Source organism: Oreochromis aureus, linkage group 12 (assembly GCF_013358895.1).
Source record: "Oreochromis aureus strain Israel breed Guangdong linkage group 12, ZZ_aureus, whole genome shotgun sequence".
NCBI classification, from domain to species: domain Eukaryota; kingdom Metazoa; phylum Chordata; class Actinopteri; order Cichliformes; family Cichlidae; genus Oreochromis; species Oreochromis aureus.
In genome coordinates this window covers 11,051,118-11,123,206 of record NC_052953.1, presented here as the reverse complement: position 1 = coordinate 11,123,206, position 72,089 = coordinate 11,051,118, and the positions used below count along the sequence as shown (strand labels likewise).

Below are 72,089 nucleotides of genomic sequence, written 5' to 3'. Positions count from 1 at the left end.
ATTAATCTTGGCAGAGTGAGAGAGAGCTCGTTAGGCAGGCAGGTGTGAGCCTGGTTGCTATAGTGACTGAGCCAGGGCTCCATACACACACACACAGACATGCACCTCACTTTTGCTGCTTAAAATGAACAGAAAAGTCAGGCCGAAACAAATCGCTCCCAAATGAAAAGTACAGGTCCTATTGACGAAATTCCTTCACCGTGAGCGGCAGCAATGTCCAGTCTACCTAATTCTCAGTTTTCATGCCTGTGGAGTTTATTATATGGACGTGGTGACAGTGTAAAAACACCATGCTCTTCTGATTTTCAAACGAACCTTCTGAGCCATTTTAACATTAGAGTCTATGGAGGAGTTGGAGGGAGGAGGCTGTGCTTTGGTGACATTTATGAAAGAACCATAACACCTAGGACAATAGTAAACACATTGGATGAAAGAGGACAGCGATGGCTACGTTTTGAGGGTAAAATCATACCTGTAGACCAAACACCGTGGACACAGCAGCAGTTTTAAAAATATTTTCAGATTAATTTTTTGCTCCTCTCACTCTAGCAGTTGAGCCTTCTCACTCTAGCCCCAACATTCCGTCCCATACACACCCATTATAAACTCTGAAACGGCTGAAAAAACATCATGAAACTTAAACTGGAACTGAAGAAAAAAAGTATAACAGATATTGAAAAGATAAATACAAGTTGAATAGTTGAATGTCTTGGCTTCGTTTTAAAGTTTGAATGGTGGCTCTATGTCAACCTATGTTGAAGTAGATACAGTTTGAAAATGAGTAAGTTGAATGAGGATTTGAAGGGTCTCCCCATTGAAATACATGGGAAATTTTGTTGAAAAAAGTTGAATAAAAATTAAAAATATAAATGTTAAAAATGAGAAAAATAGAAGCAGTCATGTCCAAAAGAAGAGGAATCTAACGGTGTTTGAATGGTTTTTCTAAGTTGAACGGTTTTGAAGGAGATACAGTACAAAAAACGTACGGAATATATAATAAAATATAATAATAATAATAATAACTAGAAAGTGCATTTTCTGAAGAAACTGCAGTGTGAATGCTTGAATCTGAATATATGCACTGAAAAGAATTAATTGCTGAATTTTAAGTTAAAAATGTTGAATGAGATGAAAAATACAGAAATTTTCACCTGAAAACAAAAGTGCTGAACTGCTAAAAGCTGAAATCCACACAGAAGAAGTTGGAAAATAGCTGAAAATGTTTTAAATGTAAATTAGAAAAACCTGAGTAATGAGAAAAGACTATTTAGAGTCAGAAAACATCTGAATGAATATTAAAAGTTCATATTCTTTGAATCACTGAATGACTAAAATATGATCCCTCCATTTGGATCCACACAGTTTTAAAGGTTTACATCTCTGAGCTTTGAAAGACACGCTGTTGGAAAGAGAAGAACGATGGCTTCATTTTGAGGGTAAAATGATGGCTGTAGAGCAAACACTGTGGACACAGCAGCTGTTGAAAGAGAAGTGTTCAAGATGAATCTTGGCAGAGTGAGAGAGAGCTCGTTAGGCAGGCAGGTGTGAGCCTGGTTGCTATAGTGACTGAGCCAGGGGCTCCATACACACACACAGACATGCACCTCACTTTTGCTGCTTAAAATGAACAGAAAAGTCAGCCCCAAACAAATCCTTCCCAAATGAAAAGTACATGTCGTATTGACAAAATTCTTTCACCGTGAGCGGCAGCAATGTCTAGTCTACCTAATTCTCAGTTTTCATGCCTGTGGAGTTTATTATATGGACGTGGTGACAGTGTAAAGACAGCCTGCTCTTCTGATTTTCAAAGGAACTTTCTGAGCCACTTTAACATTGGAGTCTATGGAGGAGTTGGAGGGAGGAGGCTGTGCTTTGGTGACATTTATGAAAGAACCATAACACCTAGTACAATAGTAAACACATTGGATGAAAGAGGACAGCGATGGCTACGTTTTGAGGGTAAAATCATACCTGTAGATCAAACGCTGTGGACACAGCAGCAGTTTTAAAAAGATTTTAAGATTAATTTTTTCGCTCCTCTCACTCTAGCAGTTCAGCTGTCTCACTCTAGCCCCAACATTCCGTCCCATACACACCCATTATAAACTCTGAAACGGCTGAAAAACATCATGAAACTTAAACTGGAACTGAAGAAAAGTATAACAGATATTGCAAAGATAAATACAAGTTGAATAGTTGAATGTCTTGTCTTCGTTTTAAAGTTTGAATGGTAGCTCTATGTCAACGTATGTTGAAGTAGATACAGTTTGAAAATGAGTAAGTTCAATGAGGATTTGAAGGGTCTCTCCATTGAAATACATGGGAAATTTTGTTGAAAAAGTTGAATAATTTTAAAAATATAAATGTTATAAATGAGAAAAGTAGAAGCAGTCATGTCCAAAAGAAGAGGAATCTAACGGTGTTTGAATGGTTTTCTAAGTTGAACGGTTTTGAAGGAGATACAGTACAAAAACGCGTCTGGAATATATAATAAAATATAATAATAATAATAATAATAAAGATTAGAAGAACAATACTGTGAATGCTTTTACAAGCATTCACACTAATAAAGATTAGAAGAACAATACTGTGAATGCTTTTACAAGCATTCACACTAATAAAGATTACAACAACAATACTGTGAATGCTTTTACAAGCATTCACACTAACTAGAAAGTGCATTTTCTGAAGAAACTGCAGTGTGAATGCTTGAATCTGAATGTATGCACTGAAAAGAATTAATTGCTGAATTTTAAGTTAAAAATGTTGAATGAGATGAAAAATACAGAAATTTGCACCCGAAAACAAAAGTGCTGAACTGCTAAAAGCTGACAGCCACAGAAAAGAAGTTGGAAAATAGCTGAAAATGTTTTAATTGTAAATTAGAAAAACATAAGAAATGAGAAAAAAATTTAGAGTCAAAAACGTCTGAATGAATATTAAAAGTTCATATTCTTTGAATCACTGAATGACTAAAATGTGATCCCTCCACTTGGATCCACACAGCTTTAAAGGTTTACATCTCTGAGCTTTGAAAGACACGCTGTTGGAAAGAGAACATCGATGGCGACGTTTTGAGGGTAAAATGATGGCTGTAGGGCAAACACTGTGGACACAGCAGCAGTTGAAAGAGAAGTGTTTAAAATGAATCTTGGCACAGTGAGAGAGAGAGCTCGTTAAGCAGGCAGGTGTGAGCCTGGTTGCTATAGTGACTGCACCCAATGGCCCCATACACACGCAGACATGCACCTCACTTTTGCTGCTTAAAATGAACAGAAAAGTCAGGCGAAACAAATCGCTCCCAAATGAAAAGTACAAGTCGTATTGACAAAATTCTTTCACCGTGAGCGCCAGCAATGTCCAGTCTACCTAATTCTCAGTTTTCATGCCTGTGGAGTTTATTATATGGACGTGGTGACAGTGTAAAAACACCATGCTCTTCTGATTTTCAAACGAACCTTCTGAGCCATTTTAACATTAGAGTCTATGGAGGAGTTGGAGGGAGGAGGCTGTGCTTTGGTGACATTTATGAAAGAACCGTAACACCTAGTACAATAGTAAACACATTGGATGAAAGAGGACAGCGATGGCTACGTTTTGAGGGTAAAATCAGACCTGTAGACCAAACACCGTGGACACAGCAGCAGTTTTAAAAAAGATTTTCAGATTAATTTTTTTGCTCCTCTCACTCTAGCAGTTGAGCTGTCTCACTCTAGCCCCAACATTCCGCCCCATACACACCCATTATAAACTCTGAAACAGCTGAAAAAACATCATGAAACTTAAACTGGAATTGAAGAAAAAGTATAATAGATATTGAAAAGATAAATACAAGTTGAATAGTTGAATGTCTTGTCTTCGTTTTAAAGTTTGAATGGTGGCTCTATGTCAACGTATGTTGAAGTAGATACAGTTTGAAAATGAGTAAGTTGAATGAGGATTTGAAGGGTCTCCCATTGAAATACATGGGAAATTTTGTTGAAAAAAGTTGAATAATTTTAAAAATATAAATGTTATAAATGAGAAAAGTAGAAGCAGTCATGTCCAAAAGAAGAGGAATCTAACGGTGTTTGAATGGTTTTTCTAAGTTGAACGGTTTTGAAGGACATACAGTACAAAAAACGTACGGAATATATAATAAAATATAATAATAATAAAGATTAGAAGAACAATACTGTGAATGCTTTTACAAGCATTCACACTAACTAGAAAGTGCATTTTCTGAAGAAACTGCAGTGTGAATGCTTGAATCTGAATGTATGCACTGAAATGAATTAATTGCTGAATTTTGAGTTAAAAATAAAAATGTTGAATGAGCTGGAAAATGCAGAGTTTTTAACCTGAAAACAAAAGTGCAGAACTTTTGAAAGCTGATGTTCACACAGAAGAAGTTGGAAAATAGCTGAAAAGTTTTTAAATTAAAATTTGGAAAACCTAAGAAATGAGAACAGAAAATTTAGAGTCAGAAAACACTTGAATGAATATTAAAAGTTCATATTCTTTGAATCACTGAATGACTAAAGTGTAATCCCTACACTTGGATCCACACACTTTTAAAGGTTTACATCTCTGAGCTTTGAAAGACATGCTGTTGGAAAGAGAAGAACGATGGCTTCGTTTTGAGGGTAAAATGATGGCTGTAGAGCAAACACTGTGGACAGAGCAGCAGTTGAAAGAGAAGTGTTTAAGATGAATCTTGGCACAGTGAGAGACAGAGCTCGTTAGGCAGGCAGGTGTGAGCCTGGTTGCTATAGTAACTGCACCCAATGGCTCAGTACACACGCACACAGACATGCACCTCACTTTTGCTGCTTAAAATGAACAGAAAAGTCAGGCGAAAACAAATCGCTCCCAAATGAAAAGTACAGGTCCTATTGACGAAATTCTTTCACCGTGAGCGGCAGCAATGTCCAGTCTACCTAATTCTCAGTTTTCATGCCTGTGGAGTTTATTATATGGACGTGGTGACAGTGTAAAAACACCATGCTCTTCTGATTTTCAAACGAACCTTCTGAGCCATTTTAACATTAGAGTCTATGGAGGAGTTGGAGGAGGAGGCTGTGCTTTGGTGACATTTATGAAAGAACCATAACACCTAGTACAATAGTAAACACATTGGATGAAAGAGGACAGCGATGGCTACGTTTTGAGGGTAAAATCATACCTGTAGAGCAAACGCTGCGGACACAGCAGCAGTTTTAAAAAGATTTTAAGATTAATTTTTTCGCTCCTCTCACTCTAGCAGTTGAGCTGTCTCACTCTAGCCCCAACATTCCGTCCCATACACACCCATTATAAACTCTGAAACGGCTGAAAAAACATCATGAAACTTAAACTGGAACTGAAGAAAAAGTATAACAGATATTGAAAAGATAAATACAAGTTGAATAGTTGAATGTCTTGTCTTCGTTTTAAAGTTTGAATGGTAGCTCTATGTCAACGTATGTTGAAGTAGATACAGTTTGAAAATGAGTAAGTTGAATGAGGATTTGAAGGGTCTCCCCATTGAAATACATGGGAAATTTTGTTGAAAAAGTTGAATAATTTTAAAAATATAAATGTTATAAATGAGAAAAATAGAAGCACACCATTCCAAAAGAAGAGGAATCTAATGGTGTTTGAATGGTTTTTCTAAGTTGAACGGTTTTGAAGGAGATAGTCGGCGAAAAACGTACGGAATAGGAAAAAATAATAATAATAAAGATTAGAAGAACAATACTGTGAATGCTTTTACAAGCATTCACACTAATAATAAAGATTAGAAGAACAATACTGTGAATGCTTTTACAAGCATTCACACTAATAATAAAGACTAGAAAGTGCATTTTCTAAAGAAACTGCAGTGTGAATGCTTGAATCTGAATGTATGCACTGAAATGAATTAATTGCTGAATTTAAGTTATAAATTTTGAATGAGATGAAAAATACAGAAATTTGCACCTGAAAACAAAAGTGCTGAACTGCTAAAAGCTGAAGTTTACACAGAAGAAGTTGGAAAAGAGCTGAAAATGTTTTAAATGTAAATTAGAAAAACCTAAGTAATGAGAAAAGAAAATTTAGAGTCAGAAAACATCTGAATGAATATTAAAAGTTCATATTCTTTAAATCACTGAATGGCTGAAATGTGTGATCCCTCCACTTGTATCCACACAGTTTAAAAAGTTTATATTTCTGAGCTTTGAAAGACATGCTGTTGGAAAGAGAACATCGATGGCGACGTTTTGAGGGTAAAATGATGGCTGTAGGGCAAACACTGTGGACACAGCAGCAGTTGAAAGAGAAGTGTTTAAAATGAATCTTGGCACAGTGAGAGAGAGAGCTCGTTAAGCAGGCAGGTGTGAGCCTGGTTGCTATAGTGACTGCACCCAATGGCCCCATACACACGCAGACATGCACCTCACTTTTGCTGCTTAAAATGAACTGAAAAGTCAGGCCGAAACAAATCGCTCCCAAATGAAAAGTATAAGTCGTATTGACAAAATTCTTTCTCCGTGAGCGGCAGCAGTGTCTAGTCTACCTAATTCTCAGTTTTCATGCCTGTGGAGTTTATTATATGGACGTGGTGACAGTGTAAAGACAGCCTGCTCTTCTGATTTTCAAAGGAACTTTCTGAGCCATTTTAACATTGGAGTCTATGGAGGAGTTGGAGGGAGGAGGCTGTGCTTTGGTGACATTTATGAAAGAACCATAACACCTAGCACAATAGTAAACACATTGGATGAAAGAGGACAGCGATGGCTACGTTTTGAGGGTAAAATCATACCTGTAGAGCAAACGCTGCGGACACAGCAGCAGTTTTAAAAAAGATTTTAAGATTAATTTTTTCGCTCCTCTCACTCTAGCAGTTGAGCTGTCTCACTCTAGCCCCAACATTCCGTCCCATACACACCCATTATAAACGCTGAAACGGCTGAAAAAACATCATGAAACTTAAACTGGAACTGAAGAAAAGTATAACAGATATTGAAAAGATAAATACAATTTGAATAGTTGAATGTCTCGTCTTCGTTTTAAAGTTTGAATGGTGGCTCTATGTCAACGTATGTTGAAGTAGATACAGTTTGAAAATGAGTAAGTTGAATGAGGATTTGAAGGGTCTCCCCATTGAAATACATGGGAAATTTTGTTGAAAAAGTTGAATAAAATTAAAAATATAAATGTTAAAAATGAGAAAAGTAGAAGCAGTCATGTCCAAAAGAAGAGGAATCTAACGGTGTTTGAATGGTTTTTCTAAGTTGAACGGTTTTGAAGGAGATAGAGTACAAAAAACGTACGGAATATATAAAAATAAAATAGAACTAGAAAGTGCATTTTCTGAAGAAACTGCAGTGTGAATGCTTGAATCTGAATATATGCGCTGAAATGAATTAATTGCTGAATTTTAAGTTAAAAATGTTGAATGAGATGAAAAATACAGAAATTTTCACCTGAAAACAAAAAAGCTGAACTGCTAAAAGCTGCCATCCACAGAGAAGAAGTTAGAAAACAGCTGAAAATGTTTTAAATGTAAATTAGAAAAACCTAAAAAATGAGAAAAGACTATTTAGAGTCAGAAAACATCTGAATGAATATTAAAAGTTCATATTCTTTGAATCACTGAATGACTAAAATACGGTCCCTTCACTTGGATCCACACAGTTTTAAAGGTTTACATCTCTGAGCTTTGAAAGACACGCTGTTGGAAAGAGAAGAACGATGGCTTCATTTTGAGGGTAAAATGATGGCTGTAGAGCAAACACTGTGGACACAGCAGCTGTTGAAAGAGAAGTGTTCAAGATGAATCTTGGCAGAGTGAGAGAGAGCTCGTTAGGCAGGCAGGTGTGAGCCTGGTTGCTATAGTGACTGAGCCAGGGCTCCATACACACGCACACAGACATGCACCTCACTTTTGCTGCTTAAAATGAACAGAAAAGTCAGCCCCAAACAAATCCTTCCCAAATGAAAAGTACATGTCGTATTGACAAAATTCTTTCACCGTGAGCGGCAGCAATGTCTAGTCTACCTAATTCTCAGTTTTCATGCCTGTGGAGTTTATTATATGGACGTGGTGACAGTGTAAAGACAGCCTGCTCTTCTGATTTTCAAAGGAACTTTCTGAGCCACTTTAACATTGGAGTCTATGGAGGAGTTGGAGGGAGGAGGCTGTGCTTTGGTGACATTTATGAAAGAACCATAACACCTAGTACAATAGTAAACACATTGGATGAAAGAGGACAGCGATGGCTACGTTTTGAGGGTAAAATCATACCTGTAGATCAAACGCTGTGGACACAGCAGCAGTTTTAAAAAGATTTTAAGATTAATTTTTTCGCTCCTCTCACTCTAGCAGTTCAGCTGTCTCACTCTAGCCCCAACATTCCGTCCCATACACACCCATTATAAACTCTGAAACGGCTGAAAAAACATCATGAAACTTAAACTGGAACTGAAGAAAAAGTATAACAGATATTGCAAAGATAAATACAAGTTGAATAGTTGAATGTCTTGTCTTCGTTTTAAAGTTTGAATGGTAGCTCTATGTCAACGTATGTTGAAGTAGATACAGTTTAAAGAGGAGTGAGTTGAATGAGAATTTGAAGGGTCTCTCCATTGAAATACATGGGAAATTTTTGTTGAAAAAGTTGAATAAAATTAAAAATATAAATGTTATAAATGAGAAAAATAGAAGCAGTCATGTCCTAAAGAAGAGGAATCTAATGGTGTTTGAATGGTTTTCTAAGTTGAACGGTTTTGAAGGAGATAGAGTACAAAAACGTCACGGAATCTATAATAAAATAGAACTAGAAAGTGCATTTTCTGAAGAAACTGCAGTGTGAATGCTTGAATCTGAATATATGCACTGAAAAGAATTAATTGCTGAATTTTAAGTTAAAAATGTTGAATGAGATGAAAAATACAGAAATTTTCACCTGAAAACAAAAGTGCTGAACTGCTAAAACCTGACAAGCACAGAGAAGAAGTTGGAAAATAGCTAAAAATGTTTTAAATGTAAATTAGAAAAACCTAAAAAATGAGAAGACTATTTAGAGTCAGAAAACATCTGAATGAATATTAAAAGTTCATATTCTTTGAATCACTGAATGACTAAAATATGATCACTCCACTTGGATCCACACAGTTTTAAAGGTTTACATCTCTGAGCTTTGAAAGACACGCTGTTGGAAGGAGAAGAACGATGGCTTCATTTTGAGGGTAAAATGATGGCTGTAGGGCAAATACTGTGGACACAGCAGCTGTTGAAAGAGAAGTGTTCAAGATGAATCTTGGCAGAGTGAGAGAGAGCTCGTTAGGCAGGCAGGTGTGAGCCTGGTTGCTATAGTGACTGAGCCAGGGGCTCCATACACACGCACACAGACATGCACCTCACTTTTGCTGCTTAAAATGAACTGAAAAGTTAGGCGAAACAAATCGTTCCCAAATGAAAAGTACAGGTCCTATTGACGAAATTCCTTCACCGTGAGCGGCAGCAATGTCCAGTCTACCTAATTCTCAGTTTTCATGCCTGTGGAGTTTATTATATGGACGTGGTGACAGTGTAAAAACACCATGCTCTTCTGATTTTCAAACGAACCTTCTGAGCCATTTTAACATTAGAGTCTATGGAGGAGTTGGAGGGAGGAGGCTGTGCTTTGGTGACATTTATGAAAGAACCATAACACCTAGTACAATAGTAAACACATTGGATGAAAGAGGACAGCGATGGCTACGTTTTGAGGGTAAAATCATACCTGTAGACCAAACACCGTGGACACAGCAGCAGTTTTAAAAAATATTTTCAGATTAATTTTTTTGCTCCTCTCACTCTAGCAGTTCAGCTGTCTCACTCTAGCCCCAACATTCCGTCCCATACACACCCATTATAAACTCTGAAACGGGTGAAAAAACATCATGAAACTTAAACTGGAACTGAAGAAAAAGTATAACAGATATTGAAAAGATAAATACAAGTTGAATAGTTGAATGTCTTGTCTTCGTTTTAAAGTTTGAATGGTGGCTCTATGTCAACCTATGTTGAAGTAGATACAGTTTGAAAATGAGTAAGTTGAATGAGGATTTGAAGGGTCTCCCATTGAAATACATGGGAAATTTTTGTTGAAAAAGTTGAATAAAATTAAAAATATAAATGTTAAAAATGAGAAAAATAGAAGCAGTCATGTCCAAAAGAAGAGGAATCTAACGGTGTTTGAATGGTTTTTCTAAGTTGAACGGTTTTGAAGGAGATAGACTACAAAAAACGTACGGAATATATAATAAAATATAATAATAATAATAATAATAAAGATTAGAAGAACAATACTGTGAATGCTTTTACAAGCATTCACACTAATAATAAAGATTACAACAACAATACTGTGAATGCTTTTACAAGCATTCACACTAACTAGAAAGTGCATTTTCTGAAGAAACTGCAGTGTGAATGCTTGAATCTGAATATATGCACTGAAAAGAATTAATTGCTGAATTTTAAGTTAAAAATGTTGAATGAGATGAAAAATACAGAAATTTTCACCTGAAAACAAAAGTGCTGAACTGCTAAAAGCTGAAATCCACACAGAAGAAGTTGGAAAATAGCTGAAAATGTTTTAAATGTAAATTAGAAAAACCTGAGTAATGAGAAAAGACTATTTAGAGTCAGAAAACATCTGAATGAATATTAAAAGTTCATATTCTTTGAATCACTGAATGACTAAAATATGATCCCTCCATTTGGATCCACACAGTTTTAAAGGTTTACATCTCTGAGCTTTGAAAGACACGCTGTTGGAAAGAGAAGAACGATGGCTTCATTTTGAGGGTAAAATGATGGCTGTAGAGCAAACACTGTGGACACAGCAGCTGTTGAAAGAGAAATGTTCAAGATGAATCTTGGCAGAGTGAGAGAGAGCTCGTTAGGCAGGCAGGTGTGAGCCTGGTTGCTATAGTGACTGAGCCAGGGCTCCATACACACACACACAGACATGCACCTCACTTTTGCTGCTTAAAATGAACAGAAAAGTCAGCCCCAAACAAATCCTTCCCAAATGAAAAGTACATGTCGTATTGACAAAATTCTTTCACCGTGAGCGGCAGCAATGTCTAGTCTACCTAATTCTCAGTTTTCATGCCTGTGGAGTTTATTATATGGACGTGGTGACAGTGTAAAGACAGCCTGCTCTTCTGATTTTCAAAGGAACTTTCTGAGCCACTTTAACATTGGAGTCTATGGAGGAGTTGGAGGGAGGAGGCTGTGCTTTGGTGACATTTATGAAAGAACCATAACACCTAGTACAATAGTAAACACATTGGATGAAAGAGGACAGCGATGGCTACGTTTTGAGGGTAAAATCATACCTGTAGATCAAACGCTGTGGACACAGCAGCAGTTTTAAAAAGATTTTAAGATTAATTTTTTCGCTCCTCTCACTCTAGCAGTTCAGCTGTCTCACTCTAGCCCCAACATTCCGTCCCATACACACCCATTATAAACTCTGAAACGGCTGAAAAAACATCATGAAACTTAAACTGGAACTGAAGAAAAAGTATAACAGATATTGCAAAGATAAATACAAGTTGAATAGTTGAATGTCTTGTCTTCGTTTTAAAGTTTGAATGGTAGCTCTATGTCAACGTATGTTGAAGTAGATACAGTTTGAAAATGAGTAAGTTCAATGAGGATTTGAAGGGTCTCTCCATTGAAATACATGGGAAATTTTGTTGAAAAAAGTTGAATAATTTTAAAAATATAAATGTTATAAATGAGAAAAGTAGAAGCAGTCATGTCCAAAAGAAGAGGAATCTAACGGTGTTTGAATGGTTTTTCTAAGTTGAACGGTTTTGAAGGAGATACAGTACAAAAAACGCGTCGGAATATATATATAATAAAATATAATAATAATAATAATAATAAAGATTAGAAGAACAATACTGTGAATGCTTTTACAAGCATTCACACTAATAACTAGAAAGTGCATTTTCTGAAGAAACTGCAGTGTGAATGCTTGAATCTGAATGTATGCACTGAAATGAATTAATTGTTGAATTTTGAGTTAAAAATTTTGAATGAGATCAAAATTACAGAAATGTACAGAAAAGTGCTGAACTGCTAAAAGCTGACATCCACAGAGAAGAAGTTGGAAAATAGCTGAAAGTGTTTTAAATGTAAATTAGAAAAACCTAAGAAATGAGAAAAAACAAATTTAGAGTCAGAAAACATCTGAACGAATATTAAAAGTTCATATTCTTTGAATAACTGAATGACTAAAATATGATCCCTCCATTTGGATCCACACAGTTTTAAAGGTTTACATCTCTGAGCTTTGAAAGACACGCTGTTGGAAAGAGAAGAACGATGGCTTCGTTTTGAGGGTAAAATGATGGCTGTAGAGCAAACACTGTGGACACAGCAGCAGTTGAAAGAGAAGTGTTCAAGATGAATCTTGGCAGAGTGAGAGAGAGCTCGTTAGGCAGGCAGGTGTGAGCCTGGTTGCTATAGTGACTGAGCCAGGGCTCCATACACACGCACACAGACATGCACCTCACTTTTGCTGCTTAAAATGAACAGAAAAGTCAGGTCGAAACAAATCGCTCCCAAATGAAAAGTACAGGTCCTATTCACAAAATTCTTTCACCGTGAGTGACAGCAATGTCCAGTCTACCTAATTCTCAGTTTTCATGCTTGTGGAGTTTATTATATGGACGTGGTGACAGTGTAAAGACAGCCTGTACTTCTGGTTTTCAAACGAACCTTCTGAGCCATTTTAACATTAGAGTCTATGGAGGAGTTGGAGGAGGAGGCTGTGCATTGGTGACATTTATGAAAGAACCATAACACCTAGGACAATAGTAAACACAATGGATGAAAGAGGACAGCGATGGCTACGTTTTGAGGGTAAAATCATACCTGTAGACCAAACACCGTGGACACAGCAGCAGTTTTAAAAAATATTTTAAGATTAATTTTTGGCTCCTCTCACTCTAGCAGTTCAGCTGTCTCACTCTAGCCCCAACATTCCGTCCCATACACACCCATTATAAACTCTGAAACGGCTGAAAAAACATCATGAAACTTAAACTGGAACTGAAGAAAAGTATAATAGATATTGAAAAGATAAATACAGGTTGAATAGTTGAATATCTTGTCTTCGTTTTAAAGTTTGAATGGTGGCTCTATGTCAATGTATGTGGAAGTAGATACAGTTTGAAAATGAGTAAGTTGAATAAGGATTTGAAGGGTCTCTCCATTGAAATACATGGGAAATTTTGTTGAAAAAAGTTGAATAAAATTAAAAATATAAATGTTAAAAATGAGAAAAGTAGAAGCAGTCATGTCCAAAAGAAGAGGAATCTAATGGTGTTTGAATGGTTTTTAAGTTGAACGGTTTTGAAGGAGATAGATGCCAAAAAAGCGTCACGGAATATGATATAATAATAAAGATTAGAAGAACAATACTGTGAATGCTTTTACAAGCATTCACACTAATAATAATAAAGATTAGAAGAACAATACTGTGAATGCTTTTACAAGCATTCACACTAATAATAAATATTACAACAACAATACTGTGAATGCTTTTACAAGCATTCACACTAATAATAAAATAGAAGAATAAAGATTAGAAGAACAATACTGTGAATGCTTTTACAAGCATTCACACTAATAAAATAGAATAAAGATTACAACAACAATACTGTGAATGCTTTTACAAGCATTCACACTAATAAAGATTAGAAGAACAATACTGTGAATGCTTTTACAAGCATTCACACTAAATAGAATAAAGATTACAACAACAATACTGTGAATGCTTTTACAAGCATTCACACTAATTAGAAGAACAATACTGTGAATGCTTCATTCACACTAATAAAGATTAGAAGAACAATACTGTGAATGCTTTTACAAGCATTCACTCTAAATAGCTCCAACATCGAGGATCACCACAACATAACCTAATAGACCTACACCTTAGTTCACAGATTCACTTTGTCTAGGGTGCATTTCTGAGATTTCACACAACCCAGGGGTCCGTTCTTCGTACCTCGCTAAGTAAGTTAGCCGGATTTGATTGTTGACGATTTCGCGTGATCTTGGATCGTTCGGTTCTCCGAAGCTCATCCGGGACTTGCTGTCATAGCAACAGATCCGTGGCGTAAACCTGCTTGGGAGCAGGCTTACTTTATGTAAACAAGATTAAATCGCGGCCACTCAGGTATGTCCGCTGCATTTATACGAAAGCAACAGCGATATTTCGCCACTGTTTTACCATAAATAAATATTATCAATGTAACTAAAGATAATGCAGCATTTGATTCTTTTATTGATTTCATACAGATACATACAGGTCATTTCCGAAAAAAAGGGAAATGTACTATTAATCATTCTATGTCATGTAGTAGATTATGTCAGATGTAATTCATATTTTAGGGTAGTAATAGTAAATTACTTCGTGTAATCAAGATGAGAGACCACGGCTATAAAAGCGAAGGTGGATTTGGGAAGTCTGTCGCAGCCATGTCCTGTCCGTTTGTACGCGAGCAACCCATTACGGAAGGTGCAAGATTGATAAGGAGAGTATTCAGAATTCAGCGTATATTGCGGGATAGACGGGATATATATATATATATATATATATATATATATATATATATATATATATATATATACACATATATATATACATATATATATCTCAACTTACTGTGCATGCTTCAGTCACCCTTGCATGGGAACAGGTAGAAGTGATGGAGTGTTATGTAAAACTACACAAAAACCCCACAATGTCAATAAATGTCACAGTACAAAAAGCATTTTAATTAAGGCAACAACCAAATATTTTACATTGTACAAATAGCACCAGTTATGATGGTGCGCTACTACTGCACCCGGCTGCTGGTCTAAGGAAGAGCTGCCCCAGGATGCCCTCAACAATGGGTCTGGTGGCATTCAACCCTAGGGCCAGCTCCTCTGCCGGGTGTGACGAGGGGTGCAGGACCACCATCTGTCTTTATTTGCTCTGCCCTTTTCTTGGTTGCTGTTATAAACAAACAAACAGATTATTTCAGGGTCTCTTTTCAGGAGACTAAAAGCAATATAAGTGATAAATATTACTATTCTGTAGAATATTCTTATATTTCACTTTTACTTGTTCCCATGTTCTAGTGGGTCCTGTTGTGGCTCTAATGTGAAAGAGGATATAATGTAATATAATATAATATGATATAATGTAATATAATATAATAAATTACTTACGAGTTTAATTTGTCAGCAACTTTCTGCCAGCCCTCTCTCCTTGCTTTTTCAGCCTTTGCAGTGTTCCCTTGCGTTTTAATTAAACTCTGAAACTCCTGATATCCCTCAATCAAGAGTTCTTGCTCTGCTGCCGTAAAATACTGAGCGCCGCTCTTCGACATCTTCGCCGACCAATCACAGAGTTGCCGATCAGTGTTTCTACTATTGATGCGTAGCCCCTTTTAAGCCACCCAGTGATCTCAGATTACTTCATCCAGCTATACTAATCGTCAACAACAGGTGTGTTCGGAGAACCGGATTAGCGAGCTCAAAGTTAGCGCGATGATTTGATCTTGGATGTGTCATTTGATCTTGGATGTAGTAAGCGAGGTACGAAGAACGGACCCCCGGTCAGAGAATCCCCCGCCGCCCCGCCCTCTCCTCTCTGTGCCGCAAGCAGCAGGCACACCTCGCAAACGAAGGGCGCCCTTACTCCCAGCAAATGGGCGATAGAAAACCGATCGGTGCTCATGCCATTCCCAATATGCGCTGGCTGACGTTGGGGCAGCATGAGTACGAGCATTTTTTTTTTTTTTTTTTTTGCCGATGCCCGATGCCGCCCCCCACCACGATGCCGCCCCGGGCAACCGCCCGTGTCGCCCTTATCTAAAACCGCTACTGGTTGCCAGTGGTTGTTAGTGCCTAACGTCCTGCCACAATATCCAAGATCTACGGGCTGAAAAAGACTGATTCTGAAAAAAGTCTACATTTTAGCAAGAAATATTGCATACTAACTATAATAAGTGAAAGTACAAAAGAAGTGTATTTATTTTTAATCTTTGTTAAATTGGTCAAATTTGGCAACATACTAAGATGATCAAACCACAACAGTCAGCCCTCCTGTGGACCCATCATCCTGAAGACCTCACTGAAGACATAATTGGCCAGTGGATAGGCTCTCTGGCTGAAAAGTACATTCAAAGTGTGCAAGACAAAATTAAAGCCATACAAAGAGCCACAGAGTCGTGTCGGGTCCTGTTTTGGTCCTGGCCCCTCATGTCAAGTTTGCTCTTCTATTTTTGTTTGGAAATGAAAACAGAGATTCATATGTAAGTAAACATGAAATAAAAACACCTCTATGTGTTGCGAGTAGGAAAAAAATAGGCAGAGGTGAGATCGGGGGATTTCCTGTTAAATCTAGCTCCTGCACAAGGATGTGCTCACAACAGTCACTCTGACTTCTATGAAGCTTCATAGCAGAGAGAGCTCAAAGTCATGGTTTTTAATTGTTAATCATTTCATCCTGAAATCTTTTTTTCCTTCATTTGAAGACAGTGCCCTGAATATTCATATTTTCAGTTATTGTTCGGTGCTGCCAACATGCAGCATGGTAGAAATGAGAATCATAACCCCAACGCAAGGTCGATCATTTTATTCTGTCATTGTTAAATTGTAACACTTTTCAGGAGCTGAGAATTGTGGAAAACATGACTTGATGGTGAAAACCCACTTATCTTTGTATGCAAAGCCAAGACCAAATAGAAGACATGCATAATACCCTGTGACATTCAAAAAGACCAAGTTTTATCTGCAAGGGTTTTCTTTTTTAAATTTTTTCAGACTTTAATCATCATTTTATTTGACAGCTTAATGCAATACTTAATTGCTTAACATGGATGGCATGACAATGGGTTCACTTTTTTTTCCCCATCTTTCTTATTTATTTTTGGTAAACATTTTTAATTATTTTTCTATTATTTTTATATCTTTTTGTATTTGTTCATTATATGCACAATGTATGTCATTACTGTAGAATGTCTTCTGTCTTTGGTTTTTTTGTTATTATTAATTATTTTGTATTTTGTGTATTAATAGTGTGCTATCATTTGGTGTCATTGTATGTGTTTATACTGTGTGGTTACTACTGATCAGTTTGTTCAGTATGTCATTTTGAAATCTGTTGTCATCATTTGAAATGTTTCCAGTTGCATCTTAAGTTAATTCACAACTGTTTCCTATGTCTTATCCAAAATCCTGTGTATATACTGTGACTGGTTTAACGTTTAAGTGGCAACTGAAGGAATGTCCTCAGTATTTGAAGGGAGCCTACTGATCACCGGGTGAGGAGCAGGTGAGTTGATTACTGCAGGTGTACCAGGCCAGAGGGTGGAGGCAAAGAGGATTCTGCTTCTGAAAGGTAAGGTGGGGTTACCACAAACAGACAGAGAGCCAAGGTGGAGACCGGGAAAAATTGGCAGCAGTGCCGGGAGGACTGAATGGTGAATGGCCTGTATTTGTATAGCGCTTTACTTGGTCCCTATGGACCCCAAAGCACTTTACACATTCAGTCATCCACATATTCACACACTGGTGGTGGCAAGCTACATTGTAGCCACAGCCACCCTGGGGCGCACTGACAGAGGCAAGGCTGCCAGACGCTGGTGCCACCGGGCCCTCTGACCACCACCAGTAGGCAACGGGTGAAGTGTCTTGCCCAAGGACACAACGACCAAGACTGTTGGAGCCGGGCTCAAACCAGCAACCTTCCAATTACAAGACGAACTGCAAACTCCTGAGCCACGATCGCCCCTGATTGAAGGACTATGACAGTGTATTCTAACAAAAAGCTGAAAAGAAAAGACCAGCTTTGTCCTTAACTTAAAACTTTAGTGAAAAGTAATTTTGTGATACAAAAGTTTGTAAATTCTGAAAGTACCGTCAGAGAGGTAGAAAGGTATTCCAAAGCAGTTGGGCCTTAAATGTTTTTGTAAATACTGATATTGGCATATTTAGAAGTCTGACTCACTCTGTGTGGTGAATAATGTCAACAACATTTCAGACCATATTCTGGAGAGTGGAAAGTAGTGACAACTGTTAGTGGTACAAATTATCTGAAATTCGAGATCATACTTCCAAAAATACAGGGAGACATACAGGGAGACCTCCTTATGTGACTCTCTAACACACCAGAGAAAACCTTATAGAAAGACTTGCTTGTTTTTAGACAGCTGACCTGAAACCGTAAGGTGTGCGTGTGTGTGTTAAGTTGAATAGGCGGCTTTCCACCCACGGTCACAGTTCTGTGCTTGCAACTCAGCTGACAAATTTTCATGCGAGATAAAACATTTTGCTTTAAGAAAAAAAAGCACTATCATATCGTATTCTGGGAGAGGCAGTAAAAACTGTAATGTCATCAAGTACACAGTTCCAATTGTAGAATGATCGCACTGTGTTCTTGGGAAGTCTGGACTCCCGTGCGAATTTACGAGATCCGGACTAGCGAGAACGCGAGTACGGACAAGCATACTTGAGTATTTAGAAACAGCTTAGCAGTCTGCAGTATGAACTAACCTCAGCTAATGCCAGCTAACAATCACGTAGAGTGCGAAGGCCGGGTCCTTCGAAGGATGCGGCCTATGAATTGGGAAATACCTAATGTTAGCTCGGTGGCGAGTAGCCTTCATTAATAGTAATACAAATCACACAGCAATAGTACATCGAAGATACTGAAGTTTCGTCCATCCCATTCTTCTTATCTAGATCAACTGACCAGTCACTTCTTGCTGTTCCTACACTGGGGGGACATGAGTTGTTGCTGTTGTGGCCCCCAAATTATGGAATAAGCTGCCCCTCCATATGAGGCTGGCCCCAATACTTGAAATCTTCAAATCACTTTTAAAAACACACCTTTTTTCCAAGGCTTTTCAGGAGTAGTACCAGAGTCAGCTTGTAGTCAGTTTTAATCAGTTTTTGGTCGCTCTTAATCCCTTTATTTTGTTAATTTTATTTATTGTATATTTAATTGTATAATTTACTCATGTTTTAATATTTAATATATACTGATTTATTTTTATCTTCTTTTTCATTTATGTGTTTATTTTATTGTTATTTATATTTATTTCTTTGTTTAATGTATGGTTTTTAACTTTTATCTCTGTTTTTTACTGGAAAGCACTTTGGTGAACAATGTTGTTTTTAAAGTGCTCTATAAATAAAGTTGGATTGGATTGGATTGGATTGAATTCTTATGAAGTGGTGTCCGAATTTCCAAGTAAGAAATGCACTCCTGCCCGTGCACTGCTGGCTCTGGGTCCATTGTGTAACTGACGCCACCAACATTAACAGGACGCTTACATTAGAGCCTCTTATTGCGTGTTTTGTTTGGATTTCCGGCAATCAGAATCATAATCAGAGAAACTGTATTAATCACAGATTGAAATTGGGTAAAAAAGGGCTGCAGCTCTGACTCGAACCCGGGCTGGCCGCTCTAAGCCATGCGCCATATGATTACATGCTCATCCAAATGCGCTAAACCTGCTTCCCCAACACTGCCCCTGAACAACTGTGATATGAGAGAAATATAAAGGAAATCTTAAAAAACAAAGAGCAGTCTGTTTTCTATAAACTTTTGCTTTTTTCCACCAATGAATGTTAAATCTTTTTTTATTATTATTATTATTATATGGTCCACTTATTCAACACATGGTTTTAGAACTGGTTAATTACCATAAAGAAACCTAAAGCAACAGGGCAGCATTTTGCTAAAGCATCTCATTGCTTCCTTTCTGAGAGTCACATGAGGAGGTCTCCCTGTATGTCTCCCTGTATTTTTGGAAGTATGATCTGGAATTTCAGATAATTTGTACCACTAACAGTTGTCACTACTTTCCACTTCCAATGGTGGGACTGAATTTGCTTTGGAATACCTTTCTACCTCTCTGATGGTACTTTCAGAATCTTACGACCTTTTTGTATCACAAAATTACACTTAAGCTTTCAAGTTAAGGACAAAGATATTTAAAAACTGGTCCTTTCTTTTTCAGCTTTTCATCAGACAGATGGTTAGAATACACTGCCATAGTCCTTCAGTCCTCCTGGCACTGCTGCCAATTTTTCCCGGTCTCCATCTTGGCTTTCTCTGTCTATTTGTGTGCATGTGTGTGTGGTAACCCTACCTTACCTTTCAGAAGCAGAATCCTCTTGGTCTCCACCCTCTGGCCTGGTACACCTGCAGTAATCAACTCACCTGCTCCTCACCCGGTGATAAGTAGGCTCCCTTCAAATACTGAGGACATTCCTTCAGTCGCTACTTGAGGGTTAAACCAGTCACAGTATATACACAGGATTTTGGATAAGACATAGGAAACAGATGTCTTTATCTGTCTTTTGAAATGCGCTTGAATTTGCGCTTTCTTCTGATTCTTCCATTTTTGTAGCTCTGATGTGTGCATCAGTGAAATTGTGCATTGACAAAAGTTCCCCTTTGCTTGGAATGCAAAGTGCGATTTAATGCGTTATTTTTTTTAATGTTTTAGTTTTTCTTTTTAAATTAATCACAATTAACGTGTTAAATTCCCACACCTAGTAGAAACCCTACAATATTAGAAAGAAACCCCAACAATCAACAAAGAAAATCTTCCTTTTAACAAAAAGAAACCTCTGGCAGAATGAAGTTCAGAGTGGGGCAGCAATAAGGCATCTGCCGCAACTAATTGAGAAATAGCAGAAAGAGAAGAAAGCAGAAAGTGAAAAGACAAAATGTAAACAATAGGAGAGGGAGGCCATAATTTATTAGTTACTAACGATTAAATGTAGTAATGGTAATAAAGAAACAGAGTGAAAAGTGACGAGTAGAGAAGAAAATGTTATATCCCCAGAAGCCTAAGTATTGCATCAGGAACAAAACAAACAAAACCTAATCTTAAAAGTAGAGAGTGTCTATCTTGAGCGATGTGTTCTTTTGCGGGGATATATTACAATGAGGTCTGTAAGATATGATTGGGCCTTTTTAGTCAAGAATTTTTTGTTAAATTAAATTGTGGATTTAACAGAGAACTGATGAAGAGAAGCCAATATAGGAGAAATACATTCTCTCTTGTTATTGGCCCATGCACCTGCAAGCAGTTACTCACCCTGGCCCATTATCCTGCTAGTCCTGACCACTATTTAAGGCAGTGCTTTTGGTTGCTGGATAATTGTACAACTCACATTAGTGTAGCCCTGGCTCTGTCTCTTGTGGTTCCTTGGGATTTCCTGGTTTGGATCTCATTGTCTATTTATTGTATATAGATTCCCTGGACCCATTCTTGTTTCCCTCTCCTGGATTCCTGAGCGTAAGTGTTTGGCAGAGTGACGTGGTGTGTCAAAAGAGGAGCGTGTAGTGTGGCTGAAGTGGAGCGTAGTGTCCCTCTCCCTCCTTCCTGTGGATTCCTGGAACTCCCTGACTCCCCCACATTTGTATATAGCTCACTTGGTGTTTGTAAATAAATATTCATTGCACTTTCCCTGAGTGAGCGCTTGAGTCCATTGAGTCAGCCCTGACAGATGCACTTGATGTGTGTTTACCGTTTGTGGAGCATGGAGCCTCTTTTACAATATCCATATGTTTATTTAGCTTTCATTTTTGTATATAAACTGCTCATTATTTCACATCACAGTAATGAGGAGAAAAACTCTGTGGCCATTTAAACTATGTGGGATAATTAGGATAAGAAAGAGGAGAGCAAAAACAAAGGAGAAGACTAGGAAGAAGTGATTTTTTTTCTAACTTTTCTAACGATCAGGGGTGTCCCAGTCCAGGCCTCAAGGGCCGGTGTCCAGCAGGTTTTAGATATCACCCTGGGTCAACGTACATGAATCAAATGATTAGTTCATTACCAGGTGTAAAAAGATTTTTATTAAATGCATTGCTGTTTGTGATTCATATTGCTTGCCGGAAGCTCGTCCTTGGACGGCCTGCTGGGCGGGAGAGCACGCCTGTGTAACATGTCTTGATAAAAAGAGGAACGGAATGTTCCAGTAAGATAGCCACATACTGTTGTATAGTCATTTTTCTGAGAAGAGCGAAAATACGCCGCCCTGTTGTGTGGGCACCAGTGACTATAAATGCACGAATAAAAAGGTACACTGTGTGACTCTCACTTGAGACGTTCACCCATGTACATGTGATTAAGTATTTTGTCTCACTGTGTTTCTGTTTGCCTTGGCAGACTTCTGTTTGGGATTTTCCCTTAACACCAGGCCTCTGTTGACGAGGTCATTTAGCCATTTAAATCAGCTGTGTTGGCTCAAGGACACATCGAAAACCTGCGGGACACCGGCCCTCGAGGCCTGGAGTTGCCCACCCCTTGTTTAGATCTAAATGTTATGAGTATTGTTAGAGAAATAATCATCACCTCAATCTCTTTTGAAGATTACTGCAACACACCTGAATAAAATTTAGTAGGTCATTAGTAAATCTCTATAGAACTTGAATGCATGGTGAGGTGGCAGTTCAGCCATTTGATTCATGTTACAGCAGCTCAAGAGTGAATGAACATGGTGCAATAAAAGTAGTTTTAGAAGTACTTTTTTAAACATACACTTTTACTTAAATTTACTTGAGTAGGGTTAGGGGTTGCCACCTCAGCATGCAGTCAAGTTCTATAGAGCTAATTGCTAATGACCTAATAAATTTTATTTAGATGTGTTGCAGCAGGGACACATGGAAAAGTTTCAGGACACCAGCCCTCGAGGACTGGAGTTCGACACCCCTGCTCTAGGGGAAAAAAAATCCCCCAGGGATGAAGATATCATCCTGCTTTAACACCAGCTGGCCTTTGGGGAAGGCTGTGTATAGCTCTTGCATGTCTTAGCCTAGAATAAAATATAACAGACCCTTTATTGTCGTTCAGAACACACACCAGTCAGACAAAATGTCTGAAAAAATGTCAGTGCATTTACTTGCCATTAGACTGTATAATATAAATGAATAAAACTAAACGTATTTTAGGTTTTTAAAAAAAGAATGTAGGTTATATACATCTGAGAAAAATCTAAGAAAAGTGGAAAAATGTATGAAAATAAAACTTGACAGTAAGTAAGGAAAAACTGTACAGGATCTTAGGAAATAGAGAGAGGTTGAGTGGGAAGCACTTGGAAGAGTGGGTGAATTCTATCTTACCTTTATGCAGAGATGGAGTTTTATTGCAATTTTATTGCACTTAAACTTTTGGAACCAAGACAGCAAAGTTAAAACAGAATTCATGCCACAGAATCTGTTTCTAGGGGGAGAACAGTGCGTGGTGTCAGTGGGCGGAGTCACAGATGATGGAAACAATGCTTTGCTGAGATGTTGTTTGTGCACGACATCCTAGATGAATGGAGAAGTCCTGATGATGTTGACTGCAGTCCTTACCACTACAGTTGTTTCTTGTCGCGTGCAACTGCCATACCAGGTGGAGATACAGCTGGTCAGCATACTCCATTGTGCCTCCATAGCAGTCGTACATGGGAGCTATAGAGATGATGTAGTTCTTAGCAGCCTCTCAAAGAATAGAATAGAATAGAATTCAGCTTTATTGTCATTGCACATGCACAGGTACAGGGCAACGAAATGCAGTTTGCATCCATCCAGAAAGTGTTTTAGCCGTGATATAGATATATTACAATATATATTAGCAATAATATAGATATGTAAGTATATTACAGAAATGGGTCTATTATGGTATGTTATCATGTACACGGTGTGAAGTATGTTATGAATATTCTATAACTATAAGTATGTACAGGCTGTAGTGAGTACAAGCTATGTACAGGCTATGAACAGGATATAAATATGAAATAAAAACTATACTATAAACTATAAATTAGAAATATCCTGTCTCAGAGTGACGCCGAAAAACTAGTTCATGCATTTATTACTTCCAGGCTGGACTACTGTAATTCTTTATTATCAGGATGTCCTAAAAACTCCCTGAAAAGCCTTCAGCTGATCCAAAATGCTGCAGCAAGAGTACTGACAGGGACTAGAAAGAGAGAGCATATTTCTCCTGTTTTGGCTTCCCTTCATTGGCTTCCTGTTAAATCCAGAATTGAATTCAAAATCCTGCTCCTCACATACAAGGTCTTAAATAATCAGGCCCCATCTTATCTTAAATATCACCCTATTAGAGCACTTTGCTCTCGCACTGCAGGCTTACTTGTTGTTCCTAGAGTATTTAAAAGTAGAATGGGAGGCAGAGCCTTCAGTTTTCAGGCCCCTCTTCTGTGGAACCAGCTTCCAGTTTGGATTCGGGAGACAGACACTATCTCTACTTTCAAGATTAGGCTTAAAACTTTTTTTGCTAAAGCATATAGTTAGGGCTGGACCAGGTGACCCTGAATCCTCCCTTAGTTATGCTGCAATAGACGTAGGCTGCCGGGGATTCCCATGATGCATTGAGTTTTTCCTTTCCAGTCACCTTTCTCACTCACTATGTGTTAATAGACCTCTCTGCATCGAATCATATCTGTTATTAACCTCTGTCTCTCTTCCACAGCATGTCTTTATCCTGTTTTCCTTCTTTCACCCCAACCGGTCGCAGCAGATGGCCGCCCCTCCCTGAGCCTGGTTCTGCCGGAGGTTTCTTCCTGTTAAAGGGAGTTTTCCTTCCCACTGTCGCCAAAGTGCTTGCTCATAGGGGGTCATATGATTGTTGGGTTTTTCTCTGTATTTATTATTGTGCGATCTATTGTACAATATAAAGCGCCTTGAGGCGACATTTGTTGTGATTTGGCGCTATATAAATAAAATTGAATTGAAATTGAATTGAATATACAGAAATCTGAGATATACAGTTATACAGAAATGTGAACTATGCAAGTTATAAACAGTTGTAGGATTAAAAATTATCGTATGTACAGAATGATATTTACACAGAACTATACAGTAGTGCAGTTAAGATAAGTGAGATATGTGGATAACTGTGATAGTGATAAAGTGCTAGTGGTTGTGGGTGTGTGTATGTTCAGTCCATGTGTTTAACATGGGTCAGATAGGAGGCAGAGTTCAGGAGTCTGACAGCTGCGGGGAAGAAGCTGTTCCGGTACCTGGTGGTCTTAGTCCGGAGGCTCCTGTAGCGCCTCCCAGAGGGCAGGAGGGTGAAGAGTCCATGTGATGGGTGACTGGGGTCTTTGATGATTTTCCCAGCCCTTTTCAGACACCGCTTCCTGTAGATGTCCTTTATGGCAGGAAGTGGTGCTCCGGCGATGCGCTGGGCAGTTTTCACGACCCTCTGCAACGCCTTCCGGTCCGAGGCAGAGCAGTTCCCGTACCAGACTGTTATACAGTTGGTCAGGATGCTCTCGATGGTGCAGCGATAGAAGTTCACCAGGATGTCTGAGGACAGGTGGTTCTTCCTCAGAGTCCTCAAGAAGAAGAGGCGCTGGTGAGCCTTCTTGACCAGCTTGGAGCAGTTGGTCATCCAGATGAGATCCTCGGAGATGTGGACTCCCAGGAACTTGAAGCTGCTCAGCATATCATCATTAGGGGAGTCAGTGCAACAGTCATTAAAACATGTGATGGTGGATTTTTTGGGCACTGTAATGATAGGGTGGCAGACTTGAAACATGATGAAACAACAGTCTGCTTCAGAAAGGTGGTAAAGTTGTCCATAAGGACATGTGCCAGCAGGTCAGCAAACTCCCTGAGTATGTGTCCTGGACTTGTCTGGGTTTGCTGCCTTCTGTACATTCACTTTCTTCAGCCTGGCACTGTTGCTGCTGCTGGGACCTCAGAGGAGGGTTCCAACATGGCTGGATGCAGAGGCAGAAACTGCCTGGGATGCACTGGCAAATATTGGGCCTCCACCTCCAGCTCCACTCAAATTAATAGCAACATGAACCAGGTGCCTGTGCTTCCCAAACTGTGTATGCTGTGATGCTCATCTCATCCTCAGACCCCCTGCTGACCCCCACTGGAGGGTCTTTTTCACCCAGGTTAAATGGAGAGAGTCAGTGACAGGATCTGTGTGCGAATATGTTAACTGTGAACAAAGATAACTTTTAAAGGACAAAGCGTCAGGATTTGCAAATGAGCTTAGGCTAGAAATGCTTGGGTGTAGGAAATTATTTACTTAATGTTACACCTTGGGATTCACTCCTGTGTTGCCAACCCACAGCTTTCCACTATCTCTTTTCACTGAACGATGACTTTGCAAATTTGAAGCACTTTGGCCCCATCTTGTGAACAAACAAATTCAAACACCCTATAATAACCTTAGAGCAACAACTCTTCTCTGGGAGAAAAAGCTTCTTCATTTTCTCAGTCAAAGTTAGATACATTTTCAGATCTTTAACTACAATTTAATATTTTGTTATTGATGTAGCTGCTTGCGATAAAGTACAATATACATTTGGTTCATTGACAGTCATATTAGATGGAAAATGAGGCCAGCAAAGTACTAAAAGGTGAAAATTAACAAGTAACACAAACTGGTTCTGATGTGCAAATACTATCAGAGCAAATATAATAAGCTATATCACATAAAACTTGTCTTTCTACATTACTAACCTGCACAGAGTGAAGCAACAGTTGGTATTTCTAACCAACTGTTTTTTCTTGTTATTAATCTCTGGCTCTCTTCCACAGCATGTCTTTTGTCCTGTCTTCCTCCCCTCACCCCAACCAGTCGCAGCAGATGGTTGAGTTTTTCCTTCCCACTGTTTGCCAAAGTGCTTGCTCATAGGAGGTCATACAAGTTGGGTTTTTCTCTGTATGTGTTATTGTAGGGTTTACTTTACAATTTAAAGTGCCTTCAGGCAACTGTTGTTTTGATTTGGTGCTGTATAAATAAAACTGAATTAACCAATCACCTTTTAAATTGAACCACAGAAAAACTGTGTTAACTAACAAACACCTGTATCTTCAAACCAACACTCAGTAAAACACACAAAATATGATTTCACTCAAAAAAAGAAAACCTCAAACGTCAATTACTAAAAGCAAAATCCTGTTTTATGTTCCATTTCCATAGAGTGAAAAATGCAGTACTCTTAGAAATAAGAAAATCAAACTTTAATGCAATTTCTCTTGAAAATGATAGAGCTAAATAATGTCAAAGATAAAAAAAAGAAAAAGAAAAGAAAGAACGAATGATAATAACATACAAATCACAAAATATCTTCCCTTATCTCTATCTATCTGGTTCATGTGTTGCTACACCGTTTACTACACAGTGGCTGTGGGGCAAAATGAGCCCCGGGCAGTAGCGGTTTTTGATACGGGCGACACGGGCGGTTGCCCGGGGCGGCATCGTGGTGGGGGGCGGCATCACGGACATCGGCAAAAAAAAAGGAAAAGAAAAGAAAAATTACTCGTACTCATGCTGCCCCGACGTCATGCCAGCGGATATTGGGAATGGCAAAGGCACCGATCGGTTTTCTATCGCCCATTTGCTGGGAGTAAGGGCGCCCTCCGTTTGCGAGGCGCGCCTGCTGCTTGCGGCACAGGGAGGAAAAGGCCGGGCGGCTGGCGATTCTCTGGCTGGCTGGAGCAGCATTTAATAACCAACTCGCAAAATAAAACAAAATTTAAAAAACAAACAAACACGAAAACACCAGACATTATGATACAGACTTATAATTTGCACCGATGTTTTTTCGAAATTCTATACACGAAAAGTGAGCGCGAGAGCCCTCAGTCCGCCTGCTTGCTGCTGAAGTCAAAGTAAACTTTATTGTCATCTCCGCTTCATACAGTATATAGAGAGATGAGACGACGAGGCTCCAGTTACAGCAGTGCAAGTAAACAAACAATAAATATAAGAAGAGTAAGAAAATAAATATACACAACTAGGGGTAACGGGATCAATAACAATATAAAATTTATAATTTACAGTTTGATGATTTAAAGGCTCACACAACCCGTCGAAAGGGGAGGGGGGCCGGCTGCTTCCAAATAGAGCACATTTCATTCATAATGATGTCAGTCCAAGCCGAGGGAGTGTTCGCTTTCAAAATTCATGTTGCAACATAACTTAAATATAGGTCGTGAAGAAAAATGCTACAAAGATCTTTAACTTCAGAAATGCTCTTCTGCTTATGTCGGCTGTAATGAACGCTTATTTGACTTACTTTTGACACACTTTTAACAAGTCACTTTACAGTTTCTTTAAAAAGTAATTGTATTCAAAAACATTATTGTTAGGCAAGTCCGAAAAAAACACGTTAACAAACAATAAAAACAGCGTCAGCTTGATCCTAGATCTGCCTCTTGAACACGTAAAACCTGCTCTTACACTTACTGCGCTATCGTGGGGTCTGCTCGTTTGTGACTCATTAATCGAAGTCAGTTTTGGTAGATTGCACTGATTATTATTAAAACAAACTGCACTGTAAAAAAAATCCTAATATAAAAGTATTTTACTGTGTATTTTACAGTTTTGTTCTGTTCTTCTAGAATATCATTAAATTTACATAAATAGACTGTGATTTCACATTTCAAATGTAAATTAACGTAAAATCACTGTAGTGTAATAAAACATAATTTTCGTGTTTTGTAAATGTATTTGTCTGTACATATGCATATTTAGATTGTTAAAATACATTCACAAATGTATCATAATTTCACAAATATGTGTCCGTTATTTGAAAGATTGAACTGTTAAATTCAAATGTAATGCTATGGAAAAATATATAAAATGATTCTCATAAACTTTTTTTTACATCAAATAATAATAATAATTATTGCTATTTAGGGCGATCGTGGCTCAAGAGTTGGCAGTTAGCCTTGTAATCAGAAGGTTGCCGGTGCGAGCCCCGGCTCAGACACTCTCGGTCGTTGTGTCCGTGGTCAAGACACTTCACCTACCGCCTACTGGTGATGACCAGAGGGGCCGATGGTGCGATATGGCAGCCTCGCCTCTGTCAGTCTATCCCAGGGCATGCAATCCATTATTATTTAAACCTACTGTTAACTGTATATTTCTGTACATTTAAGTATTATTATTCATATTGCCACATTCATTGACCTTGTTTATAGGTAATTTCACTGTTTAATCACATTAACATGTTCCTAATTTAATGTTTAAAAGCACTTGAAAAGGCAAAATCCATGTAAAATTAGGGCAACAAACTGTATTGTCATTACTGAAAATAACCATATTTTTATGAGAAAGTTATTTTCTGTTATTTTCTGGTATTATTTTGGCGTCCCAGCTGCCGGAATATTACTGTTTTTCTAGGGTTGTTTTTTTTTAACAGTGTGGCTATGTCTGTCTATATCAATTCGATCCCATGATGAGGAGGAGCGAGTTTTGTACGTGTTTCTTTTTGCCTCCCATTGATCTGAAAAGTCTCGCAATTCATATCAATGAGAAGCAGCTGAAGGAGAATCGTGTTTCTGATATAAAGATGGAACACTTTGTTAGAAATTACTGGGGACAGTCTGTGGTCCTGAGAACTGGAGGCTGCTGGGACAAATTACGCCTATTTATTTTCACTTAATCCTTAAATACCAACGCTGCAACGTTATTGTGATATGAATTTTTTTAAATGAAGGATAAAAACTGGAAGAAATTTACAGCAAGAGAAATGTTGTTTTTGACTGGAAAATTAATTTAACCTTATATGCAAGAAAAAAGAATCAATGTAACACATGAATTTAAAGTCGTCCCGGACAAAAATAAATTAATAAAAAGAATCAGATATTTGCTTTATAGAGAAAGAAAAACAGTGCGGATAATTTTATTATAGAGACTGTCTGAAGGTGAAACTATTTGTCTTTCTAAAAGGTGCACACAAAATATGCATTGATTTATTTATAAATCGTTCCTACTTTGGCATCCAGTACAAAAAGTGAAATACAAATAATCTTCAGAAAATGTATTTAGGAATTTTAGGAATCTTTTAGAAAAAATTATGTTATGAAGTGAGACACACAGAGTAGCGAATTCCAACGCGTTTATTTTAATTGCAAGGAAGGAAAAGCATACACAGTGAACGTCTACTCATCGGGACAATCCCGCCAGTTGTATTTGTACACTTAACATGTTTATACAACTTTATGCTGGGAACAGGTATGTGTGACGCTTTCTATCAGAATCACACAGTAATTCCTTGCTAAAGCATGGAGATTGTTGGGTAGTATTGTCAAAATGTAAAACACACTAACAACTTTTAAAAACAAAAAACAAAAAACAAACAAACAAATAAAACTCTTCTATTTTTTTTGTCGTGAACTTTTTGTTTCCGTTCAAGCCAAAACCTAACTACTGTTTGTTCAACGGTTGAGAGAGCGTGACGTACATCTGCAAAACTGCTGTGTCAGTTATGCAATCACGAATTTCACCTGATGTTTCTTTGAAAAAGTGTCCATAATCAAGTTAGTGTTAGTGAAAACAAGTCCTCCACATTCCTGGAATTTTTGCGGAATCGAACTGAACACTTTTAAGTAACAAACAGCACAGATAAAAAGTTCATAAAACCTGAAAATGTTTTCGGAGTTAGAGCCTAATAACTCAGGTGGAGCGCAGGATTCGCTGAAGAGTGCTGACAAACTATTCCGTCGTGTAAACCTGAAGTCTGCTCTACAGCTGATCTATAAAGTGTGCAGAACACAAAGCATCTCATGCTGTCAAATCATGACCCGTCCGTGTGCTGAAGTTACACAATAGCTTTAACACGTGCGTAAATGAGCACATCGCCATTGCTTTTTCTTTTTTCTTTTGTTCTTATCGTGAGTGTCATGCAATGCTCTAGTATCTATTAACATCATCGTTAGGATTCAGACATTAATCTAAGATATTTATGAACTTTCTGATTCCACTCATTTGCAGCATTTTGGTATACAGAGAAAAAATTGTGTTTATTGTGGACTGATTTCTACAAAAGGCAGCACGTTGGCACGATGGTAGCACTGTTGCCTCACAGCAAGAAGGTCCTCAATTGAATTCCACCATCAGGCCGGGGTCTTTCTGTGGGGAGTTTGCATGGTCTCTCAGTGTTTGCGTGGGTTTTCCGGCTTCCTCCCACAGTCTAAAGAGGTACAGTTAGTAAGTCGAATGGTACGAATGGTTGTCTCGGTCTCATTGTTAGCCCTGCAACAGACTGGCGACCTGTCCAGGGTGTATCCTCCCTCTCGCCCGAAGTCAGCTGGGATTTTAAAATCAGCTGAAAGAAAAATCTGTGAATATAAACATAAAAACGTTTTTATGAGCAAAATGAGGATCAAAGATTGTCGCTGATGACCCACGCAACTGATAATAGTAGAATGGGAAGTATTTTGTGTTTTTTTTCTTCTTTTTAGCCTATTGTGGCGAGCTCAGACACGGAGGAGACAGAGGTTTCTTTGGGAGCACCCGTTTATTCGCAACCGGCCCAGAACACTGCCGCTACCTCCCTCCTCAGCGCGGCAACCACACATAACAACAAAAAAGGCGCTCTCTCCCCGGAAACACAGTCGCCGAGAGAGCGCGTCACTCATCACCATGTCAACAGAAAACGGAACTATAACAGCAAAACCCCAAAACAACCCTGACCCGCTACACTATTTTATCTGGCAGCTTTGATACGAATTATAGTCAACAATATAGTTTTATGTTGTGCAAAGACAGAAAAAAAGTGTAATGCTCAGAGATGACTGTGTTAGAAAATACTCAAAGAAACTATAAGTCAGTTGAGTTTTGAGCGGATATAATTATTATTAACAATGAAAGCTACATTAAGAGAAGAGGCCAAACAGAGGTATATTGGTTGGGTAGATCATTTTAGATTGCTTGCTCACGTTGCTTTTTATTAACGGGAAGCTACAGTATTTGAATACAAGAGAAAACACAGCAGGTTTAATTAGTGTTTGTATTTATTTATTTGAATCCTTAAAGGATAATAGGTCCATTGAAATTATAAACATTTATAATATATATATGCAATATATTATATTAACAACAAAGTCACTAAATCAAGCAGGCAGTGTTTATGTTTGCTTATAGCTTAAATGTCCCTCAAGTCCTTACTAAATTCCTTACCATTCTTAAATTCCCATACCTATCCTTACCATTAACTATTTTACATGAATCACATTCAAAGAAACAGAAATTCATGGAATTTTTAGTGGGTCCTTCTAACATATTTGTATTCATGATATTGGCATTAAGTGTTTATCATTCATTAGAATTAACAATCACAGTAAATCATGGACTTTACCGCAAGTATTGAATTGTATGGTTCAAGGACATGTGCAAACAGTTGTCCCTTGTATTTTAGATCAGTGCAAGAATCAAAGTTACATTTAGATTTTGTTCAAATTTAGATTTGAGCAACAACACTGTGCACCAGCTTGCTGTGTTACAGTATTGATTAATGTCAAGTTGTGTGAATCACTACAATGTGAATCCCTGTAAAACTGAAGTTAAAAGCTACATTGTTTTTTGTTTTCTTTACTTAAAGTACCTAAATTCTGTCTGTGATAAGACATCTTGGGATGTGTTAAACAACAGAGCAACATGGTTTGGCTGGACATAGGCAGAGTAATGTATAAACAACATATCATGTGAAGTATTGTATACTACTGATAAATGGACAGGTTCTTCTATATAACACTTTTCTACCCTACCTGAGCACTCAAAGCGCTTGATACAACGTCCCTCATTCACACATTCATACAACGACTTCTTTCTGTGTTTAAGTCCAAGCAAACATTCACACTGTGATGGGTGCATCAGAGAGTAATTTGGGGTGAGTATATGAGGTTGCAATGCAACAAGTACTCTGTAATAAATATGGTAACAAATTACTTTGCAAAAAAATGTTAACCAGTATAATGTGATGTGTAATTAATTGATTTTCTGTGTGACAAAGCCAACACTGTGAGTAAATATGTGAAAAAAAGAGAACTTGTTCAAAGAAGGGAGTAACAGATCCACACTGACCATGTATACTTCAGCCAGTGGTGACCTGAGATGAACATTTGCAAATAATGAAATGGAGTGACTGAAGAACAGAGTCATGATTGAAATCAATGAAAACATTAACTTTGTTAAAGTAGTAGGTCTTCCCAGCAATCAGTTTAGGGGAGCTGCAGCGATCATCTCTTTCCAGGATGTAAGGGAAAGGCAGAGCTTTCACTTTGGCCTCCATCCCATGGACCTTCAGCACACTCCTGAACACAATGCTCTGCAGCGACACACTTTCCACAGTCCCAATGTGCACTAAACAATGAGACACACAAGTACTTTACATATACTTGTAAACAGCATTTGTTCTGATGTTTTAAAAAATCTAAATTACAGATGATATCTTACTTTCTTTGCAAAGATCGATTTTGTTCAGATTATTCACAGATAGAAGTCTGGATCCTAAAAACAAGAACATTATAGGTGTATTATTGGTTAAATACAGAATCTGGGCTGTGGCATTGAGATAATATGACATACACTGAAGATAAACTTTGTGAGAGAACATCTCATCAGACACAACAGACCATTAATCATCTTTCTCTGATCCTGTCCTGGTTCACAGATTCTTCTCAGCCCCCAGCACAGCATGACCACAGGGTGGTGTTATAGTAAAGGTGACCACAGCATCTGAACCCTATTTTGGCAGAGTAGAGCACCTCTTTGTCCTCACTTGAGCAGCAAATGTCCTGGTTTTTGAAAAGATATATTAGATTAGATTAGATTAGATTAGATAAAACTTTTTTAATCCCTTGGGTGGGTTCCTCCGGGAAATTCGGTTTCCAATAGCACAGCACCGACAGAAGTTACAGAATGTGAGCAGAAATATACCGTATATACACATATAAAATATAGAGACATATATAAATACAGAGTATACAAAGGGGACAAATAGAATAAATAGGATTAAGAATACAAGGGCATATAGCATTTTATGTTAAATAAAAGCATGATTGATTGGACTCATTGAACACTGTGTTAGTTCAGACAAGCCATAAAGTCAACTTCAGCCAGTAATGTTGATACACAGCTGATATCAGGTAAATTTTTGGAGATTAATATAAAGATTACTTTGACTAAAGTCAGTCTGACTGTCAAATATACAGTAAATACTTCCAGCAAACAGTTTCATGATAGAGATGAAGCATTAGAATGGTTCATCAACACTGATAATTGTTGCTGGTTCAGATTAGAATTGCTTTGTTTGCCAATAATCTCTACTGAATTGTTGTGAGTCTAGCTTTTGCAGAAAGAATCATAAAATGTACACAGAAGATGATTATTCTGCTTTAAAAAAAAAGTCTCTAAATGTTTATGAAAAGTTTTAAACAGTTTCCAAGTAGCTCCAGTGATGAGTCACTTGTTACAGCATGCTGTTTTCATTCACTTTATGCTGACTGTGCTTAAGTTAAATATATTTTGGATTTGTAGTTCAGTTATGCAGTTAGAGAGAGAGTTGCGGTTTCCTAAATGTTTACCCCTCAGGCCCATATCAGTTTCTCTCCTTTACCAGTGTTATTCATGTTGCTTCAAAATTACAGACAGGACTCTGAGATAGTTAAAAGCTCAAGAAAGGTAACTTTTTAACAGTTATTTCTTTTTTTTCCATTTTCATATTGATCAAATCATGGTTTATCCGTCATTTTGAAATGACACCAAGAGGCAGAAGACACCAGTCAGAAAGAGGCGCTTTAACAATGATAGGCCACTGTAAACAAAACACACAGTGTGAAAAGTTGTGGGACAGGGTGGCCAACATACCTACTCTCACTTTGCATCAAGGCAGGAGTAGCTGTGTTAAATCTAATGACATAATACAGTGGAATACACAAATAAGATGAACAAACAACATATTTTCATAACATCATTACTAATTCTACCTGTGGCTTTTGCAGAATGGATCCGCAGCACTGCGCATCCCCTCCATGCTTGTCTAATGATGTCAGATTGTACAGTGTTCCTGCACAGCACTTCATCTGTGGGTCTTTAATGTTGTAGGCTTTGACCCCACAGCAGTGAATGTTTTCTGATTTCAGATGTCTGGTTGGAAAACAGAGGGACAAATTAATATCAAATAAGGACAAAAATAAATAATTATGTTTGTAAGAGGCTGAGTTAGATGAGTCTGTAAGGAGGCAACAGATGCGATGGAGGAAATGCACTTTGAGGCAGGCTTTACTCTTACAGTGCCACCTTAAACTCCCCTTCAGGAGCAATAACCCAGGATTATAAAGCTTAAGTCCCTCCCCCAGAACAAACCATGCAAGCATTAATTAATTATCTCAGAAATTAGATATTTTTACCCCAAGAATCAAAAAGATTTCCTACTTATCACTTCTGAGGTTTTCATACAAAAATTACAAATACAGAAGTTTGTTCACAAAGATTAAAATACTATTTAAGCAAAGACTCCATCCATCCATCCATCCATCCATCCATCCCTCCCTCCCCAGAAATATGTATTTTAACTAACCTACTTACGACTTGAATCAAACGAATAAAGAAGTGGTTCACAGCAGCATTACTGTCACATTCACAACTAAGACAACTCTATTCTTTCGGTTAGATATAAAACAATAGAAACTGCCGTTCTCGCTTTTTGTGGGCCATACACAGTCTTAGTCCCCCAGAGGCATGGGTTATCCTGTGACAGTCTTTATGTATAGTGTTGGGTGTCATTCTGGAAGATAACTTCTTCATTTCATTGTTTTACACAAGCTGTGCACTGAAAGCAGAACATCAGAGCTGCACTTTAAGCTCTCAGTCATTGTCTACATAGAATGCATTTATACCAAATGCACTTTGACAGCTACTGCAACTGGAAACAGACTCAAGAGCAGCCAAAAAGTCAACCAGTTTAACTCCTACAGACATAACCATAAAAGTGAATCCTGAGTATAAATACCTGGTGAGTTGGGCAATAATTTATATATTAAACACAAATGCGTCACTTCAAATTGCAAAATACTTAATGATGCAATAGCTAAATACTTTAGCTCTAAGATGAGTCATGAGCTCACAGAAACCCAATGAGACCCCACACAGACTGAAAGAAATGTATTTTAAGAGTCCTGGGAACCAAACGAAAGGCAGGGCAAGGTTTGTCACGCAACTGTGTGTCTTAGAAACCATATGAAATCATCAGCTATGAAAAATGTTTCATTCTACTTCTCCGGTTACCCTTAACCCTCACTCAGAAGACAATAGATTAAACCAGTTTCCATGCTCCCAGCTGCACTGACTGACTAAATTCAAACAGGTGCCATTAGATACTAATCAGATAAAAAAAAAGAAGAAGAAATCCCTTTTCACTGGATTTTATCAGCAATGTAAAGCAGGTAAACAGAACACATGCACACAATCACCTGTGTCCATTGCAGCAGATCTCAGTACGAGGCCGGTAAATTTCTGTCCCACAGCAGTGTTGTCCTGGGGTGCCATGAAACTGAGAACAACATATGGTCCCTTTAGCCGGGTTGTAAGGAATACCCATCTCTGAACATTCCTCTCCATCATCTCTGTCCTCGTACAAGGTCTTATTACAAGACAGAACTCCACGTTGTGCCGAGCCATACGGCGTCTCTCCACAGCACTTGAAGAATCAGACATAATACAGTAAACTGTGCAAGCAGGCACAACCAGACTCTGTAGTTTACACATTCAGAGCCAAACAGAGAAATGCATGAGTTATGAAAAAAAAAACTAGCTCAAAAAATGCAAATTAAGAACATAAAACACTTGCGAAAATTCTGCATTACATACATGTAACATCTATGCATTATGTTTCTACAGTCTTTCAGCCTTACCAGACTTTTGATCCTTTTGTATTGGCAGTAATGAATAAGGGCTATCATGGTCCCCGTGTCTGCCCGGCTGGCCCCACAAGGCTACATGTGTTTTTGTTTACTACTCTTTCTCTCACCCTGCCGCATGGGCGGAGCTCACTGCAGGCTCCCGGCCTTGGTCCACACACCCACCCATCAGGCTGCCATTATGTGTTTGCCAGTTAAAGCCGGGACGCAGACAGTCTCATCACCGGATGATTGTGCGAGACACATTAGTGAGACAATAGCCTCAGTGAAGTTTTGTGTGTACATCTGTGATTTTGCTTAACCAATCTCTGTTGTGAATAGTTTTCCCGGACCCGTAACCTACCCGCTGTGTGGACGTGTGTGAAGAAGAGAGCGTGTGTAAGAGAGCCTCCCCTTCCCGGATTTTCCCCCTGGACCCTAGGAACCCTGCATTTCCCCCACTGTAAATATTCTGCATCTGGTGATTGTGTGAATAAAACGTTTTGGAACTGAACTCTGCTCTGCGCTTGAGTCCCCGTCATCGCTTGTGACACATACGGTGTTAAGGGAATTTTACACATAGAAAACAGAAATAGAATCCAGCCTCTGGCACTGTGTGAAAGCAGTGACCTGGACCTCTGAATTCTATTGTCAAAGAGTAGCACTCTTGACAACTTTCTACATTGTAATGCTATATGATTGAATTTAATAATAAAAGGATGTGCATTGTTTTCCAGTTTGTAGGCTTTAAAACATTTTTCTGCTTTAGTAAAACAGTGGTTTAGATTTTCAACTTTCAGTGGAAATGGTGGTTTGATCATTTTTCCCAGTAGGGGTGGGGAGCAATTAGTACATTACCTGATCGATCCAAGGCTTCCACGGAGATACCGTCCATCACAGCAGACCTGAGTATGTGGGTTATACACGGTGGCTGTGGCCTTCCTTTGACCTAAACAGGGGTTTTAGAGAGTAGAAAGAGGAGAAAGGAGATATAGCAAGCAAGTTTCAACTGCAGATTCAAATTTTCTGAAATAAAATTCCCTCTTTGAAGTCAGAGCTCATGTGTTTTCACATCCTTTGAACTGTCCTGAATTTCAAGTGATGTAAAAACATTGTTACACTTTTTGATTTCCACTAAAAATGAACGAGTTCAAATAGACACCCAGACTTCTTCTGATTTCCCCCTCTTATTTCTCTCATAGTCATAATTTCATCATCTCTTAATTTACCATTAGACTGGTGACCTCTCAAGAGCTGAGATAGGCTCACTAATGTGTATAATAACTGATAATTATATGACCAATTTCTTCTTCCTGTTGTTGCTACAATAACATAATAATGTTCATGACTATCAATGCAAGTTCCTACAAGAATGATCATGAGACAATCATATTTTGTGATCACATAGTTTCTCAACTTGGACAAAAAAAAAAAGACTATAAATCCTAGAGCATGGCTCAGCTGGTTGTAGAAGGGGGTGGATGAATATGTCAAACACAGGTAGGAAGGTAAAATCCTTCTTTTTATGTTATGCTGCTACTGCTTCTTTGGGTATCATGTCAGTTTGCATTCTCACTACTACATTCCACTAAATCCACTAAAGGTTCTTTAAAACAATCTTCTGTCTTTTGTTTTAACTGTTTACCCCTAGAGGTATTTTCCAAAATAATAAATACCACAGAATCAAATGACGCGTTCAAGTAATTCTTTGGTTTTACAGTGATACACATAAGACAAACATGACAAGCAAACAATTGCTCATTCAGCTCTAACTGCCTTGTTGGGGTGAGGTTACCTTGTTCAACTTACTCTACTACATAGCTACATACTACATACACCACAGAATGATGTAATACAATAGTAACAACCAAAACAACTACAAAACTAAGGCAAACAAACAAATAGATAGTGACACCTGAGTTGTCGAGTGAGTGAGGCTCGTGGTTACTCTCACAGCAGCGATTTTGCTTTGGATTGTAACACGACGACCCACAGAGATGTGTGTTTGGTTCAGTGCTGTGGATGTTTGTAAAACAGGCAACAATCAGCACAAAACAGTCCATATCACATTAAATTTAAAAAAAAAAAAAAAAAAAGAAGTATGGAAACAATTTGTTTTATAATGTAGGCCGTACAACATATATTTAAATTTTATGCAAATTTCAGTGCAGTAATGGGTTTAATGATTTTCTGGAAGTTTGGTTGGTTTCTAATCCTTGACCTCCAATCATGCTAGAGTTATATTTTTCTGGGAGTCAGTTGTCACGTATAATTGCACACAATTCCACTGGTGTGCAAAATGCAGCCATGTGTCAGATAAGGTAGAATGGCAGTTATAAACCCATGTGTTATTTGAACTGTTGGATTATTTGACCAAGCTAAAATAACATTTCCATTGTGAGTTTTTGTCAAAGCGATTGGCCTCTCATAGATACACACTTAATGTCATTAGGCATCTGTCCCATGATGCAGCACGTTTATTCTTCACATATGCGAAGGATACATGGAAATGATCTCCTAAGTGTCCCAAACATTATTTTTAATCTTTCAGGTTATTGTAAAGACATACATTCTGACTGAAACAAACAAACAAACAAATTTATTCCCAAACCAAATATTTTAGTGTCAAAACTTAACCATCATGTATAAGTGAAAGTAATCAGTGAGCAAATACAAAGCGAAACAATGTGGAAAACAGAAAACTCCTTAACTTTCTTATCTCCAAAAACCTGAACTTAAATTTTTGACCGTTTGAGAATATAAAGAAAATTAAATAAATAGTCCAAACAATCCTTTGCTACTTTGTAAAATAGTCGTACTTTGTGAAAGTGTTGCGTCTGTAAGTTAATCAACCATTACCTGCATGATTGTACATCTTTCAGTGGAGTGTTTCCTTCACACTGACGCTTGCTCAAAAGGGATTGCTGAGTTTCTCTCTATATAAGGTCCTTAACTATGTAAAGTGCACTGACGGTATATAAAGTGGAACTATAGTAATTTTTACTGCAAAGTATGAATGAATGGCATTGACGATTAGATGGATAATAGAAAGTTGTGCTGGTCGAGGCGTGAAATGATAGCAAAACGTTTCCATTAACTTACCATTTGGGTTGGAGCTTGAATATCTGAAAAATAAAATATAAGATTTAAGACACACACACACACAGTCTTGTTTTCATATCTTCGTGGGGTATCTCGTTGACATAATGCTTTCCCTAGCCGCTTACCCTAATCATCAAAAATGAACACCTAATCATAACCCTTAGTCTAAACCTAAACATAACCGAATTGTAACCCTGACACTAATTGTACCCCACCCCACCCACCCCCACCCACACACACACACACACACATTTTTTTTTTTGTTTAATACTTAATAAAAAAAATTATAATTTTAATCCCTATTTGTCTTCTTGTCCCTTTTTCAAACTTGACATTTTTATTGTTACTTCCGAGGTCCCTGGACTTCCCAAGAAACACAACACTTACCTGCTGTTTCATACCTGTGGATATAAAGCACAAAGAGTTTTCATTAACCAAAACAAACAAACAAAAGAACCCCACAAAAAACAAACAAAAAATTAAAAAATGTAAATTACTTAATTTGAGAATCAGTGTGATATGATAAGTATTTAGGCTTTTATTTTGTTAAAAATAATTGACAAGTTCTGACATTCAAATATAGTTGACTCACAGCAAGATGAATTCGTCAACTGTACTTCAGCAATATGATTGTTATAACAGCAGCACTCAGTTTTGACGTTGAACTGGCCATGATGACAGCACACATGATCTCTGGATTTCCTTGTCAGGATCTTTTTATCATTATTTGGACCACAACACAACTTATTTTCCATATCGTAAATCTCTGTGGAAAGGATCATTGTTTTTTAGATTAAATGATCAACTCTTTAAACTAAATGCTGGGTTTACATGTTTTTCATAAATGATATCCATTAAAGACTGCTTTTTTATTCAGGATTATAAGGTCTTATCAGCTCTACTCACCTTCACCACAATATCCATGCTTTGGTGAAGGTTTGTTGAAGGTGGTATTTCCACTTGAAAGGCCTGTAGAGGGAAAGACAAATTCAACATACAGGCTTCACTCACAGTAATTAGCATAAGCTTCCTTTAACCATCCAAAGGAAAATGGAAAAATTGAAATTTGCTACAAGCATACTAATCGAAAGCTGATTTTTTTTTTTTTTTTTTTTTTTTTTTAAGCAAATGTAACCATACAGATGTGACACACCTCAGTTTGACATACCTAAAGACTGACATGTAAAAGTGGACTCAAACTACAAAAAATGTCATGAAATCCATTCAGCACAGTATGACATGCTATTATGTACTGAGCTGACCTGGAGTGAAATTCCTGACACAGCAGGATGAATCCTTCGATTGTATTTCCATCTTCTCCTCATTTGAACAGCAGCACTGAGTCTCAGTGTCGTACTGGCTGTGACCACAGCACTCATGGTGACGGGAATTCCTCACCAGAATTGTCTTATTATCAGCTGGACCACAACACAACTGCTTGTCCTTATCAAAAACATCTGTGGAAAAGATCTTTGTCGTTTTAACATTTTTTACTTCAAATATAACTCAACTGAGAAGCTGCTCCAGTATCCTCAAAATGATTGAATGGAGTACATTTCACAGAATTGTAAATTTGTTCTAGTGAAAAAACAATAATGTTTCTGCATTTAATTAATAATATTTCACTGACAGTAATGATTTGTAATGAAGATGTAATTTAGTCTTCTTTTCCAACTGTGTGTCTGCTCACCTTTAACACAGCATTCAGCCATTGGTCCAGGTTTTGATATGATGGTTGATTGACAACATATTTCATTGACTGGGTTGTAGGCCTTCAGGTCACAGCAATCGGACACATTTTCACTCAGACCCTGAGTAACACTGGCTGTAAAAACAAGATAGCTTAGTGTAAACAACAGAAAATTTGTTATGGCGAGTGGTATATGGTAATGAAATCACTGCAAGGAAGTTCAGAAGTATAGAGAGAAGCAAAAAGTTGAGTCATAAAAGTATCCCGGTAGGTTTTATATTATATTTGAGCAGAAAATCCTCTTGTTTGGAATAAATTATGGGCTGGATGAAAACTGTGAGGGGAAAACCAATAAATCTTTAATCTTTTGTTGTATTTCTCCATGTACTGCAACCATTATAAGAAAGAAATGGAAGAATGCAAGATTGAGTTAATAAAAAACACCAAAATAAACTTCTTCTGCCTAACCCTAACCCAATGAATAAATTGAAACATCCAACACTAAGTGCGAGCAGATGGATCAATCAATGATAAATATTTTTTTGGCAGACTCTTAAAATTCAGATGTGGTTGTAATCTTCTATATTTGGATATTTCTAGTCTTATAAAGCACAATATAAATGCTTCAAGTTAAATCATAGTCATTGCTGATTGGGTAAGGGAGGTAAAAGTAATGTAGCTTTTCAAACCAAAGTAGGAAATCTATACAATCATCTGCAAGTTTAATTTGTAAAGTATTAATATTAACCTTTTTATTCTCAAACAGTGCAATTTAACTTCTCTCCAAACTGCATCTACCAAAACAGGAGTTTAAAGAGACCGCTCTGATTCCCGACACATAAATGAAGACAACAAAACAGTAAAACACTGAAGCTGCTTCTTTACATTCAGGCACTCTGTTTCTTTCACATTTACAAAGTCAACATTTAATTTAATATTGGTTTTTAGTCAGCTAATTCACAAATTCATTACCTGTGAGGATCTTTCCATGTTGAACTTTACAACAAGTGGCTGTACCAGGATTGTAAGGCTCCTTTCCACAACAAAACAGGTTTGAACCTGGATGAAGTTTGTTTTCACAGCAAGCAGCCTCTTGGATGTCATATTGTATTCCATTGCAATCTTTTCTGAAAAGCACAGGTAACAAAACCCAGGATATTATCCCTGTCACTCATTTCTATTGCACATACATAACATCATAACATAAGAGTAGAGGTGGTGAAGGTAAACAAGTTTACATCAAAAAGAACAGACAGTGCATAAAGGAGGTGGAGGTGAAGAACAGAATGCAGGATATATTGGACAAAGGATAAAGGATGTTGAATATGAAGCTGTCAGGCAAGAGCAGGGCTCTAGACTAACTTTTTGCCATGGGCGCACAGCACCGGCACAAAAGTTAGGCGCACTCAAATTTTTCAACCGCATCACTTAACACCGCAGTTTTACATGTGCACTTTTTTGGGGCGGGGAGTTGCAGTCCATACAGACAATATTCATTTCTAAATTATTAACTAACAATCTTGTGCTTAAAATACTTTGTCAATATTGTAGAAAATGTTAAACTTAATCATCATCTTGGCTCCTCTGACGACCTGTTTGCTGTTGCATGCTGCTGAAAGGCAGTGGGGAGAGGGGACACTTGGGCAGTGCATTTATTGCAGCATATAATGTGTTTTCTGTATACACTGTGCTTCTTCAGCATTCAAAGATTGATGGCACCGTGTTAGAGCTGGCTATGAATTTCAGACGGATCAGGCCTTAACTTAACAGAAAAGTTATCAATAGTTCTTTTCTTATTACAGCTACATCCACTTCTGTCAGGCCTAGGCTGCTCACTAGGGCTGGGTATCATCGCTGATTTCTATAATCCATTCGATTCAATTTTCCTCAGACAGTCAGAAATATTATAATTCTGATCATTTATCAGTACTGATACATGTGAGACTTCATCAGAATTGTGAACATCACAGCAGATGCCTTTGTGTCAAAGTAACTGAGAATAAAACACAGAAAAACATGAAGGAGATTTTTCTGACCTGACTTTTATAGCAGATAACCTTAAAATATTCTGCAATATTCTGTAATTTTGCACAATTTTAAGAAGTTTAAATTTCTTCAGTATTGAACAGCAGAAATTAGGCTTTCTTGTCCGAGGTCATTTAAGTGGAAAAAGAAAAGAAAAGACAGCGGCCGACAGCGCTGTAAACAACGGTAGACTGGTGGGTAATAAGCGAATGAATAATGCAGAAAACAGAGATTTGAGACGGGAAACTGTTCTTGAAGTACAGAGAGAGAGAGAGAGAGGGAGAGGGGAGCTGTGCATGAAGTGTGATTTTATCGTGGTGGAAGCAAAACAGCAAAACTCAGAGGAATTCATGACGACATTGATCAAATGTGAAGCGTAGTTTGCTGCTTCTTTTGCTGCTGGCTTGGTGAATTTTGGTTGGAGAGACAAAACCTGCAGCTCAGAATCAGCGCAAAAGATGTAAACACAGCGCGGACGGTGGGCTCGGTGAGCTCCGACAGCGTTTCCGTGTTCGGGCCTTCGGGTGAGAAAGCCGAGGAAGACAAAGCTGATTCTGGTGCGTCGGGTCGCTCTGTGTTTACGTCTTTGTGTGGAATCTGTTAATGAATTGATATCGCTTTATTCAAGCTACTCACCCCCTCTTCCACCTGCACTTTCAACTGGACCACGGCCAATCAGAGGTCCCGCCCTGACTAGCTCTGATTGGTTTAGTCCACGATAGGGGCATAATGTATGTCTGTTGTTGACCACACGGAGAGTTGCAGAGATTTTTTTATTTTTTACCCGAACAGTGCGACCAAATATTTTTTAGTCGCACCACTGAAAAATTTGGTCGCATTTGCGACCAAATTGGTCACACCCTAGAGCCCTGGGCAAGAGGAAAAATCCCAGATTAGATTTGTGGATGTAGTGAAGGAGGACATGCAGAGGGTGGATGTGATAAAAGATGATACTAGAGATAGGGTGAGATAGAGGAAGATGATCAGTTTTGCAAAAATAAGAAAAAGAAGCCATAACTGTATTTTAACAGCAGTACATATACACTCACTATCCATTTCATTAAGTATACTTGTTCAGTTGCTTTTTAATGCATATATCCAATAACCTAATTAAAACGTAGCAACTCAGTGCATTTAGACATGTAGACATGCTTAAAAACCTACTGACAGTTGACATTGAAGTGACTTTGAACATGGAATGGTTGTTGATGCTGGAGAGTCTGTTCTGATTATTTCAGAAACTGAAATCAAAACTTGTTAGAACCAAGATATGCAGACACGCAGGTTCAATGTGTCTGTTGGCGCTCTGACATGAGCCCTGAGGCGTTTTCTATCACTTCCTGTTGTCTGTCAGCGAGCTGCTTCTTGATTAACCAACACCTTTCACAATTGCTTTCTTGAAAAGAAAATTTACATTTCAGTATTCAATATGCTAGGCAGCACTAAATCCCTATTCACCAAGATGGAAGCCAAATTTTGGTGTAAGTTACCAGGTCAAACCTCTGTGGCAGCTACCTTTTCTTTCCGATAAAGAGGAAGCCCGAAAATAAAAAAGCGGCTTTTTTTTTTTTTTTTTTAGCTCTATTATAAAATGTGAGCTAGCGTAGGTGTTTGATTGGTCAACCATTTGCAGAAATTTAAAGTAATTTGAAATGACCTTTAAATTGTGTATGTATATATGACATGTCTGCTTAATTTTGACAAGTGACTGATAATTTTAGGATTATTTGTGAAAACTAATCTTATTTGTTTTCTTTCCTCCTCTCTGGAAGGATTCTGTCATAGGCCAGTTTGAATTGAGAAAGCGTGGTCTGAGAGTATATAAAAGTGGACTGCTGGATGTGGGAGAGAGGTGGATGGAAGTTGCTGTGTTTGTAAAGATTGGCCAATAAACTAAGGTTGCTCTCTGTTCAGTCAGGTGAGAGTGATGCCTGTGGGTTTCATAGCACTCTCTGCGTAACAGTGGTGTCAGAAGTGGGATTTGAACCCACGCCTCCAGGGGAGACTGCGACCTAAACGCAGTGCTTCCTAACACAATATTATATAAAATAAACTATACACAAAGTGTTTTTGAATGGCAGAGATGCAGAAATGCCTGTTTGCAGCATGGCACCATGGCTCCGTGTCGGAGTTTCTAAGTGCGCTTGGAAAACAGAGTACTATCATTAATTAATGCTTAAAACTTAAATATGATCAGCCAATCTTTATTACTTAAAACAGTACTTAAAAATACGACCCAGCTGTCTTATTATAAGCCAATCTCCAAGGAGTAGCTATAAAACAGCTGACTGATCATCTGCAGATGAATATTTTATAGGTTTATATAAATATATAGTGCCAAATCACAACAACGTCGGCCTCAAGGCGCTTTCAGCAATCATCACAGTGCAGAAACACACTAGTGAAGTCCCAGAAAGTTGATTCAGTTCATCTGGACGTGACATTTATCAGTGAGAGAAACGTTTAGCTACTCATCCAAATGACTTCTTCAGTCTGAGCCTGAGACTTGAGTCTGAGACTCCTTACCTGGATGATTTAGTCAATCATTGAAGGTTACAAATGATCGTTTCATGGTTTCTGACAATGGACTCATCTCAGTGCTTGTCCTGCTAGACCTCAGTGTTCATCAGCGTTCTATGTTGTTGATCATATAATTGATTTTTTTCAGCAATTATTGCATGTTATACATATTAAAAATAATAATAATAACAATAACAATAAGTAATGGAGGATAATGTGTATAAGACTTTTCCCACTTCCCCCCTTATATTTGTCAGGATTTGTGTTGTGTGGAGGCGAGGAAGTGACCCAAACGCAGGACTCGTGGATAGTGAAGAACTGAAGATGGTTTATTATGAAGAGTGGATGAACAGGGCAGGAACGAAAGGACTGACTGGCTGAGAGACTGAACGCAGGCGGAAAAGACCACATAACATCAATGACACGACGGTGAACAAACAGAGGACTTAAATACACAGACTGATGAGGATGATAATGAGAGCCCGGTGAGTACGCAGCTGAACATAATCTGGCTAACGTCACAAGAGACGAGCTGACGCAGGAAAAACAGGAAGTGAGAACATCGATGTGGCAACATAAACTACACGTGACAAAACTGAAAGCACTGGGTCAACGACCCAGGAACCCTGATAATATTCTTAATGCAAAGTATTAGATATAGATACATGTATCTACACCCTGGATGGTTGGGTCCCCATTATCATATGTGGATGATGCATATTGAGAATTAGATTCTTCCTCAAGTCTCTATTTAGTTACACACAATTAGTGAGACTTACCGGGAACAGTGGTTTTTGGAGGCTGCATTTGCTCCAGCTGCAGGCTCTGCCAACAAGCGCAAAGTCAAAGCTGTGAGTCATGGCATTAACAAGCTAAAACGTGTTAATATGTAGGCAGGTGTTCTAAACGAATATACATAACTTACATAGCTCAAATAGCACGACAGCGTTTTCTGGCAAATTTCATTATTCAGACTTTAATAGGTGAAACACAAAAACGCCCTCCAGTTCTTCTTTAGAGACGAGTACAGTATCAGTGTACCGCATACACCCATAAGTGTCGCTGCCAAATCAATTACCTCTCACTTTTCAATAACGCCCCTGTAACTTATTATCTTATGACGAAACACACGCAGTGCAAATTCCCGACAAAGGTTTGCAAACACAGCTGAAAGTGAAAAAAAAAAAAAAAAACAACAAACAAAAAAACAGTAATAATAATTTTCTGTGTACTTTCATGAAATTCTTTCATGGAAAAAAAGACCCCCTCTAAGCATCCACTCACGGCTTAATCGGATTTAGTTATATTAATATTTCAAATAGATTAAATAGGGTTTATACATAAACAAAGAGCATTTATTTTTAAAATAATAATGTTTTAATTTAATAAGTAGGATATGATTGACATTTTACATGATACATGGTACTGTATATATTTGTTTTCCTCCATTTTCTCCTTATTTCCACTTTTCCACACAAGCTCACAACAAAATATCAGTTGTTTGGAACAAGTGAGCATATTGAAAATTTACTCTGAGCTCATTAAATAAATAAATGAAAATAAAATCTACTTACCATATGCAGCGCTGAAGCCAATAATTAAACAAACTGAAAGAAGGATTATTGTAAAGTTAAGAAAAATAAATTGTTAAAATTATTCAAAATCTATTTCAGTAAAGGTGGGAAATTCGCCTACCAAATCCGAGAGGCCAAAACGGAATCATCTGGAAGCCTTTTGGTCATCTGACACTGAGATGCAGAAGAAGCGGCAAACATAGTTGCTTAAATACTTTTAAGACCACGCCTCCCTCGTGACAGCTTTTAAAAATAACCCGTTGATAATAAAGAGTCAAGGAGGCAGGATCAGTGAGCTTGTGTTTAAAAAGAAAGAAAGAAAGTAAAGAAAGAAGAACCTCCACTGGTTTTTAAAACTTCTGGAAGTGCTACATGATTGCATCTTGATCATAGGTGATCTTGACTGACCTGCGACTCTTCATCGTGTGACGCATTTTGCAGCATTTAGCTCCATCTTGAGGAATTTGCTTTTCTTCTAAAAAACAAACAAACAAACAAACAAAAAACAAAAAACAAAAAACAAAACAAAACTTGACTTGTCAGAACTTTGTTATATGAGCAATCAGCTTACAATGAGCTTGATAGCTCGTCATTCGTAGATATCTGCTTGCCACACCGTGATACACGTCTGCGTTTTTGTACGCACACCTTTGTTTAGGGGACACTGATGTATTGCATCAGTCTGGATGCAATACATCAGCGCAAGTCTGATTGCAAGTCCCAGCAAAACCAGACTGACAATCGAAGGATCAAAACTGGAAGTGTCACATGTTCACTTAAAGCATATATCTTAAAGCATAGGCCTTTAAAATATGGTCACACTCAGCTGCAGGGAGAGGGTGGAGCAGTGGGTTCAGGGTGCGGTGTCAGGGAAGCCTATGATCAAGATGCCCTTAGTGTTTTCCGGGACCTGAGATGTGTGGTTGTGTGTGCTACAAGCAGGGCAGCTGGAAAGTTGCCCAGTGAAAAACCAGAGCCAATAAAAACTGCGTGCAACTGCAAACGCTGTTGTCGGGTCGTCATTTTCACATTTTCTTAGCTTAATTTTTTGCTGCTCTTGTACTCTAACCAAAATTATCCCTCTTGTGAGACTAATAAAGGTTTACCTTATCTTATCTTATCTTATCTTATCTTATCTTATCTTATCTTATCTTATCTATTGGCAATTCTTGTTGGTGATCTGGTGTCTCCTGATGCATATAAATAAACCTGAATTTACCACGTTGCCTGCATTTTTTTCTAGAAACACACCAGAAACAAACAAGAGACACTCTCTGAAACATATCCGTGCATTAATCATTGTCTCAACATGAATAAGGAAAGTGGGCGTGCGAACAAATGCAGCAGATACAAGGGGAGGTGATACATGCAAGAAGGGCTGAAAGGAGGAAAAGCAGATCCTCAGATATTATTCTCTTCTTTGCTGTGACCATGGACTTTTCTTTTTCCACAAAAAATTCCACAAAGCTGCTTAAAAAGTGCCAGGTCAGTTTTTGGGAGCTTATAACACATACATTTTCTATGACTTTATAAATAATCAGAGGTGGCCAGGTGGGAATTTTAAATGACTGAAATTACCTGTATGTATGAGCTGGGATATGTTTAGTGATAATGTTTTTCTTAGCTAACTCAACCTATGTTGTAGTTAATGTCTTAAAACTGTGTATGAGCAGTGTAAAGGACCATGAGTATTTCTGCAGGTTTTGTCAATTATAAAACGTCACACACAGTGACATATTTCCATTTCTTACATTTCAGGCTGCTGTCGGGTTTGATTTTTTTTTAATACAACAGAAATACAAGACCATGACTATTTTGATTAAATACAACTTCACTATAATCCTGAATCATTTGATATAAATGTGACTATGTCATTATTTATGGCAGTGCAGGATTCATGTACCCTAATGCACTATGAGATCCAAAGACACCATTGAGCCGCAGAGGAAAAATTTATAAGTATGTACATCATAAATACATTTTGACAGAAGACTCCTGTGGGAGTTATGTTACTGTTATGTCTGCATGCTGAGGTTTTCTTTTGTTTTACCTCCATATAGTTAGTGTGCAAACAGCTGCATTTTTGTTTTAGCATTCCTGTATTACTCATGCCTGAATCTTAAGATTTCTGGCCACAAACTTGTGAAGCTGCTTTGACGATAACTCCCTCCGCCCCGCCCCCCTTCTACAGTACTTACACATCATGCAAGAATGTGTGGTATGTGCACACAGGATAGTTCTAAATGGAGAATAGTGTTGCTTACTGGAGGAAAAAAAGTAATCATCACAAAATGGTTTCATTAAAAGCTTTAAAGTATCTGTCTTTAAATTAATAATGAAGTAGCCAGAGGACTTTCATCTTTTTTTAAAAAAAACCCTGAACAATACAATAACGTGTTCCCACACACACCTTTTGTCTTCTTCCTCTCTGATTCTCGGCCCCAAGTACTGAGACAATTAATGAGACAAGTAAACCTCAGGGAGCTTTTCTCAGGAAAATCATTTTTAAAATGCATCTCCTTAGAAAAGCAATACATATATATGTTTCCTTTAACTAATAAAAACAATGCAAATGGTTTGAGCAAACGCAGCCCCAACAAAGGAGGCTGAAAAGAAACACGCTCCATATCACACCAGGGTGCTGTTGTCATGAGCCGGGTGACTAACCAATGAAAAGTGCCTCATAAGCAAATTAAAGCCATTTTTAATATTAAAGCATGAATTCATAAATGTCATAAATATCTTTGCTGACAAAAATAAAGCTGTGATATGCTGGTGTCCCCACACTCACACCCTTAGACCTCTTCCTGGGGACGTAACAATGATTACCAACAAAACCAGTTGTACCATAAATAAAAAAAACTGCATCATAAAAAAAACATGGCCACTGATATTCTTTTAAAATTTATTCACTGGATAAAATATGAATACATTTATGATGATGATGATAACTGATTTTTGTATACATTTGAATATATAGTAATACAGAACAGTTCAAAGACCTCAGGGAAAAATTAGCTATTGAGTAAAACTTGAGAAGTAAACAATATAAACACAGTTAAAGATAAATATGCAGACATCATAGGGCACCTGCAAATTTAGCTTTTATTGCTGATAGTAGAGCAAATTAGCAACAAATCGCATCTGCCCAAACAACTGCAGTTTTATGTTTTTGTTACATAATACAAATTTGAAAAGAAAAAAAAAATCTGGAGAACAAAACTGTAAAGAGCTTTTATGAGAACTCACTATGAGAACGCAGACAACACACTATTTAGTGCACCATCTTATTGCATGACTTTGACTGCACAAAGTACATATTTTACTACTGAAGCTTTTGTCACTCTCTGGGAACTAATTTCATATTGCACACTGGAGCAGATTAACCAGGACAGGACTAACATTTGGAAATAATGAAACGGATCGACTGAAGAAGAGAGTCATGATTGAAATCAATGAAGACATTATTATCGTTGAAGAAATAAGTCTTCCCAGGAGTTAGTTCAGGTAAATAAGGTTTGTTCCAGGAATAATGCCAGTCCAGAGGTTTCAAAGAAGCAATTTGCCCATTGATTTCCAGCAAACTGCTGAACACGATGCTGTGCTGAGATACACTTTCCACAGTCCCAATCTTTACTAAATAGATGGATAAACAAATACACTGAGTAACCAAACTCCCATTTAATAATAAACATTTTTCTTAATGAAGTGTCTATGGAATTATTCAAATGATGTCTTACTTGGTTTGCAAAGTTGTGTTTGATTCAGTTTGTTCAAGGACAAAATTGTGGAGTCTGAAAAGAAAATTTTTACGCACATTCTGATGCCATCATATAGAAAAGTAATTTAATACTAGAAAAGAAAAATGTACTTACTGTGGAACACCCCTGATTTCCGAGGTCTCAGTTTCCCTGCACAGCATGACCACAGAGAGGTGTTGTAGTAGAGATGTCCACAACATCTGAAATCTGTCTTTGCAGAGTAGAACACCTCTTTATCCTCACTCAGGCAGCAAACACCCTGGATAGAGTTTTACATATTTTTATAAGCAGTATGAATAATCTCTGCATCCAGCATGTCAGTCATGTTCAGTCAACTGGAGACTAAAAGTCCAGTAATCTTACTGGATTTTGGTAACTACACAGGAGAAAGGGTCTGCTCAGACCACAATGTGAGTGAGGATCAGCAGCGGTTTTGATATGAGCGACATGGGCAGTGGCCCAGGGCGGCGTCAGGGCATCGGCAAAAAAAAAAAAAAGTTGCTTGCACCCATGCTGCCCCAACATCATGCCAGCGCATTTTGGGGATTACATATGCACCGAATGGTTTTCTAGCCCATTTGTGAGGAGTAAGGGCGGCCTCAATTTATAAGGTGCGCCTGCTGCTTTGCTGCACAGGGAAGAGAGGGCGGGACGGCGGGGATTCTCTGGCTGGCTCGAGCGGCACCTAATAACCAGCTCGCAAAATAAAAATAAATAAATAAAAAACAAACGAACAAACTAGGGCTATCAACGTTAACGCCGTCATCACAATTAACGCAATTAAAATTTGTAAAGCAATTAATCCATCTAGAGCGCAGAATGAATCAAAATCCCTGAAATATCTCTGTCAACGCATTTAGGGTAGTTTGTCCATTCTGCGCGTCAGATGTGTTGATTAGAATACTGCTTTTTAGAAGCAGTAACCTAATCAATTAGAAGTACTGCTAATAATTTAAAAACAAATACCTCTGTGTACAGAATGGATCCACAGCACTCGCCATTTGCAGTTGCAGCTGTGAGACGGTGCAGTGTTCCTGCACAGCACTTCATCTTTGGGTCTGTAATGTTGTAGGCTTTCACCCCACAGCAGTGATCATTTCCTGCTTTGTTATATCTGAGCAGAGAAAGTTAAGTCTTATTTTAAATAGGATAAATAATCATTATTACAAGTGGTGATATTGCTGCTGTTAATAATGATAAAATCTACATTCTAAATACCTAGTTTTCAAAAAAGCAGACCGAATTCATACATGACAAGAGTCCGAAATGATCAAAGTAAGAAATCAGTGCTTTCATGATTTCTGACATGTACTCAAAATTACCTGTGTCCACTGCAGCAGATCTCTTTCTCAGGTCTGAAAACTTTAGGCCCACAGTAGTGCTGCCCAGTTCAACCATGCAATGAAGAACAATTTAGTCACTTTGAGTGTTTTCGAACATCACTTACTCATCTCTGAACATTACACTTACTGTTTTCTGTCTTTGGGTCTTTCAACATTATAGTTCGTATTCTAATGCAAAAATGGGGACAAATATAGACTGGTACATTAAAAAACTACTTTTGTTTGCATATGTGTACTAGTTGAGTGAGTCTTATGAGCAACCTTTTTCTATCAAAACAATAAGCCTCTGTCTTTATATTTAGGCTGCCATTTTTAAAAAGAATCACAGAACACGGACAGGAGGATTTTTCCTTTCATTTGTTTTATGAAATGGCTCATATCACCCCTTAGTTTTATCATTTTAAATCTTTCATGTTTTGAGCGTATCACTGTGTTTCAGCTGTTCATTACCTGATCAGTCCAGATTTTGCTTTCTGGTTCACAGTCATCAGTCAGTCTTCTTGAGGTTATGGAACTATTACCTGGATGGTATGATAAATAAAATTTAGAGCAGTTTTGGTCCAGCAGGAAATTGTTTAGAGGTTATCAGAATAAACAAGCTCTATGAAACCTAACTTGGACACTAGAATAACAGAAGAGTAAGTAATATGCTGGACCACTGACCTCGTAAATAATATATAGTATGCTCTGGCATGCATATGCTGCATTTTGGGTTTTTTTCGTTTTAGAATGAAACTAAATAAAATAAATAAAATAATAATTTATAGAAACATTCAAAGCCTCACCCAGCAGTCACTCATGTAATTTAAATCATATTTTTTTAATCCCTCATATTTCTGAATATTTTTTATGGATTTTGAAAATTCCACTTTTAGTTACAAAAAACACCACTTTCTTTAATTGAAATTTACCTTTACTGTGGCAATTTAAGACACTTAGCTGGAAACTATTAATATAGAAACAAAAAAGAATGCATAACAACGTGTGGACTTCAGCGTATTTGCAAACAGAGGAACATCCTAAACTTTCCAGTACTTAAATTCAATTCAATTCAGTTTTATCTAGCCAAATCACAACAAAAGTGCTTTATATTATAAGATAAAGATCCTACAATAATATTAAACTATTAATGAAACTACACAGTTATTCTGTCCTCCTGTCTGATGGGTCATATGTTTGTTTTTGTTTATCTGTGCTGCATAGTTGCACGTTTTTGTCTACTATAAAGTTTTATATGACGTGTCCTGGGACCACAGATCTAAATGATCAGTTCTGCTATAATCTGTCATGTTTACATTTTATGTTTGGAATACTGATGTTCATTAATGTAAGCTGTCCCTTCTAAATAAAGAAAAGAGAAAGAAAAACAGAAGGAAATGACTTTTGAATCACGACATACCGAGTGGTTTGATTTGTAATTACTATCACAACAGTGAGTCTCAGTGTTATACTCTTCACTTCCACAGCACTGGTATAGACTTGAAGTCCTTGTTATCGTCTTGTTGATTTGACAGCACAACTGCTTATCCTCATTGATGGCCTCTATGGAAAAAATTATAGGGACACTATCAATTCTCTTACATTAAAGCCATTGGAGCCCAATTTTCTGGAGGGCGGGTAGATTAATTTCTAAGAAAGCAATTCACTAAGCCTGATCAGGTTTAAATAGACTATGTTATCCACTGTTCATTAAAAGCAGAAGCCTTAATGTATTCAAATCTAATGTAGTTTATACCAAGAGCAAGAAATAAGCATGTGATTACATGTGGCAGCAACAAGAGTTTTCAAACAAATATCAAAGGTGCTTGTGCACACGTCAGGCAGTTTTCCTGAGAAGTGCAGAGTTTGGACCACTTTGAAAGAATCTAAAAAAAAACCCCAAAATGTTTGGCAGGTAACCTCAAAAACTGCTGCAAACTGAGAGCGTAAAAACAAACATATTATTACGAAAATTAAACATATTATAAAGTCTTAAACCTAATGTACCTCTAAAATATTAAACAGCAGAATCATGGTTTATTCTGTGTAATGTCAACATTTTTTTTTTTATCATAATTGTTCCTGGCTCTGAACTTATTGCTGCAAAAATGTCCAGCTCACCCACCTTTACCACAACACTTGCTCTTAACAGCAGGTTTCACCCTGATGGCTGAGTCACAGCATATTTCATTGACTGGATTGTAGGCCTCGTCACCGCAGCAAGCCAGCACATTTTGGTCAGTGGTTTGGACAGTCATCAAAGCTGTAAAAGAGCTTTGAAAAAGTCTTTAATTACATTCTTGGCCCTTGTGAGTCCTCTGATTTGTGTATGTTCGTGTGTATGGGCCTTTTAATGAATTTATATTATAGTTATGAATCCAAAACAAAAGGATCAAAATGAGAAAAAAACAGCATTTTAGATTTTTATCTACAATAATCAATTACACTCACTGGATACTTTGGTACACCTGTTCAAATGCTCTTTTATCACTTAAAGCATTTTTATTTTGTGCTCTTCACCACAACATAAAGCAAATTTAACATGTGTAAAACCATTCTTCACTGCTGTGAAATTTTTTTCCATTTGATGTACTTCTTTGCTTGCTTTGAGTTACATGTTATACATGTAATATTAGTGATTGAGATCAAATTACCGCTTTGATTGCTGCCACATCCATTCATTTCCCCCTCAAATCCTGCTTTTCATGACATGAAAACCCTGTCAAACAAACAGTCAGCAGCTTAGTTTGGACTTTAGGTGAAACAAAGTGTCCATAAGAAAAGATCTAGAAAAATGTTTTTGTTTCTGTTGTTTAAACATGTTTAAAATTATCAAGCAGTTATTAGGCGATTCTTGCCAAAAATTCAACTTAGTTTACAAATTAAATCTGTAATAATAGATTTTGCTCTTTCTTGTACAAATGAAAACAGCACTGACATAAAAATATTTCTTAAACCGTTTTAGCTGCACATAAATTAGTATCGATTCTCTTTAAGTTCTGGTTTTGTTGTCTTTTAACTTCTGCAGGAAATTCCTCTTATTGGCTACAAAGAAACAAACCTTCACTATTTTATTATTTTTCAACTATACAGACTTGACCACATTGGCCAAATATACTGTTCTCACAGCCTCTTGCCGCATATCTTCACCTTTCTTCACGCCTTCCTGGCTGAAGAGTTGTCAGATTTTATTACTTCTATTTACTAAAAGCTAACAATGATGACCGGTGCAGGAATATTGCATCATTCATTCCGAAAAGGTAGCAACAAAACACGATGAAAAAAACTCGTATCAAATTTATTACGGGGAAACTATACATAAATTATCAAACGTAAAAGCACTTATTCTGAAGCCACATGTTCCCCATCTGTGTTATGGGAAAGTTTGAGGCTGAGCTCAATTTAAATATTTGTATGTATTTTATTTAGAGATTTTATCTATAGCAATGTGGGGGTGGTCGAAAAATTACTAATAAATGAAGGCGGTCCATTAGCGAAAAAGGATCCTGATCTGAAAATGTTGTTGGAACCTGCACCCGTGTAATTTTCCTGTTTTGTTTTCTGCTTGTTTGCTTGTTTATTTTTTACACTTATATTAATCTCTTTTATGATTTCATATTACAATAGTGTCGAAGCCTTGGTTAAATTTTTATATTGAGCAAAGTAGTTAAGCACCATGAGTAAAAAGAAAAGAAAAGAAAAAGAAATAACCAAAAATGTCCTTAAACTTACCATATAAACAGGTGATACTGCGCAAATAAGCCAAACTGAAAGAATAATAATAAACACAATGCTGTTATTATTATTGTTAGCAGTTATCAGAAGTTATTCAAGTAAAATCCACATCACTTTGAATGATTGCAGTTCACTTGCCTACCTAATCTGAGAGCCCAACGCAGAGACATCATCTGGTAGGAAAAATGTATGAGCCTGAAGAAGCTGAGACGCAAATGAGTCACAGAGAAGGGAGACTAAATAGTAGCCTACCGCTTAGCCACTCCTTCTTCCTGATAACCTAAAAATATCACATATATAAACCTGCAGATAACAGTCGGAGTACCAGCAGCCTGAGGGTTGTTTTGACCTGTCTTCAGCAATCAAATTGACCAGGAGTCAGCCCGACTCCAAGACCAAAACACATGTAGCTCCTCAAAAGCTTCCCCGCATCTCTACAGATAGCATATCGTTATTTGTCCCTCTCACAGTGAAACCAAATGCTGCTCAGTCAGTCAAGCAATGAAAAACAACAGACAAACAAAAAGCTACCTTGAATACGCACACAGGGCAAAATTGGAGTGAAGTAGAAAATGAAATAAATTATTAACTGCTACATATTTTTATTTATTTTTGTTTTTTATTTATTTTTATTTTATTCTAAAAAAAAACTTGAGAAAATCTTGAGTAGATAGATAAATAACAATAATAATAATAAATATTATAAATAGCCCTTACACAGACAGCCTGGAGATGTGCTTAGGGTCATTGTCCTGTTGAAAAATAAATGATGGTCCAACTAAACGGAAACCTGATGGCATGTCGCAGGATGCTGTGGTAGTCGTGCTGGTTCAGTGTTCCTTCAATTTTGAATAAATCCCCAACAGTGTCACTGGCAACAGGCGCCTCTTCCACACACAAGAAGAGGTGGAAGAATTCATACGAAAAAAACAAAACAAGGGATAAATTCATGTCCACTCTGGAATACTACCGCATCTAAAATGTGGAATCCTGATGAACAATTTCAGTTCAGACTTACAGTGGCCGTAGGTGTACAGGTATGATATAGGTGGCCTTAGACATGTTATGTTTAACTATTTTCATTCCTGTAAACATTATGTGGCCACTACTTTCAGTTAATATGGTCGGAGTTAAGGTTGAAAGTTTGAATTAACAATATGACGATTTTTTAGCTCCTTTTGATGGATCTGATGCATAACAAAGCTGCAACGAGTATGGGAGGGAATGTTCTGAGATCTCCACAGGTGGGAGGTCACTGGGTTGTTTTTTTGTTCATAAGAGTTCACCGTCTTTAAAGTGCAGTGCTCTTGAAACAATAATTAGCAAGTTCTGACAGGTGAGACAAGATGTAGTCAGGTTCAGGTTACTACGGGCACAAACTGAATGAGTAGTTACTCAAATCTTGAACTAATCTCCTGGAATGTAAGAGGCCTTGGGAAATGTATTAAACTGAAAAGAGTAATGAATAGACTCAAACAATATCATCCAAAGATAGTCTTTATTCAAGAAACTTAATCGCGAGGGAAATTACTCTGATAAGGAGGAGATGGTCAGGTCAGGTTTTTTCTAGCCACTTCTCAACACATGCGAGGAGTGGCAACACTCATTCATAAATCATTGCCCATGTGTATTAAAAACAAACAAACACTAACAGGAAGATTCGTCATCATACAGTGCTCCATGCTGAACAAAGACTTAATTTTAGTTAATTTATATGGCCCTAATATCGATGACCCCAGCTTTTACAACAACCTATTCCTCTCTATTGTAGCTCTTCAAGGTGATATAATTGTTGGGGAGACTTTAATTGTACCTTAGAGCCTAAGCTTGTGTTGTGTGTTAGTTCAGCAGCCATTACACACACACATGCAGGTAGGAACAGAGGATCACCGGAGATAATTCCTTTCTTTATTTTTTTTTTTTTCTTCTTCCCAAATGCCACAACAACAACATACTCACTAGCGCCCTCTAGCGCTTCTGAACATCTACAGAACAAATGCAATAGTATGTGGACACAACATCTTCCCCTTTGAACAAGGATTTCTTATGTGAACCTGACTTCATCATTCTGATGTATGTCACCTAATACACATTTAACATATTTCACATTACTCAGTAACATTCACTTCCCCATGACAAAGTCTTGGGTCCAGCAAGGTGGATTCCTCATCCTAGTGGGCCTAAGCCTACTATCAGACTCAGAGTTAGATGCTAGATCAGTTCCTGGTTTATGACAGTCCATTGTTGTGTCAGAATCAGTACCCGTGTTCAGCTCTGACAGAGCAGATAAGTGTGAGGCGTTCCAGGTCCTTCCATCATCCAGCAAATAAGTATTTGGTCCTTTCCTTGTCATGACAGTCCTTGGTTTAGAAAACTTTAACTCGCCTTTTCTTTACCTTCCATGGCTTCCTAACCCGTACCTTGTCACCAGGCTGAAAGTTGGACGGTTTGGTGTGTCTCTACGAGCATCAGTGTATTCTTTCATTTCATTTGCTTATTCTTAACTCTTTCGCACATGGTATGCCTCTCTGTCTGAGGAACAGGCATATCCATTACCTGTAACTTTGTTCTCATTAAGTCATCCATGGAGCAGTTCTGAAGGGGAAACTCCAGTTGTTGAATGAGGGGTTGCTCTGTAGTCCATCAGGTAAGTTCTCAGGAGCGATTTCCAGGGTTTCGTCATCATACAGTGCTCCATGCTGAACAAAGACTTAATTTTAATTAATTTATATGGCCCTAATATCGATGACCCCAGCTTTTACAACAACCTATTCCTCTCTATTGCAGCTCTACAAGGTGATATAATTGTTGGGGAGACTTTAATTGTACCTTAGAGCCTAAGCTTGTGTTGTGTGGTGTTAGTTCAGCAGGCATTACACACACACACGCAGGTAGGAACAGAGGATCACCGGAGATAACTCCTTTCTTTATTTTCTTTTTTCTTCTTCCCAAATGCCACAACAACAACATACTCACTAGCGCCCTCTAGCGCTTCTGAACATCTACAGAACAAATGCAATAGTATGTGGACACAACATCTTCCCCTTTTGAACAAGGATTTCTTATGTGAACCTGACTTCATCATTCTGATGTATGTCACCTAATACACATTTAACATATTTCACATTACTCAGTAACATTCACTTCCCCATGACAAAGTCTTGGGTCCAGCAAGGTGGATTCCTCATCCTGGTGGGCCTAAGCCTACTATCAGACTCAGAGTTAGATGCTAGATCAGTTCCTGGTTTATGACAGTCCATTGTTTTGTCAGAATCAGTACCCGTGTTCAGCTCTGACAGAGCAGATAAGTGTGAGCGTTCCAGGTCCTTCCATCATCCAGCAAATAAGTATTTGGTCCTTTCCTTGTCATGACAGTCCTTGGTTTAGAAAACTTTAACTCGCCTTTCTTTACCTTCCATGGCTTTCTAACCCGTACCTTGTCACCAGGCTGAAAGCTGGACGGTTTGGCGTGTCTGCGAGCATCAGTGTATTCTTTCATTTTCATTTGCTTATTCTTAACTCTTTCGCACATGGTATGCCTCTCTGTCTGAGGAACAGGCAGTGTTGGGTGTTACTTTAAATTAGTAACTTAGTTACATTACTAGTTACTTCCATCAAAAAGTAACTCAGTTACTTCAAGTTACTCGTTACTTTAAAAGTAACTAGTTACTAAGGAAAGTAACTTTGGTTTTACTCAGACTTGTCTTGTTAATGTGTTGCTTCCGTAACTGGATACCCAGCCAGACTGCCAGTCTTCTAGCTTGCTTACTTGCCAAAAGTGCACTGTGCCACCTACCAATAGAAAGGAAAAATAATGTGCATACTTCCACGAGAGAAATCCCATGCCTGGACCATCATCGACTGCCGCCATGATTCTAGCCTCGTCACAGCGTCATGTAATGCTTTTACATCAACACAAAAACTGCAGTCGTGGTGCTTTTGATTGTACTCAGAACTCAGAAATTCTGCCTTCTGAATAGGAAGATGTAGGTAACACACCAGACTGCAGATGAGCTGCATCCAGGGCTGGACTGGGACAAAAAAAATCGACCGGGCATTTTCACTACAGACCGGCCCGCCATTATAGGAAAAATCATAAAAACCTTTGAATGAAAACAAAGCTGTTGTGACAGTGATGTACACTGTCTTGATGGTATATATGTATCAATCTATCAATTCTTTGTTGTAAGACTCAGATAATTATTTATTAAAAAGCTAGACATTTTAAATGAGAATAAGAAAGAAGAGTATTTCTTTGTGCCCCCTTTTCCTGTTAATGCCCTACCTGGCCCCTGGCATCACTTTGCTAGATCCGCCCTGCACAGTTACCAGCTGTCAGCTACTTAGAAAAGGATCCTGGTGTTATTTGTCTCTCAGAAATAGTTCATAACTTCAACTCATTCATGTCACCTAAAAGGTAAACCTGTTTCTCCATCACCTGTTCAGCTCTGATGATTCAGTAAGGACATCTCCTGGTTTCATCTTCATGTTTCCCTCTCACCACATATCCAAACCTATATCATGACCAGTAGCTTTACAACTGTGGCTCCAGCAAACATCAGCTGATACTAGAAATTAATATTAAATAAATTCTAACAACAGCTGATCAAGCTTAAACGTGCTGCTCTTGTTTAACGCGACATCCGCTGGTTTCCTCTTTCTGGCGCAAAGTGGGCGATAAACAAACAAGACAGAAAAGCCGATCAGCTGATCATTGATCAGTTTCATGATTGAAGGAGAAACAGGAGAGGGAGGGGGCAGAATGAGAGAAGAAGAGGTAGCTGTGCAGCGTAAACACAGAATAACTCCAGCTTTGTGTCTTTTTCATTGTAGCTGAAGTCCGGGACAAACTGTGTTCCTTTTCACCTCAATACGAAACGCATAATGTTTTCTCTGAATACGAGACGATTCCGTTTTTTAGGGCACGGTTGGCAACTCTAATAATTAAGCGTATGAACAAAATAAAGTTCAACATCAGTAACATAGCACCCACACAGCTGTATAGAAACTCCGTCATGCTAGCTAGCACGCATACGAAAAAAGTCAGCATAACGAAAATAAACTCCACCTAAACTTGGTTTATATCTGACCCAGATAGACTGCAGGTCATAACTTCTTACCTGAAGTTCAGTTCACCTGATACTCGGACGGGCGGCAGCTTGGGTCTCTCCTCTTGCCTCCACTTTCCCTCATCCACCTGCTGGCCTCCACCACTTGCTAATGTTACTGAATCTGTGGAAGCTCTGCGATAGCCACCACACAAAGTAACGAATAACGAGCCTATCTAAATCCCAGTAACGCAGTAACGCGTTCCTGATTTTGGCATAATAACTAGTTACAGTGCTCGTTACCACAATAATAACGTAGTTACTGTAACGCGTTACTTAATAACGCGTTAGTCCCAACACTGGGAACAGGCATATCCATTACCTGTAACTTTGTTCTCATTCGTCATCCATGGAGCAGTTCTGAAGGGGAAACTCCAGTTGTTGAATGAGGGGTTGCTCAGTAGTCCATCAGGTAAGTTCTCAGGAACGATTTCCAGGTTTCGATCCTTGAATCGAGGCAGTCTGTAGGCAGTCCTTAACGCATCTATTGAATCTCTCAACTTCCCATTAGCTCTTGGGTAATACACTGAGGATCTCAGGTGTTGGATTCCCCTGCTTCTGAGGAAGTCAGCGAACTCAGCAGAGAGAAATTGAGAGCCATTGTCACTTATCAATGTCTTTGGATTCCCTTCACGAGAGAAAACTACAGAAAGGAACTGAATGATAGTAGCTGCATCAGCTCGGGAAGCAAAAGCTACTTCAGGCCACTTACTAAAGTAGTCTACCAATGTGATGGCAAATCTACAGTCAGAAGGGAGTATTTCAAAAGGACCTATGATGTCCACAGACACCTTTTCCCAAGCAGCAGCTGGTAAAGGAATGGGTTGAAGTGGAGCATCATGGGTGACAGTGGACTTGTCATTCTGTCTGCATGTTGCACAGTTCTTTATCATTGTCTCTATGTGACAATCCATTTTGAGCCACCAGTACAATTCCCTCAGGCGTTGTTTGGTGCGTACAATGCCTTGGTGAGTTTCATGAGCTATATCAGTGAGTTTTTTCAGTGTGTACCTCTGACGATGCACTCGTTCATGACCGCAAGTTCATGGCGGATTGGGAAGTACAGCTGTAAGTCAGGTTCCAGTGATGTCTTCCTTGCAGGCCAGCCTTTCTGTATCTGCACACGGAGCTTTGTGAACACTGGACAGGCTTTGCACTCTGACTGGAAGTCATCCTCAGACACAACACTCAGATCAGTGAGGATGGTTGCAACTGACTCCACATCCTCTGCACATGCCATGTCTGTCTCGGGAAGTGGGAGCCTAGAAAGACAGTCAGCAACATGGTTCAATGACCCAGTTCTATATTCCACTTCATAGTCAAACTCCAACAGGCGAGCTGACCATCTGGCTGTCGTAGACCAGCTCTGTTATTGCCCTAAGTAGTCAGCAGTGTTGTAAGTGCTTGGTGATCTGTTCGTGGGAGGAAATTTCTGCCCCCAGAGCCATGTCGCCATTTTTCAGCAGCCCAGACGCAAGCTAGGGCTTCCTTCTCAACGATTGAGTATTTTCTCTCTGCATCAGACAGGCTGCGAGATGCAAATGCAACAGTCTGTTCTGCATCATTACTGTCAAGTTGAGTCAAAACAGCACCTACGCCGTAGTCTGAGGCATCTGTCGAGACTATGGTTGGCTTACTGGGGTCGAACATCACCAGAGCAGGGCTGTGCACAATTAACCGCTTGACTTGATCAAACGCTACTTGAGCTGCGTTGTTCCAGTGGAATGAACAGTCTTTACATGAAGAGCTCTCATGGGTTCAACAACAGTCGCGTAATTTGGCACAAACTTGCTGTACCATGCACTCATGCCAAGAAATGGCGCAGGGTTGCAGGATCAGTAGGGGCGGAGCATGCAGGATAGCAGTGACATGAGAGTCATCTGGCAGCAGACCTTCTGGACCGATCTTTTGACCCAGAAAGCTCAGAGTAGTTTGACGGGGTTGACATTTGTCAACATTGAGTTTCAGTCCTGCATTGTTGATTCTGTGTAACACAGCACGCAGGTTGGCCTCATGTTCAGCTTCTGAAGTTCCGTATATGATGACATCATCAAGATAGCATTGCACCCTTTTTCTGGCCACGTAGGGATTTGTGTCATCATCTTTTGGAACACTGCAGGCGCTGAACTCAACCTGTAGGGGACTCTGCAGTACTGGTACAGTCCTTCATGTGTAATGAAAGCAGTGAGCCCTCTACTCTCTTCATGTAGTTTCAGCTGATGGTAGGCGGTTTTAAGATCCAGGGTGGAGAACATGACAGCCCCACGCAGCTCAGACAGTATGTCCTCTATCAGTGGTGTTAAGAGATTTCCCACTTCTATTCATATGTTATTGAAAGTTTATCTTTAATTTTAGTGTTAATAGTTGTTTACCATTTATTCTTTCCATTTAATCGTATTTTACTGCTTCACTGAAGTGAAGCTGAAGTAAAAACATAGTGTTCTCAGATATGATTTACCCAAGCGCATCTCCTCTGTACCTGGCTCTCTCGAGCCGTTTCACTCCCAGGAAGGGGAGAGCAGGACGTTCTTATCTATACACTCCCAAATAGCAAGAGGGGCCCATTCTTCAGAATCACACACACACACTCTGAGATCATACACACACACACACATACTCTGAAACGCTATAAATAAAGAACTGCCGCATACGCTGGTTGTGAGCCTGAGACAGCAGCGCTCACCCAGCGTGCGCATCGTTGTTACCATCTAAACTGTCTTGAGTGTCTTTATTTCGCCTGAAGAATGTCTTGTTTAAATATTTACTCCTTACAAGTGGCAAGGGATGACTATCAACGACCACCACTTTGTTAGGTTCTCTCAAATCAACGCACTTACGCGCACGCCACCAGTCTTCCTTCTAGTGACTACAATCGGGTAGACCCATTCAGATGCATCAATTTTCTCTATGATGCCATGTTCCTCAAGGTTCTTGAGTTCTCGGAAACAGCCTTGCGGACTGACAAGGGTAAGCGTTGAAGTTTCTGCTGTATTGGCTTCACTTCAGGTCGCACCTTCACTTTATGTACAAAAGTCCTTTGCACATCCGAATGCAGCTGGAGACTCACATTCCTGTTTGCAGTGAGTGGGCAGAGCAGAGGTTTGCTGAAGTGTAGCACAGACCTTGGGACTCTCAAGGACTAATTGTCCCCCTTTTTATGTGTAGCTGGAGGGCAGTCACCAAGTCCATGCCCAGTATGGGTGTTCCTGTTCTCACAATGTAGAGATCTGGGAGGCACTCTTGCCATTGTAAGTAATGTCAGCTCTAAGACATCCTAATACATCCAGTTTCTCTTTTGAGTATGTAATAAGCTGAACAGCTGGATTACTTAACTTAACTGAGCCAAAGTTTGTGCTGTAAACATGTTCAGGCAGTATGGAAACACCAGACCCTGTGTCTACTAGTAGCTTAACAGTACATGCCTGTGCAGTATTTGGTACAGTGACAGTAACAGTGCACGTCAGTTTAGCTGGATCACTACTGACACAATTGTCAACAGTTAAACACACATTTCAGGCACAGTCACTTCATTAACAGGCTTATGGGAAGATGTGCACACTCTCGAAAAATGTCCAATTTTCCCACATCGTATTACATTTGCAGTCTGTTGCGGGGCAGGATTTATCATTGGCTTTGTGATCAGCTGAACCTAACGGTAGCACGTTGGAGCTGTATCCGTTTTCTTAGCTGCTTTGTATTTTGGCTTGCGCATCTTCTTTTGTACTTGAACAGTGGCAACAGGCTTTGTTTCACCAACAGCAATGGCCTTTGCATCAGCTATTGCAGCCCCTGTATGCCTAGCAATTTCCAAAGCTCTATCAAGCGTCAAATCCTCCTCCATTTACGGATCCCTCGTAATCATCCGTAGCGAGTGGCAAGACGCTGTAGATTCATTGTCCCTCCGTTCCCAAAGCAGTGAATGAGCAGGGCCCTCTTCCTCTCCGTAGCAAAGTCATTACCCCGATCACAAGCAAGTAGTTATCGAACAACTTTTTCCACGCAGCAAATGGAATTCTCGGTTCGCCTGGACAATCCAGGAACACAGCCGGGGATTGCAAAGAGAGCAGAACCATAACTTCATAACCACTACTCTGCAGCCACTTGTTGTGTGGTGTTAGTTCAGCAGGCGTTACACACACGCAGGTAGGAACAGAGGATCACCGGAGATAACGCCTTTCTTTATTTTTCTTCTTCTCAAAATGCCACAACAACAACATACTCACTAGCGCCCTCTAGGCTTCTGGTAATTGCATCTACAGAACAAAATGCAATAGTATGTGGACACAACAGCTTGATAGATCATCAGGTTTAGACTCTTTTCTTCCCATCCAAAATGTAGATAAGTTATACAACATTTTATGCCTGAACTAAACCTAATAGATGTATGGAGACTAGAAAAATCCAACAGGAGAGAATATTCCTGTCATTCAGCCAGTCACAACAGCCACAGTCACATAGATTGTTTTCTTATCTCGAACTCTAATTGTCCCCAGAATTAACAGCTGTTCATACAAAAAGTGTGGTTATGTCTGACCACTCATTAACCACGCTTAACTTTTCAGCTATAACAACTTCTAGACGTAATCGTGTTTGGCGTTTAAAAACCACACTGGGTGCATAACCAAAAATTCTTGGAAAATGTAGGGAAAAATATTGATGACGATTTCTACTTTAATAAACCCGAAACTACAGCTTCGGGTTAGATGGGATGTCAGATATGCGGATGCAGAACCCACAAGCAGGACTCTTTGAATGAAGATAGTGCGTTAATTACAGTGAGGTGAGTGACAAAGTGTAGAATATTTTCTTCTGGTGACGGTGCCCCTTGTCTGCGTTTCCTCTGTTCCCAAAATCAGTGCGTCCAGCTCGATCCACCTGTTTCTGAGATCAGTTTCTTAGAGCGACGCATCCAGCGCTGACGGGTGCTCAGCCACTCTGCTAAGACTGCTCTGGAGATTAGGCTGATCAGCTGCAGGTGTGTGATTGCATTCGATGCGGCAAATCAAATAAACATAGTACTGAGATGTTGGACCTTGAAGGTCAAATAAAAAGAAGTGTAACTAGAGATAAATTTAAATGACTCTAAATAAAAACAACAAAAAACTTTTTAAGACAAAGCAAAAATATGATAAATTAACTACTGACAAGGCCTCAGCAGAACAATTTAGACTGAGGCAGACCTACTATGTGTCAGGGCTCTGTGTGCAGGCGGATGAAGAGGTGGATCCAAATGCAGGACTCAGACACTAACTTGAAACTCAAAAACCTCAGCTTTATTGCTGATGACCAAACAAAAACATGAACTGAACAATGACACTGAAAAATCGAAACACACAGGCATGATCTGATGGTGACGACGCGACACCGAGCACGGGAAAACACAGGGCTTATATACAGAGGGTGGTAATCAGGGAATGGGCAACAGGAGGGAGACACAGCTGGGAGAGATCAGGGCTAACGAGACAGGGGAGCAAAGCTGCACACACTAACATAGGACATAGACTTTCACAATAAAACAGGAAACCAGAAACCACTAGACAAGGACGCAGACTCGACACTGAAAGACAGACTGAATACTGAACAGAAACTGCAATACACATGAGAACCCAAAACCTAAGAAGTGATCCCTAAACCAGAATACCTGGAACACAGATTCATCATAAAACCCAACAAAGCACCAGAGAAACATAAAGAACAATCCATCATACAAAAATTAAACCAAACCATAACAACTCAAAAATACTGGGTCCAACGGACCCAGAACCGTGATGCTATGATGAGGGGGAAAAGGCAGGAAAAACTTTTGGCATGGTGCATAAAAAGCATAAAAAGCGTTACTGAACAAACGAACAACAAACAAAATTAGACCCGCAGATGAAAAACAACACAGATCCTCAAAGAATAAATGATCTCTTTGAACTTTTATTACTTGCAACTATATACGTCAACAGGAGATGCCACCCAAGCCTGGGAAACCGCCTACAAAATGAGAATCTTACAGACCAATTTCACTAATAAATTCTGATGCCAAGATAATAGCTAAAGTACTGGCAAATAGATTTGAATGGTACCTTCATCTTCTCACTGACTCTGACCAGAATGGGTTTTTGCACACTACAACCTGGGTTTGCCACTTATCTGTACTCTAATTTTTTTAATAACTGTACAGTACTCTGTTTTGGTAACTATTTTCCATGATGTAAATATCTAAAAAATTGTGTGTGTTTCTGTTCTGTGTCCTGTTCTGTTTATATATGTGTTTTGTTTTTTGCTGCTGTTACAACCAAATTTCCCTTTGTGGGACAATTAAAGGATTATTATATTCTATTCTAAAAAGGCCGCAAGCGCATCATGGTATTTGCAGAGTCCTGAATGTAATTTACTCAAATTCAGAACATCCAGATATGGCTCTGCTTTCATTGGATGAAGAAAAAGCCTTTGACCGGGTCGAACATAACTATCTTTATAAAGTACTCTCTCAGGTTGGCTTTTGGCAGTTACTTTATGACTTGGGTCAAAATATTATATAATAAACCCTATAGCCTCAGTTACAACCAACAACATTATATCTAAACCCTTCAATCTAGGTAGAGGTACATGCCAAGGCTGCCCCCTTTCGCCTCTTCTCTTCACACTAGCAACTGAGCCATTGGCTATTGACATAAGGAGCAACCAAAATCTCTGGCATCAGAACAAACAGTGTCCAAAAATTGGATCGTTCGCAGATGACATGTCTAAACATTCTCAAGATGAACATTCTCCCAAAAATTTCTATATCTCTTCCAAGCCATTCCTCTCAGCCCTCCAGATGACTTCTTCAAAAAGGCAAAAAAAGGCCAGACTATGCCTATTGTTACTAAATCTTCTGTATGACAGGGGAGGTCTGGGTATTCCAAACCTGAAATGGTACTACTGCGCTGCCAGCGCTCCACAGCCTAAAGCTGGTTTTCAACGACAACCTTATCCTGGGTAAATTTAGAAAGGACAAGCACTACCCCTTACCGCTCAGTTCTTACCTGTACTCCGCAAAAATATAAAGATCTGATGAAAGATACATTGAATCTGTTTGTTAAAAAAATACCGTTTGTGTCTGGTTCCATGCACTCAAGTTTCAAAATGAAACACCAGCACTATCCCAATTCTACGCCTATCTGGGGCAATAAGGCCTTTGAACCCGGTTGGAAAGATTTGGGTTTTTAAAATGTGGGCTGTCAGAGGTTTGTGCAAAATTGCAGACCTACAAAATGCAAAAAGTTTGGGCAACCCTGTTAATAGTCATTATTTTCCTGTATAAATCGTTGATTGTTACAATAAAAAAATGTCAGTTAAATATATCATATAGGAGACACACACAGTGATATTTGAGAAGTGAAATGAAGTTTATTGGATTTACAGAAAGTGTGCAATAATGATAATGCCCAAACTTTTTGCATCCCACTGTATTTGACAAGGACATCCCAATGTGCTTTAATGACTTGACACTGAAATTTGGCATTCCAACTAAACATTTCTTCAAATTTCTTCAAATCAGAAGCTTCATTTCAAAAACTCAAAAATCCCAAACACTACCCACTCTAAACTCATTATAGGACATAGCAATAAACCATCAGCTGAAGAAGGGTTTAATATCCCGTTTTTATAGCAACCTCAGAGATGGCTCAAACATCCTCAGAGACTTGCATAGTGTCAAGACTTAAAGTGTAGAATAACCACAGAGGAATGGCAAAAACGTCTGCTAGAAAGCCCAAACACAATCTATAAACTAATCCAGTATAAATTGCTAATGAGAACATATGTCACCCCAACATTATTAAACAAATTTGACCCTAACATTTCGGACGTATGTATTAAATGTGGGGATAAGGGACACACATGCATTGCCTATGGGAATGTTCAGAAATCCAAGTTTTAGATGTAATTGCGCGTATACAAGTGTTAGGCTGAATCCATGTCCTAAATTATGTATGCTAGGTGGCTGTAGCTCAGGTGGCACAGCAGGTCAGCCGCTAATCAGAAGGTCGGTGGTTCGATCCCAGGCTGCCTCCTGGCTGCATGCCAAATATCCTTGGGCAAGATACTAACCCCATGTTTGCCTACTGGTGGTGGTCAGAGGGCCCGGCGGCGCCAGTGTCTGGCAGCCTCGCCTCTGTCAGTGCGCCCCAGGGCAGCTGTGGCTACATTGTAGCTTGCCATTGCCAGTGTGTGAATGTGTGTGAATGACTGAATGTAGTGTAAAAGCGCTTTGGGGTCCTTAGGGACTGAGTAAAGTGCTGTACAAATGCAGGCCATTTACCATTTACCATTTTGCTAGGGAGTTTCCCCACTGAAAGCTACCTGAGCAAAAGTTCACCAAAATACAATCTTCTGCCTGTTACAGGCAAAATATAGCATAGCCAAAAGTAGACCACACTTGAGAACTTGGCTGTCGAAATCCCTTGCTTTGGAATCGTGCACTCAAAAGATTGAGAACATGATTTAATGTGTCCATGATTAAGGGTAAACATGCTTCCTTTAAAGAAATGTGGGGAAATTTTTTTGGTCGTTTTTGGAATGTGGGGAGACGACGGACGGTGAACAGATATAATCGTATCCCATTTAACTTGTACGGGAGATGTGGTTTTGTGGTTACTGAAGAGAACCTGGGGGGCGGACTGTTCAATAGACAGGCAGGAGATGGAGATGTGAAATTAGATGGACTGAAACGGAAGAGGACACCTCCCATTGCAGCAACCATTTTGTCGGATGCCTCTCTAACTAACTTGAAACCACTGGCCTAAGCTCCAGCCCGAAAAGCCCTGGAGTAACGAACTTAAAAGCTATTGTCTCACTGTGTTGTACTTGTTCCTTGAGCACTGTCTGTTCCCTTGTTTTTTTGTGTGGTGTTTTTTTGGTGGGGGTTTGTTTTCTAACAATATATGAGTACATCTACATGGGTGAGTGTATATATCTGTATCTGTGTGTTTTAGCACACTGTCTATATACTGATGAGCATGCATTATTATTATATACTCAATTTTTATGAATTTCCTCCTTTATTTTATTTTATTTTATTTTTATTTTATTCTTCTCTTTCTATTTCACTGGTCTAATGTTCATTCCTTGGGTTTCTTGGCCCAAACAAATCTCTTCTGCTTGTTGCTTTACCCTAAGGACTGGTTTCTAAGCAGTTATTTGACCATAAAGGCCTGATTCACGCTGTTTTCTCCGAACAGTCTATTTCTGAACCTGGTGACTCTTGGTGTATTTATCCTCAGCAGCAGAGGTAACTTTTGGTCTTCCTTTCCTGGGACATCCTCATGTGAGCCAGTTTTTATCTGGATATTTGATTCATAAATCAGATGTTTGGCTTGTGATCAAGTGTTGACATGCAGGTTGAGATGGTATTTTTTTCTCCTGTTAGGCATAGCTCCGTTGCTCCTTCGATTTTTTTAATGGGTTGTTATTTCTGTAGTCTTGAGGTGAACTTGGAGGAAGGCTGTGGTTGTGCTGTGGTTGCCAGCAGTGGCGGTCCTAGCCTGTTTGGCGCCTGGGCGAACAATCCCTCCAGTATGAACACCCATCCCCCAACTCGAGTGTAGTGGCTATTCCTTTACTTTTTGACAAACCAAACGTCCCACAATTTAAAGTTCACAAGCCACTGCTGCACTGAGGTAATATTTCGTACGCAGGTAAAAAGAAGTCCACTGTCCAAACTTGAAAGTTGAGTTTTTATGGTTTATTTATCCAGTTTGGCAAGCAATAACAAGATCCTTCCTGCTGCTTCTCCTGCTCTGGTAAAAAAACCATAGGCCCACCCCAATGCATGCTGGTCCTATACAGTCTCTTGTTATAAAACAAAATGGGACCAAACACTGTGGACACAGCAGCAGTTTTAAAAAGATTTTAAGATTAATTTTTGGCTCCTCTCACTCTAGCAGTTCAGCTGTCTCACTCTAGCCCCAACATTCCGTCCCATACACACCCATTATAAACTCTGAAACGGCTGAAAAAACATCATGAAACTTAAACTGGAACTGAAGAAAAAGTATAATAGATATTGAAAAGATAAATACAAGTTGAATAGTTGAATGTCTTGTCTTCGTTTTAAAGTTTGAATGGTAGCTCTATGTCAACGTATGTTAAAGTAGATACAGTTTGAAAATGAGTAAGTTGAATGAGGATTTGAAGGGTCTCCCATTGAAATACATGGGAAATTTTTGTTGAAAAAGTTGAATAATTTTAAAAATATAAATGTTATAAATGAGAAAAGTAGAAGCAGTCATGTCCAAAAGAAGAGGAATCTAACGTGTTTGAATGGTTTTTCTAAGTTGAACGGTTTTGAAGGAGATAGAGTACAAAAAAACGTCACGGAATATATAATAAAATATAACTAGAAAGTGCATTTTCTGAAGAAACTGCAGTGTGAATGTGAAATCTCAATGTATGCACTGAAATGTATTAATTGCTGAATTTTTAGTTAAAAATTTTGAATGAGATGAAAAATACAGAAATTTGCACCTGAAAACAAAAGTGCTGAACTGCTAAAAGCTGACAAGCACAGAGAAGAAGTTGGAAAATAGCTGA

General features: G+C 38.5%; 1 protein-coding gene and 1 long non-coding RNA gene across 2 annotated transcripts; both read right to left on the bottom strand.

The window, feature by feature from the left end:
- Positions 1–33,470: 33,470 nt before the first annotated feature.
- LOC120443078 lies at positions 33,471–47,757 on the bottom strand. The gene is made up of 16 exons (XM_039620833.1): positions 47,722–47,757; positions 47,601–47,633; positions 46,806–46,851; positions 42,454–42,608; positions 41,482–41,616; positions 41,054–41,248; positions 40,698–40,760; positions 40,384–40,557; positions 40,179–40,192; positions 39,792–39,814; positions 38,605–38,705; positions 37,548–37,638; positions 36,705–36,771; positions 36,264–36,490; positions 34,779–34,938; positions 33,471–33,587 (listed from the first exon to the last, which is right to left on the bottom strand). The coding sequence occupies exons 1-16, from the start codon at positions 47,747–47,749 to the stop codon at positions 33,471–33,473; spliced, it is 1,629 nt and encodes a 542-aa protein (XP_039476767.1). The 5' UTR covers positions 47,750–47,757.
- A 6,368-nt stretch (positions 47,758–54,125) lies between these two features.
- Positions 54,126–55,371, bottom strand: LOC120443140. Its single transcript, XR_005615175.1, has 3 exons — positions 55,338–55,371; positions 54,809–54,946; positions 54,126–54,246 (listed from the first exon to the last, which is right to left on the bottom strand). It is a non-coding gene; the product is annotated as an uncharacterized LOC120443140 (long non-coding RNA).
- Positions 55,372–72,089: the final 16,718 nt, after the last annotated feature.

Excerpts from the sequence above, each read along its gene's own strand:
- LOC120443078 (XM_039620833.1), bottom strand. The coding sequence starts at position 47,749 with ATGATTCCGTTTTGGCCTCTCGGATTTG. Across the intron at positions 36,491-36,704 it reads ACAAAAGGATCAAAAGTCTG|TGCTGTGGAGAGACGCCGTA; the intron begins GTAAGGCTGAAA and ends TGATTCTTCAAG. Across the intron at positions 34,939-36,263 it reads ATCTGCTGCAATGGACACAG|ACATCTGAAATCAGAAAACA; the intron begins GTGATTGTGTGC and ends TTTTCCAACCAG.